Source organism: Quercus robur, chromosome 3, assembly GCF_932294415.1.
Source record: "Quercus robur chromosome 3, dhQueRobu3.1, whole genome shotgun sequence".
NCBI classification, from domain to species: Eukaryota; Viridiplantae; Streptophyta; class Magnoliopsida; order Fagales; family Fagaceae; genus Quercus; species Quercus robur.
The window spans coordinates 7,112,097-7,183,694 of NC_065536.1; the positions used below are offsets into that span (position 1 = coordinate 7,112,097).

Below are 71,598 nucleotides of genomic sequence, written 5' to 3' on the forward strand. Positions count from 1 at the left end.
TAATTTTTTTATTTAAGGATTTTTTTTATGAGAGTTTTTAATTTTTTTTAATTTAGATGCTGACGTGGCATTAAAAAATATTTTTTATTATTAATTTAGGCCACGTGGACATTAGTTTATTATTTTTTGACTTTGCCGTTTGCCACGTCAGCAATATCCGTTTCTGATGTAACGGCAGGGACTAAAATGGAACCGTTTTTCTGGAGAGGGACTAAAAGCGGTAAAAAAAAAACTTAGGGACCAAAACGGGAATCGGGTCAAAATGTAGGGACGAAAATGTGATTTTCGCCTAAATTTTACTATAAACGTTTGGCACCAAACGTGCTACATATTTTACTACAAACGTAATAATAATTTGCTACAAACGTTTGGTGCCAAATGTGTTTCGCATTTTAGACGGAAATTTCAGTGGTTTAAATTGAGTTTTTTGTGTGTGGGAGAAATTTTTTTTTAATGGAATATAGTACTTTCTTGATTCTTATAATTTTGTATACAACCATAAGTGTCTTACCCATTTGTTTCTCTCTTTCGTTTATTTTGTTTTCGAGAATTTGTTTTTTGGTCACAATGACATAGTCATAAGTTGAAACCAAAAGAGAAAAGAAAAAAAGAAAAGAAACACCTTCTAGTCCTATACAGAGTAGAAGTTATATAAATGAACTCTACAAAGCGAACTTAACTTTAAGAGGAGCAAAGACATGGTCTAACTTAGAAGCTTTCCTAGGGGTATTCTAAAGCCAAAATTGAATTTTTGTTCTTGTAAGTGTTAAGAGCTGTTTTAGCAAGATCATTCTTACGTCTGTGATTTTTAATGTAAATGTCAAATGCAATATATTTTGGGCCTAATTATTAGTTGTTGGTTTTCACTTAAATTGATACATTTTTGTTAGATATACCAAATGAATTGGGTTTAAGTTAAATTTAGTGTAAATTTTAAAAAAGTTACATCCTTCCCCTTTTTCTTGATAACTATAGGAAGGAGAGAGATAACGATAAGAGAGAATATTATGTAGGACTATGGCGAGATGGGAGTATTGCATGAATGAGTCCAACTCTTTACATAATGATCTCCTTCTACTTGGGGCATCTTTGGTGGACCGAGTCTCGCTGACAATGCCAACGTGAAACATGGACCAATGTAGGCGGGTCGTGGCCAAAATCTGAAAGGAGAAAAACTTGATGTTCCTTCGTAGGTGCAGATATAACTTGTTACAGCTTGTAGAAGAGCAGGTCGTTGCAACCAACAGACAGCTCACCCCAGTGGAACGTAATAGGTTTTATATGGGATGCGTACTATCCCTAGAATTATGTTATCAATGTTGGTAATGCTAGTTGGTCGATATGTAGGTCATGCATATTGATGGTATCCTGTGTAAGAATATGTATGTTGTATGTGTTATGCATGTAATAAGTTAACAATGCTGGTAATGTTAGTTGGTCGATATGCAGGTCATGCGTATTGATGACATCCTGTGTAGGAAAATTTAGGTATTATGTATTCAGCATCTAATAATTTACCTATCTCTTTGCTATAAGTAGTAATTCAAGATTACGCATCAGATTTGTATATATTTGTGCAAACGATAATAAGGTTTACATAAACCCCTAACCATAAACATTGTTCCCTACATAGTACGAATATAACAACAGTGACACACATACATCTAAAACATAATTAAGGATAATAGTTATACATCAAAGTGCAAGTGGACCATAACACGATTACTCTTCATCAGACATTTCCACATCCGATTGATAAATGTTTGCTGCAGGAAGTGATTGCATGAATCATGCATGCTCATACAACTTACACTACTAATTCTTGAATCTCCACCTGGGTCCGATATTGATTGAAACGTATCTTCATTGGATTATTGTCTTCTCTTATGTGGCAGAATGCTCTATGAAGTTCATCTATAGTGTCTCTTGGCATCTACGATGCGAGTCGCTAAGGCACTGGCAGCTTATAACCGATTATCTCATCATAAAACATCTCTTGTTCACGAAGTAAACAGTCCCACTCCACCCTCATGGTATTGTGGATCTGTGCACTATTTCGCAGGTTAGGATTGATTAGATAGCTGAATTCATCTTCTAGTACTCAGCAACGACCCATCACGGTGAACACATCGTGTGGCCTGTAGCGATAAGGGTCACCCATTGACGCTGACTACAATAACATCAAAAGATCGAGTTAATAATGTGCATCAACTGTTAGTGAATAATGTATAACTGCATAACATAGTACATGACTAAGACATTTCTAAATTGATGTAGTTTTACATGCTAGATCTATCACGTGGCCCGTAACATAAACAAAAGAATAATCGTACAATGATGCATAATGCATGGCACTGTGTGAATCAGAGATGAAGATCTGGTCAAGCACAGTGGAACTATGCAAATATAATTGACTTATACTACTGTATACGTGGAAATACACCGTAACAATGGGAGCATGGGTACTCCCGTTCATGTACCGTTTTTCCAGCCTGTACTGACATGACAAGCCCTGATACTTATATATAAAATATTTTATGATATTTGGACCATGAGATGAGCTTATAAATTCACCACAATATTAAATGGATTATTTCTATCCCACTAACTTCTTCGACTGACTAAGCTATGAGTCGTAACGCCTTGAGCTTAAAACCTTCAATGCGAAACAAGTTTGGATCTACTTCAACAAATGCATCATCACAAGTTCCAGCAGAGCAACAACTACAAACATACATAGACCACTATGGAGGGAAATGAGTTGGAAAGAACAGAGATTTCGTTAATATTCCAATATACACGTATGAGAGTCTAAGAAGCATTTGACACATCATGGTTAGTAGACTTGCACAACTGAGTACAGATACCACCACAGCAAAACAACCATGGTTAGAGCTATACGAGAAGAGGTGTGAGTTGGAGGTGTACTGTTGATAGCATAGGTTATGAGTTTCTAGGGCACGGTCAGCTGAGTTACCTAGAGACGAACCTACCAACATACTTGCTCATCTTGAATGGGAGAACAATCAAATGCAAAGGCGACTAGACCGTTTTCGTGCGTCCAAAAGGCTAGGAAACATCTATCAAGGAAGGCGCAAGAGCGAGCCATAAAGTCTATTAATGAAATTACTACTTTAGACAATGATAAAGATATTTCACACTTCTTAGATTCAAGCAATGATGATTTCTAAAAATTCCTACCTACGAAGATTAGACGTTGTTTTTAATGTCTAGACATTCTGTGCAAGACGTAGTGTTGTTGTCAATGTCTAACAATGATGATTATGTACGTTCAACTAAAGTATGGAAATGCATTAATGCATGATATGTGGGTCCACCACCTGTGGACGCATATTAACAAATAATAGATAGGGAGACCAGCATACAATTTCATCTATAGTAACCACTTTTATTGCTTTTGCATTGTTGATTTGTTAATAAAAGCCTTCTAGAGTTATCAACATGACCATAAATGCTACTTATCATATTCTTATAATTATGTGTTATCCTTCATTTCACTAACCATCTTATAACAATCTAAGAAAAATAACGTATATAGTTGATTACTTCTTGCTATGCTAAAGATTCTCATTTTCTTGTGATTAAAATTTGCTATAACAAACAACCAAAATCACACCAATGTACTCACAAAACACTCATTCAACCAAAAAAAAAAAAAAAAAAAAAAATTCAGTACAATATCAAATGAAAATACCATTGCCATAAAATTCTGGTATGAGTTTTTTTATTTGAGGTGATAGAAATTTTAGTTCAGTTTGGAAGCAGCTGTGGATCTGTGAAGCAGCAGTGGAATTCAGTTCAGACTGAAAGCAAGACAGTCTGAATGGGAGCAGATGTAATGGTATAACATAAGCATATCTCGATTCTAGAGATATCAATTTTGCTTTATAACTCGATAATTTTATAGTCAGGTATATAACTCGATTTTACAGTAATTGAGTTATTTACGGATTAAAAAAAATGAAAAATCTCATAAAAACTCGATTATAAGATCATCAAGTTTCATGCAGAACTCGATTATTTTAATGTAAAGTTTTAAAATAGGGGCATATCCCTATATAGTTTGAGAAAGGGGGCAAAATGCTGAAAAGTTTTACTAAAAGGGGCAAAACCCCATTTTGGCCCTAATCTATTATTTACCAATAATTACATCAATCTCAATACTCTATTATCATTCTATAATAATATTATTTTCTCTCTCGTTGACTATATTAGTACGTCGTGTATGGAAACTTAGGCATCGATGCAAATTTGGAAAATTTGACATACGTAGGATGGCCATGGAGTGACTCAGTTGTCATGGCGATCATAGATAAGTACATTGGATATGTCATTTGTCCTGATGGTTGGCTTGACTGGGATACTAGATCTAAACGTCAATCAATTGTTTTTATGTAGAGTATCAAAACATAGGCATGGGAGGAGAGTCTCGGCTTTAAGAAATAAGGTTTCCATATGATTTAGAAGCTTTATATTTTTGTGGAAGTTTTTCTATAATGAGAGTTGGATGGAACTGCATGGCTTACTTGCCTTTTTGAACAATTTGTAGTTTGGTGAATTGGTTGAATTGGCACCTCCTTATGTACAAAGGGTTTTGGTCTAAGGGGAAAATTATTCGAATTATGAGTTTAGCAGCATATTGTAAATATTTTGATAATAAAAATACATTTTTTCCCATAATTGTCGGTTGAAGACTTGAGACCAACCCTTTGACTGAGTTGTTGATTTGGTTTAAATCCAACAATCTCTTGTTAGTTTAGTTCCCATCTTACCATTAATTGTGATTGACAATAAATTAATTATACTTTGGAGAAAATGCATTATACTTTGGGCTAATTCCCATTTTGATCCCTAACTTTTAGACACACCTACCTTATTCCAAAAAAATCTAAAACTATTTCCATTTTAGTCTCTGCCATTATCTTAATAACAGAACTATCTTACGTAGTAAACAGAGTACTTTGTTGGCATCTTTATGCTAACGTGGACATTAAAAAATATTTAAAAATTTTCTTTGGCATATAAATAATGTCACGTTAGTATTTAAATTTAAAAATAGTGAGATCAGAAAATTACAAAAAATTAAAAATTAAAATTTCAATCTAATCAAATTAAATAGCTTATTTATTTATTTATTTTTGTTACTATACATTAGCCAAAATGGCCAAATAGCACGTTTTTGCTAAATATGTGGGGATTTACCACTGTTTTAGAAACATGTGGTAATCTATCACTATTTAGGAACTTGAGTTTGTCAAACTCGAGTTCCATGGGAAACTTGAGATCATAGAACTCGAGTTGCACTAAAATTTGCCACCATGACAGTGGTTAAGCTGGATTTTTTAAAATGTAAAATGTCACCTTGAACTCGAGGTCCGGAAGCTCGAGTTTTATGTCAACATTACTCGAGTTCTGGAAGCTCGAGTAATCTAATTAGTAAACTACATAGTACTCGAGTTCCTTAAACTCGAGTACCATGTAAGTACATACCTGAGTTGATGAAACTCGAGTACCATGTGATGTGTCCAATTTGTCACTCTCACTCTCATTCTGAGAACTGGTCCCTCTCATCTTCACTCTCACTCTCACAACCAGAAGTGGTCCCTCTCACCATCACTCTCACTCTCCCTCACTCGCCCTCTTCTTTTCTTTGTTCAGATGATGTCGTAGCCATCTCGGTCACCAGAAATCCAATTGAAACGACAAAGCACCCATATTTGTCCGAGTTAATTTAAGGATGATCTCGACTTTGACGATATCGAGTTCTTAAATTGGTGATCTACATCTTCAATTTTGAATCAAAAGGTACATAACCCCAATCTTTGTTTGATTGTGGTTTTGGTATTGTGGGAGAGGAAATAAAATGAGTTAGGGTTTTGGGATTTTGGGCATTTGACTCTATAGGCTCTAATCCTTCTATGCCAATTATGCATGAGCATGAAAATTTGACTAAGAACATTTATATTTATAAATTCTCTTACTTAATTAGTGACAAGCAATAGTTTTATGGGAATGTCCACTATTTTTTGCATCTTTTATTTTAAACTTTAATGGATTCAGAATTAGAAATATTAGTTTTATAGTGAAACTCTCTGTCTCTGTCTCTGTCTCTCTCTCCCCCCTAGTATTTTCTTTTGTAAAAAAAAATGCATAGAATATATAGTGATCGCTACATCCACTAACATGTTATTAAAAGTTCTAAACTTTTAATATGCTGAAGTGAGTTTAGTTGCCCTTGTGGGGACTAAATTTTGCTCCGAGGGTTGTTGATGGTGGTAGCTTCCCAAGCGCGCGCCATATGCTTCTCTTTGATAGTAAAACTTTTGCTGGCTTTTGAGAATGATTCTAATGTTGGCTTCTATTTGTTATTTTGTTTAAAATTTTTTCCCTTTTCATGTCTTACTTCACTTGTGTCTAGAGACTTGGTGCTCTGGCTTCTTTATAAGTTTTATCACTATAATCTTCGTTGCAAATTGTGTTTCTTCAACTGATATGTGAACTTGTTCAAGAATCATTTCAAGTGTCTCAATTATGAAATTTAGGTGATGTGGCATTTGGTTCCTTCCTCTGGATATTGCATCTCACTTGCTTTGATTTTAATGTCTTGTGGTGGGGGCATATGCATATATAATTAGGTCCATGTTTGTGTAATTCTTTTTTTTTTTTTTTTTCTTTTTCTTTTCTATGTTGTAGTTTATTCCTATGCTATAGGAGCAAAATGTTTAAAGAATTATTTTGTATCTTCCTTTCCTTCAATCATGCTTGTTTTTGGTAAGCATGTTTTCAATTTAGAATTTTTTTCCCTGATATGGCATATATTTATGATATGCTTCTTATAAACTTCTCATCTTTTATGTATTTGAAACATTAAAGGAAACAAAGAAACTTTAGAAATAGAAATTAATCGTATCTCATTGTTTTCGAATGATAACTAGTCTTTAGTAATCATAATTTGATGCGTTGGCTATATTACTACATGAACTTATAGTAGTACAAGCATATTGATGTTGCTGGTGACCGCTTTGTACCAATACAAATTAAGGCCCAGGTCATACCTTCACCATATATGACATACATATAGTAGTACAAGCATATTGATGTAGACATGATTATTTATTCCAAAAAAAAAAAACAAAATGAACACTTCATATTTTTATTATTTTGGATTTTTCTTTACTTCTACATATGGCAGAATTGCAAAGATTCAATGTGTACATAATGCTGTCAAGTGTTTGTATCATTTATATGCTACCCTGCATCTAACCATCTGTATCAATCTTCATCTAAGGTCACAAGTGTTGGTATTTGACCATTATTAACAAAATCAGTCCTGTTCATTCTTAAACAGCACAGTACTTGCTTTGGCAGTTCTTCCTGTTTTTGTGCCTATTACAAGTAATGTGAAGAGCGTTAATTTTAGAATAAGTTCAAAGCTTAAGTAAATATGTCAGGAAGTCAAGTGTTATCATGTCAATTGAACAAAAATAAATGCTTAATAATATGAATCTGTCCGGCCCTAACTCCTTAAAACACCTACTACAAAGTTAAAGAGTTTCAACATGAACTTTGTTATTGTCATATCATGAATCCAATTCTTTTAATGTTGTCTACTGAACTCGAGTTTTGAATTTATTACACACACCAACTTGGTGGCGTTAACTATCTCAATAAATACATATTCAATGATACTCGCATTTCTTAAACTCGAGTATTACTGCTTTTTGGTACTTGGGTTGCATGACATCAAGTACCTCTTAACACGAAGCACCATATGCCCTTGACCCCATCTCCAGTTCTCATTGCATTAGTAACTGCCATGCTCACTTTATTTCCACTAAAGTAGCAAAAGAAGACAAGGTCATTGGTTTACCATTCACAGGGTCACAATCTGCAAGTCTTGGGTTCTCACTGTGTGTGTCTCGATCTAAGACCAACGTCCTATCCACTTCCACCTGTTGGCAGTGGTGACGCCATGTTCATGTCAGGGTGTTCCTGGGAACACCCTGACCTGAAAAAAAAAATATATATATATAATAATTAAAATTTTTTATTTGTTTACCCTTTAAAAAAAATTAGGAACACCCTCAATCAAAATTAAGAACATCGTCAAATAAATAAATAAAATTTTATTTGTTCTACTTTCAAGCTAAAAAAAAAAAAGCCCAAAAAAAAAATTTGAACTAAAATTTGAAAAAAAAAAAAAAAATTGTAACAGGCAAGCCCACTAGGAAAAAAAGCCCAATATATTGAAAACTGAAACCCAAGGTTTCCAAAAAAAAAAAAAAAATGATCGATATAAGACTAATCGGTGCAAGCCCAGCAAACCCACAGATTCTCAACAAATATAATAATAATAAAAATTTTATAAACTTAATACGTATATGGTATACCCATCACCCAATCATATTTTAAACTAAAACAATTCTTAACCTAATAAGAACCTCATGTCCTCACTTCTCAGTAGCAGTAGCGACTCAGCAAGGCAGCAACAGAAACACTGAACACCCAGAGCAACTCTGCGACGGCAAGATCGCAGATTGACTTGGCCTAGATCGGACATTACGAGATTGGGAAATAAGAATCTCAGCCTTCAACGTGTCGCGGCGGCGTCGCCCTTGACCTCAGGCAACATTAAGGTATTTCAGTTCTCTCTCATTTTCCCTATCTTATCTCTGCTTTGACTCTCTCTCTCTCTCTCTCTCTCTCTCTCTCATACTCACAGTGGCGGAGCCACGGGCCCCCCCAATTTTTTTTTGAATATTTAGGAATGTAACTTACAAGCTTGACGATTTCTTGTCTCAAATCTGTGTTCTGGGAAGGTATTAGGAGTAGGAAACTTATTTCTTCTTTTCTCTAGTTGTTTTCTAAAGCCTTTTAGTGCTTCACGGATGTCTAAGGCCAAAAATACTTTATTATTTGCTCTAATCCTAGAGGACCACACGTGTATGGTTTTAAAACTATACATTACAAAAGAAAAAAAGGTGATCTCAGTTACTTCCAGCTAGGTATGTGGCTTATTGGCTTTCATTCTCTTGTCTGACTTGTGTTGTGAGTATTGTGACTTAGACTTATCTTTTGACAATATAAATTGCTTAGCTTTTGTCTTTTTGTGTAAATGTATGTAAATATAAAAATATGTAATTGTGTTGAAATTGTTGATCGGCTCTTGTCTCTTAGTGTGGGGGTGGATGGGGCCGTGGCATTGAATTGGGATAGTGGTCTCTTAAAAGTAAGTGAATATTAGTCAAAAAAAAAAAAAATTAGTGAATATACATTATAAAAGAAAAAAGAAAAAAGAAAAAAAAAAACTATGTTAAGCAGTTTTGCAGTGGGTTGAGCCGGGTGGATGATGCATATTATTAGTCTTTACATTGTGCAAAGCAAATTAAACTGTGGGATGTGTGCTATATTGTGTAATTTATGCTTCTTTATGGATCACCTGAAAAATATTTCTAGAACCGCCATTGTTTACCGAAACAGCTCGAAACACTCGAAATAGACCGGAATGACTCGAAATTTTTTCTGAAGTAAAATAGGGTGGGTTACTGTTCCGGTTTGTTTACTGGCACGGTATTTTTTGGCCGTTACGGCCGGAACAAAATGAAATTAATAACATTAAATCAAACCTAATTACCTAAAGGCTAAAAATAAATAAGATTATGTAATTTATGCTTCCTAAGGAACACCATGAACAAATTTCCTGGAGTTGCCACTACCTGTTGGAATACTTGTTCTGATTTTGTGCACTTGTGTTGGAATGGTTGGTTAGATGGTCTTTGCATGTTGTTCGTATAATTTTTTTAGAGGGATCCTGATAATGCACGTGGCTTTTGCATGGGGTGTATTTCATGTAATGAATTTTGCAATATTAACAGTGCATGTGTTCATATTTCCCAAAATGAAACACACACCCCCACACACACACACACACACATATATATAAATATATATATATATATATATATGTATAGCATGAGATTATGTGTGTGTGTGTGCATTTATAAATGTTAGCTGAATTCCCAATCAGTGCCAGATATAGTTCACTTGTCCCATAATTGTATAAAACTCATATGAGTTGATAGGCAGAGGGTAATAATGATATTTTATTGAGTTTTATAGTAATATGTGAGTTGATAGTAATATAAATTCATTACTCAACAAAAAAATTGGGTTAATAAAAAAAAGTCAAAACGGTTGAGTTTTATTTATTTCTATGTGTATAAATTATTTCTATGGTTGAGTATATATTATTTGTGTATAAATTATTTCTATGGTTGAGTTTTAGTTATTTTTATGTATATAAAAAAGTTGAAATGGTTGAGTTTTAATATAAATTTTTTTTAGCATACGCATGATTTATTTACCTAGTTATAGATTATGACAACTACAATATTTTGTGAATAGGTCGGCGATGGATTTTCATTATTTCTGTGTACTACAATGAGGAGACATATTATTATGAGTTGCATGGGTTGTCATAACAAGGTCCAGGCCAAAAGCAGAAATATAGGTGAAACGTGGGGTAAGAAACCTCACTGACCCTCACTTCAGCATAACATATCCATCGTATATCGAGCACCTCAGCAAGTTGTTGGCACCTAGGTTTTCTACAATTCATTACAGTTATTGAGCAACGTCGAAGTGAAAATGATGTGAGAATTTATTGAACAACTGCAACTAAAGGGATTCATTGCTTCTGATCTCTATGTCATTATAGAGGCCGCTATAGTAAAGGTTGGCGAGAGTTCACAGCATGCCGTTTTGGATGGAATTGGAGATGAGCATATCGAATCAATACCATTACAGTCTTATCAATGGTGTGTAGAGAACACAGGAGATGGGTACAATGATTTGTATTGGATATTTCTGCCCTTTGACTCCATTGAGGAGGAAGAAGGGTACCAGGTAGTACATGAAGGAGAGCATTTATCGTATAATGAGGTACATGGGGGCAAATCCTAATATGCAGATGTTCACAGACTTGGGGACGATGCAACCCATAATATAGTTTGGCATCATATGCAAAATGTTGAATCACTAGAGAGAAAAGGAATAATTCATTTCTATAATGCTGTTGAAACAGACCTTTATTATATGCAACCACTTCCTCTCCAAGAAGTAAAAAGTTAGTAGCTAATATAGTTGGACTTGTACCACCACTACATGCTGTGTAATAGTAGAATATGAGACCAGCATATTTGCATGTGATCTGCTAAAACTTGCATGGGAAGAAAAGAAATTAAAGAAATTTAAATTTTCTAGACAGGTATTATAATTGTAAAGTAAACAAGAATTGATGTATGCATTAGTTGAGTTATACCTTTGGTTCTGTTAGAAATACTGAATGAATGTATTGTATTTCTTAGAATAATAGAATATACATGAGTGCCTTTATATAGAAGGTAGATGTGTGTAGTACAAGTAAAAGCGCTATACAAGTAAACAAGGTGGGCCTAAAGCCCACAACCCAATACATGTTAACAGCCCTCCTCAAACTCAAGGTGGATGTGAGACTAACTTGAGGTTGTCAACCAAAGTACGATGGCGTTCCTTAGGATGTGACTTGGTGAAGATATCTGCAACTTGATCTTTAAAGGAGATTGAGAATAGCTTAAGAGCACCATGGACAAGATGATAACGGATAAAATGACAATTGATCTCGATGTGTTTAGTCCATTCATGGAAGACATCATTGTGAGCAATATGAATGACACTCTGGTTGTCACAATAAAGAAAAGTAGCAGAGAATGTGGACACACCTAAGTCCTTAAGAAGCTATCGTAGCCAAAGGAGCTCAGATGTGGTATTAGCAAGGGCACAATATTCTGCTTCAGTATTGGAGCGGGCCATATGGGTTTGTTTCTTGCTTCGCCAAGAAATTAGAGAAGAACCAAGAAGAAAGTAATAACCAGTGGTGGACCTGCGATCAGTGGGATCTCCTGCCCAATCAGCATCAGAGAATGCATAGAGAATAAGAGGAGACTGAGCTGAGTAGAAAAGGTCATGGAAGAGAGTACCCTTGAGGTATCCAAGAATGCGCAGAACAGCAGCATAGTGAGTTGATCATGGAGCAGACAGATACTGGCTCACCTGGTGAACAACATAAAAGGGCACGAACAGATGAGATACAAGCAACCGGAGCAAAGGTCTCTTCATAATCAGTCCCATACTCCCGTGTAAAACCTTTTGCAACAAGACGAGCTTTATATCGCTCAATGGACCCATCAGAACGAGTCTTGATCTTGTAAACCTACTTACAACCAACCACAAATTTTCCAGGAGGGAGAGTCACCAAATCCCAAGTATGATTTTTAGATAATGCATCAAGTTCCTCTTTTATTGCAATCTGCCATAAAGGGTTAGTGGAGGCCTCACGATAGGTGTGAGGCTCATGCAGTGTAGCAAGGGTAGAATAACAATGATAGTTAAGTAAATGTGCAGAAATAGATCTTACTTGAGTTAAGTGACGTGGTGGAATATCTTGTCCAAGATCTTCAGGCGGAGTAAGAGCAGGGGACCCGAGTTCAGGGTTTGGTGGTTCATCTTCGACTTGTTCATCTTCCATTTGTTCATTAGAGGGTGATCCAAGAGAGGCATCAAAAATATTCGGTGGTTGGATAGAAAAGTCTATAGGAGGATCAGGAGTAATTATAAAAGGAATATGTGACTCATCTGGAAAAAGTTTCAAGACAGAGGAGGTAGATAGGGAGGCACGAGAGTGAGAGAGGTCAACAAAGGAGTGATGTTCCCGAAAGACAACATTGCAGGAGATGCGAAGATGATGAGAGACAGGATCATAACGTTGATACCCCTTTTGAGTTTCGCCATAGCCAAGAAAACAACAAAGTCTAGACCGAGGCTCAAGTTTGTTATGCTCATGTGGCTGAAGAAGAACGAAACAAGTAGAGCCAAAAGAGTGAAGGTGGTGATAGTCTGGAGGTGACCCTAAAGGTACTCATATAGAGTTTGATTTTGGATAATAGGACTTGGAATGAGATTAATAGCATAAAAAGCATGAAGAGCATCTTTGCCCCCAAAAGGAGTAGGAACTTTGGCAGAGAGAAAGAGAGCACGAACAGTGTTAAGAATATGACAAAATTTTTGTTCGGCTCTACCATTTTGCTGAGAGGTACCTAGACAAGTTAGTTGATGAATAGTGCCATAGGAATGCAAAACAACTTGGAAAGCATATTGAGTGTACTCAAGAGCATTATCAGATCGAAAAATTTTGATACGTCTGGAAAATTGAGTTCAACAATTTTTGCAAAATTGGAATATACTTGCAATAATTCAGAATGATGTTTCATATGAAAAATCCAGCTGTAGCAGGAATAATCATTAACAAAGACAACAAAATATCGAGATCCACTAATACTAGAGACAGAGGAAGGCTCCTAGACATCATAATGAATTAGGTCAAAGATATCAGTGTACATTGATTCACTAGTATTGAAAGGCAAAGCTGGTTGTTTTCCTAACTGACATGAAACACAATCAAAATTTTCTGTGGACACTGAATCTAACAAACCTCTAGAAGCCAAGTGTTGTACCCGAGAGGAAGATGCGTGACCAAGTTGGGCATGCCAAAGTGCAAGAGAAGGAATAGAAGAAACTACAGCAACTGCAGCAACAATAGAAATAGGAGTAATAGGTGGAAGACGAAGGTTGTCTATGGGAAACATATGCCCAACTCTGGGACCGGTCCCAAGCTTCTGTCCTGTCCTCGGATCCTACACAATACACCCAGAATAATCAAAGGTAATGCGATAACCCAACTCAGCTAATTGGCCCACAGAAAATAAATTGTAAGAAAGGTTAGGACCATTAAAGACCCAAGGAACTGAGAGGTTGGAGGTCGAGATAGAACCTATATTATGATCGAACATTGTGAAACTATTAGCTGTGCGAATATTAAGAAGGTGTGGTGCGGGATCAAGTTGACAAAATAAGGATGAGTGAGGTGTCATGTGGTTGCAATAAGCAGAATCCATAAGCCAAGAGGGAGGAGACATACCAGATAAAGCTAAGAGAGAAGAGAAATAAGATGCATTACCAACCATACTAATGGTATTAGCGATGATGTTTTTAAGGTCATTTATGGAAATGGTAAAAGTGAGTCCTGAAGACTTAGACTATGTAGAGACGGGGGCCATTGGTTGGACACTCTCAGTGTTAGCAACGGTAGTAGCAAAAATTAAAATAGCTGATTTGATGTGATGATAGCAAGTCTCAATATTCTGGCCAAGACGTTTGCAAAAATTGCAAAAATGTTTGTTGAATTGTCGGGGATGATTATTGCAACAAGAAGAAGACCTGTCCTTATTCTTCATTTAGAAGAAAAATATGCAAAAATGAAATCTATGCGAAAAACTAGATAAGGGGCACCTAGACTGCAAAAAGTCAACTCTGGCAAAAAGTCAACGGTCAACCAGGTAGTCAAAAGTCAACGGTGATGACATCAGTGGGATGACATAATCGCTGACGTGTTGCTGACGCAAGCAAGATGACATGGCACTAATTGGATGACGTGGCTTGATGATGTCACTAGGGTTGACGTCACTAGGGCTGACGTGGCGTAGCCGATGACATTAGCGGATGGAGTTCTGGTGTGTGACAACGCATGAGGAAGATAGGTTGCGCGTGGAGGCATGTGATTTTACCACCGAGATTTGTAGCGGCGCGTGAGGGGTTTGATGAAGACGATTTTTCACAGAAGAGCAGATCGGAGAGAGTACTTTCTGATGGTACAATCTGTGGTCTGATCGGAGAAGCGGTAGCGGTTGTGGCGGCAAGGCAGTGGTCTTTGATGTACTATAGTCGCGGTGGAGGCAGTGGTGCTGCTCACAACGACTGCAGTGGATGACACTCAAGAAGACAAGACTACTTAAGAGTGGCACACCAGAGGATTAAAGTAGTGGCTCTGATACCATGTTAGAAATACTGAATGAATGTATTATATTTCTCAGAATAATAGAATATACATGAGTGCCTTTATATAGGAGGTAGATGTGTGTAGTACAAATAAGAATGCTATACAAGTAAACGAGGTGGGCCTAAAGCCCACAACCCAATACATGTTAATAGGTTCAACAACCTAGATAGATATCCCAGTGAAATTGTCTAAAATCCCCATATGATAATAAGACCATTTGCATATATTTTATGATTTTATGAGTAAAGATGTTAAAGTTGATACTGTGACAAATTTTGTGTTCACACATAATAAATTATGTAGTAAATTGTATAATGTAAATTTGGATGGTAGGGATATTTCCTATGAAAGCTAATACACACATGGTTGTAATGGTTTTGCTCTTCCTGGAATTGAATGAGTATAGAAATAATAGCGCATTTTTCAAGTTCACTGAAATTTTGTTAAGGTTTTATTCTTTAGCTCTAAAAATGTTTGAGAAATTACTAGACAGAAAAAGGAGTAACTCTGTACATTTGGATAAAGATGTAATTTGATAGCATTTTAATTTAGTAAGTGAAATATGGTGAATGGATTTATTCCCATAATTGACTGTAAATAGTAATTGATACACATAATTTTGGGGATTTATTCCCAAAGCTATGGTGAATGGATTGGGGATTTATGAGTTAGAATGCGTACTAAGTAATGGAATTGCTATCCTTTGAACTAGGGACATGTCAAGACTAGTAGGGGACTCCACTGCAGGTGTTTAGACTTTGAGATATTTGCCTTAAGGTAAGGGATAGATATGTGAGCCTTTAGTGGTTCATGTTTTCAGTTTTAAAGAACTTCTCATGCATCAAATACTTGAAGAGATATGAGATCACATAAAGTTTGTCAAGTAATTATTTTTATGTTGTGAACAAACTGTGGATGTGCAACGATATTTATGAAATATATTTGAAAAGCAATATTTATGAAATATATTTAAAAAGCAATGATATTTATGTTCTTCAAGGTAATGTTTTCCAAAGTTTAATTATGATATATGTTTTATGTTTCTTAAGAATAAGACTTTTCAACTATGAATGGTTTATGATGCAAAAATAAAATGATGCAAGACTATATGACTATGATTATGAATTGTTTATTAATTCATGAAATTAATTTAGCATGAACTATTGAATTGTACTTAAATCATATCCACGTAGCAAGATATTTCATTTACATACATCTCCTGCATATTGCTAAATTCTTATGTCACAACTCTTTTACTGAGCACGTGGAACGCTCACCCCTTAATTTTTTCAGTGAGCTGGTATTTCCCTTTTTGCAGCTTGGGATCTCAGTAGTGGAGGAGTCATGATAGAGATATTTTGAGTTTTGAAGATGCTTTGAGCCACTGTTGCTACTTGTAAGCATGTATCATTTAACTATGACATCGTATGTTTTTGGAAGTGAACTTTGGGAAGTATTCAGTATTAATTTGTGAATGTGCTTATGTTATCATGGTTAACACATGTTGTTGATGAAGTGTCTCCATTGTCAAACTTGAATGGAATGATTCTGTTTATGATGAAGATCTAATAATTGGAATGACAGCCTCTCACAAATACTATTATTAGCATGATAGTAAATATTCTACATAGCAAGCCTTTATTTCCTCTCGACCTGAGATCCAATGCCAATGATTTGCTTCAATGAAGCAAATTGAATTCTTGCTTCTTATTATTATTGTTGAGAGGTGTACATATTAAGCCTACACTCATGAGCCATTGGATGCAAGATTTTTGTTTCCACATGCATTCCTCTTGGATAAGACATTTCCTATTTTAGATTGGCAACAATGCAGTCTAGCCTTTCTTTAATATTAACTTACAAGACCCACAATGTGTATAGATTATTAAAAAAACCCTTGTCCACTAAGCCATTTTTATGGCCATTACCCTCCATATTAAATATGCTACTAGCCTAGCAAGTCCTTTCCCTTGATATATTCAATGCGAGTTCAAAGTGATAGTTTGATGGTCACATATTTCTTGGTATTTTATGTATGTAATTATATTCATACCTCTTCCTCTCCAATTATCTATCTCAAAAAAAGAAAAAGAAAAAACATATTTCATCACCTTTTAATTAATTAGTGATGGATAAAAATTCACCAAAGAAATTATTTCTAAGTTATAATGCAAATTTGTTCGTGTATTCAATACATATGATTAGTCACAATTCTATTTGATAGAATGTAAATTGCAAATCAATGGAATTAAATTAATAACATAAACTTCTACATATAAAATATAATAATATCATAAGTTCGGCCTCAGAAAGCAGGGCATTCCCCTCATCACTCATTTCTTCAATCAAGCAAGAAGTCAAGAATTCCTCACCCTTCTGATTATTTTCTCCACCGTCACAACTCTATGCCTCCTAGTTTAGCGTATATTACCTTAGTTTTCTATGATACCATAAATAGTGTTACTTTGACCTAAAAAAAAAAATCCCCCTTATAGTTTTATTTTTTGGTCAATTGTAAAAGACTCTAAAGCTTCGATTTTTTGTTTTAAAAAGTTTCAACCTATAGAATTCACTTCTAATAATTACTTTTTATCATCAGATTAAGACACTAATTATTAGTTTCAATCTGAAGCTTCAAATGGAAGCCTATCACAAGCTTAAATGTTAAATAAATAAATAAAAAAACACCCTACCTTATTGATTTGCCTCCCATATTTTTCTTTAAAATAATGTGATAGAAGACAAATGGTTTTTTTCCCCCCAACATTCATAAATACCATACTCACTTACATAGATAACAATAAGATTCAGTAAAAACTTTCTAATTAAAGTGACAATTTCTAAATACCATACTCAAGTTCCATTTCCCTATGACGGCATATCAACTGCAACAGTTACTAAATAATGTAACTCTGCATAAATTGTTAATTGGATTTAACTAAAGTGTCCATAACATACTGTTATACTAAATACTGTCTATTTGCACAGCGCTGCATAACCTCATTATTAATTCAAACATGCATAAATAGTAGTACATTGAAAAGTCATTGAATTATAGTAGTAGTTGTAGTAGCAGTACATTCCTGCCATTATATACTCACACCAACACATTCCAAGTCAAAATGTCATAGTGTATTTACAGCTCTGTTAAAGTACAATGCATAGTGTGAGATGACAAATGTTCTAAAAGTTCACGTGGTATTACTTGATAAAGTTTGCAATCTAATAATTTTTTTTTTTTTGATAGACATAACATCTTCGATAAAGCACACAATGCACAGTGTGACATGAGAAATTATGTAAAGGTTCACGTGGCGTTACATGACAAAGCCCGTACTGGATTAGCGTTTGTTGTTACTGATACATATGACATGTAAGGTAAACTAAATGATGCACGCACACGATGCACAGTGTGACATGAGACGTGAATCATAGGTTTACGTGGTAGTACATGACAAACTCCATACTTCAATAATAGTCATGGCATCTCTGTTAAAGTACGATGCAATGTGCCATGAGAAATGAAGTAAAGTTTCACATGGTATTACATGACAAAGTTCAAACTCCAATAAAATATGTCGTTACTGATAGACATGACACCCCTATAACATGTCATCACCACCCTCAATTGACATGAAAATACAAATACAAACACTTTGGTGCTAATGACCGCAAGATGTGCTCATAAATTTACCAAATACATAAATAGGTTGTTGGCGGAAATACTATTTTCGTCTCTACATTTTTCACCTCATTCCCACTTTGGTCCCTACTTTTTATTTTACCACTTTAGTTCCTAAAATGAAAAACGCATTCTATTTTAGAACCTACCATCATCTCACTAACGGAAATTGTCTACGTGGCAGACGAAGTATATTGTTGGCACACTAAATGCTGACGTGACCATTAAAATAATAATAAAATTTTTTATTTGGCATTAAAAAAATGGCACATCAGAATCTAAATTAAAAAAAAAAATTTATCAATTTTTAGCTAAATAAAAAAATAAAAACAGAATTAAAAACCAAAAATTACATAAATTAAGATCTAAGTTATCTTGAACAAAAAAAAAAAGAAAAAAAGAATACAAACCCATATTTAAATACAAGAAGAACATTTTCCTTTATTTGAAATTTTATTCTTTTTTTTTTCTTAGAAAACAAAATACACAAATCCAAAAAATTAAAATTAAACCTACACAGTCCCATCCACTTTCAGTCTCTCTTTTCCTCTCTCACATAGCCTAATCCCAACCATCCTCTTTTCCTCTCTCACTCTCATTGAGCCGATCCCAGCCATGTTCGAAAGTCATTCACCTTCTCTACCTCGTCCTCTCAAACCCACACCCCAAGCAAACACGAGCAAGAAGAAAGTAGTAGCAGCTAAGAGAGGAGGTGGTTTTGTTGTCAGGTTTGAGATTGATTTCGTTTGGGTTCGATAGTTTTGAATTTGAGGTTGGAGGTGGTTTGGTTTCGGCTCTAAGGTTTGGATCTGAGGTTTGTGTTTCATTTCTTAGAAAGTATAAGAAAATTTGGGTTTTGAGTTTTGTGTTTAGGGGCTGAAAATCTAGGTTTGCATTTAGTGTTTGGGGGGCCAAAAATTTGGGTTTGATTATTGTGTTTGATGCTTTGGTGGTGTGGGGGTTTGATTTTTTGGATTTGTTCATGTTTACATTTATGTTGATGTGGATCTGATGTTAATTTTTTGGGTTTTAAATTTTCTAGGTTTTAACAAGAAGATGATGTAGAAATTTTGTGAACACTTGACGAGCGGTTGTATTCATAACTAGGTGTTTGTTGAACAAACTCTATGGCTGGTAGCTGAAATTCAAACCAGGTTCGCCTATGAGATGAACCTTTGAACGATTTTGTTGCATTTAACAAACAATAGCTATGGTTTGAGTTTTCTGAGTGGCTTCTATTATATTTGTTGTGAGGCTTCGACTACTTGATGGCTTGGAGAAGAAATGGAATTAAACCTTCCATGATTTATTCTTCTTGATGGCTAGGTTTCAATTTCTTGTTCAAATTTTTTGGTTTTAAACTTTGTGTTCATGTTTAATCTGATGTGGATCTGAAGTTTAATTTTGTGTTCTTATTTTCTAGGTTTGTGAATTTTGGTTTTTAATTTGCGTTCTTAAATCTGGTTGGTGTTCTTGTTGTTTTTGTTCATGATATACTTAGATCTTAATTCATTTAATTTTTTATTTTAATTTTGTTTTTAATTTTTTTATTTAGTTAAAATTGATAAATTAATTTTTTAAATTTAGATGCTGACGTGGCATTTTTTTTAAGCCAAATAAAAATTATTATTATTACTATTTTAATGGCCACGTCAGCATTTAGTGTGCCAACTATACACTCCGTTTGCCAAGTAAAAAATTTCCATTAGTGAGATAACGGTAGGGACTAAAATTGAATGCATTTTTCATTTTAGGGATTAAAAGCGGTAAAATAAAAAAGTAGGGATCAAAGTGGGAATGGGGTGAAAATGTAAGGACGAAAATAGTATTTTTGTCTAATTTGTTTCAAACCCACTAGTAACGAAGGTTGAATTGGAAATGAGTTCCCATGCTTCAAAATCACATTGTGCAGTGCGAGAAAAGTTTGGATTTACTTCCACGTGTGCATCATTAGAAACGTCATCAGAGCCATTACCACAGACATACATCGATCAATATGGGCTAACATGGGTTAGGTACGACCAGAGACCCACAAGCAACGACAACATGTTGGCATGCTAGCCTAGTCACATCATGGCCCCACTTCATTTTCACATAAATAAATGTGCAAGCTTTTGTAATAGGCAATCCGATGCGTGATATCACACCAACTATACATAATGTTGTACTAGCCTTCATAAATTGTCATATCAAGCCAATTCAACACATCCAATATCTAAGCACGAAGATGACATAGACTCATGTACTATCAAACTTTTACCAGTTAGAGACAAACCATCGGTTACTGTGAATTCGATGGGCTTACATGTGATCATACATTACCCTTCAACCCTTCAACTACCACTCCTATAAATGTATATGCGGGCCAACACGTAAGAAACCTCACTAATCCTCTTTCCCCCACAACACACATTGCAATGCACTCCCCAGTAAAACACACTGCTACTCACATCACAATGCTAATGCACAATTGGCTGCTACCTCAGTTTCTTGACAACTATGCATGGAAGAGGAATTCCGATGTAAGAGAATATTATGCCAGATTAAGGCGTGAGTAGGAGTTTCACGTGAACGAGTCAAATGCTTTGCACAATGATCTCGAATTACTCGGAGCACCTTTGGTGGACCGTGTGTCGCTAAGGAAGCCAAGGCACAATGTCAACAAATGGAGACGTGCAGTCCACCGAATACACAAGGAGAACAACTTGATGTTGCTCCATTGGTTTAGATATCACATACTGCAACTGGTAAAGGATCTTGCAACAACCACCACCAGGCAACTCACACCTTGTGAGCGTAACAGTGTCTTAAGCTATGAACCATACCAATCGGAATGAATGACGTGTTCATACCTACCGGAATGAAGATGCACCATCTGTGGTTAGGGTACTTCTTATCTAATGTGAACTCGTTCGTGACTTGTGTTATGTCTAAGTTTATGTTTTTCGTTTCCTTTTCCAACTAAACATTTTATGTTATGTGTAACTTTTTGTCCGTATCATTTGCGTTAAGTGTGTAATTTAAAGTATGTGTGAGCTAATGGCCATACCGTTAATGCTTAATATGTCGTACCTTTTGGAATTTATGGAATTGTCTCTATGAATTTATCTTCTTTGTATGTTATGTGGTACGTACCATTCAACATCTTACCAATGATATTAATAATTGCTAAATATTTGTTACGAAGTAATACTTTAAGATATAAATATTATGATCCCGGTTTGTACCAAACATCTTAGTCATGTTTACATTATCCCCATAAATTGATTCAATACTAACATTCAAAGGTCTAATACAACAAAAGTTCATCATACATTTTAAACTACAACGTAGCAATTGCGGCCACACTTAATCCTGTAATTACTCTTCATCTGACATATTCACGTCCGACTTGTAAATGTCATCTGCAAGAAGTGATTGCATATAGCATGCTTAGTCGTATAACTGTAGCTCGACTAATTCACGAATTTTGGCTTGGATCCGATATTGATTTAGACGTATCTTCATTAGATTATTTTCCTTTCTGATATGGTTCAATGCCCTACGAAGTTCATCTAGAGTATCTATTGACATTTGAGTTGCACGTCGAGGAGGCACTAGCAACTAATAACTGACTAATTCCTTGTAAAATATTGCTTGTTGTTCAACAAACCAAGCCCACTCCTACCTCATTGTGTTGTGAACTCATCTACTATTTCGCAAATTAGGATCAATTGGGTAGCTGAAATCATCTTCAAGTACCCATTGACGACCCATTGCTCTGAATATGTCATTGGGTCTGTAAATTAAGAAATCTCCTTCCATTTACCTACAACAACATATCAACTGCAACAGTTACTAAATAATGTAACTCTACATAAATTGTTAATACGATAATGCTACAACGTTGATAATGTACTGTTACACTAAATACTTTCTATCTGTACAACTCTGCATAGCCTCTTTATTAATACAAACATGCATAAATAGTAGTATATTGAAAAGTCACTGAATTAAACCATCGAACTTGTTCACTATTAAAAACTTCACAAATTTAAATAGCTGTAGTAGTATACATTCCTGCCATTATATACTCACATCAACACGTTTCAAGACAAAATGTCATAGTGTATTTACAGCTCTATTATAATATGATGCATAGTGTGAGATGACAAATGAATTAAAAGTTCACATGGCATTACATGACAAAGTCCGCAATCCAATAAAAATTATTGTTATTGATAGACATGACATCTTTGGTAAAGTACACAATGCTCAGTGTGACATGAGAAATTATGTAAAGGTTCATGTGACATTACATGACAAAGTCTGGATTGGATTAGTGTTCATTGTTAATGATACACATGACATGTAAGGTAAAACTACACGATGCACGTACATGATGTAGTGTGACATGACAGATGAATTAAAGGTTCACGTGGCAGTATATGACAAACTCTGTACTCCAATAATAGACATGACATCTCTATTAAAGTACAAGGCAATGTGTGACATGCGAAATGAAGTAAAGATTGGCATTATATGACAAAGTTTGGACTCTAATAAAATATGTCGTTATTGATAGACATGACATCCCTATAACATGTCATTACCACCCTCAAATTGAATTTCAATTGTGGGCCAATTTTGCGCTGTGTCCCAAATTTCTTTCCTTAATTTTGGTGCTGTAAAATAAATGATTTGTTTTGGGAGAGCAAAAAATGATTGTGATTTTCTTGCATCTAGGTGCCTTTTCCGCTTCATCTCTCCATCAAAACCTAATAGGCTCTTTTTCATATTCATCAGTTATAAATTCATCTATTATTATTTTGTGCTTGTAAATTACTAAATTTCCGAACCATTTTTCTCCCTTAAACTTATTTCTCCTCTATGGCATTCACACACAGTATGAGCACTTACCGTGTGCAAATGGTCTCTCTCTTCTTGTGGAAATTTAGCTTTGTGTTGATCCAAAACTGCGGAAAATAATCACTACATTTACCTAAAAAATGAAACCCATTTCTATTTGTTTTTCTTCTTTTTGACATTTGTTTTCCTGTGGCAGAGTCGATTGACCGTACCAACTTAGACATCAAATAGAGTTGATCATTGGAACTAATTAACAACTGCTACAATTTGGAAATTAATAGCGTTGATCACTGGTGGCTTCATTACATCTTATCAAGCCCTTAGATTAAATAGTATTGACCTTGGGATTGACCTCTAAGAAATTGCTTGCAACTTGTCTGTCAAAATACTTGACTATAAGATTTTTGTGACATAAGGGCTTTGAAAATGTATTTCTGGGATCCTTTGGCTATTGTGTTTTTGTTATACTTGAGTTGTGAGATTTGGATTAATGCTTTTGGAGACCAGGAAAACCTTAAAATTTTAAATATGTTAGAACTCCATTTAATTTAAATTGTTAACTCTCTCCTTAGTCAAGTTTTTGTGTTTTAAGAATTTGCGGGAGCAATTGGTCTATTGAGAATTACATGAGTTGTTATTGCTGGCTCTGACACAAAAGTTACGAGTGCAGAAAACCCATTTTATTATGTGGATAGATGACTTGATTCGAAGATTTTCATTTGGTTAATTCTAATACAAAATATCCTTTTTGGCTTATTGTATCCTTTAGCGAAGTTGAGGGTGTCAGGTTCCTTGAGAAAGAAAATGAACCACCAGTTCAAACAAGAACGAGATTAAGAAGAAGAAAATGATGTCGGAGGGTGACTTGGAACTATGCAAGAAGGGGATTCTAATGGGAGAGAAGTGCATTACATTTAATCTTGCTTTTGACAGGAATTAGTAAATTTTATCTAAGTCCATGCAGAAAAGTAAGTAATTTAGATGATGTATTTTGCTATTAAGCAAGACTTAAGTACAATACTTAAGTGTCGTTTCTTAGATTTCCCTTTTAAAATTTCGTCATATGACTACTTAATTAAAAAATAGTTCCATCCCATGAGATAGAAGTATGGGACGGAACTATTTTTTAATTAAGTGGGCACATAACAGAATTTTAAGAGAGAGATCTAAGAAACAATATCTAAAGTACTGCACATAATTTTTGTCCTTTGCTATCTTTAAGTCATCTAGGAAATACTTTCTTCTTAGCCAAAAAACCGAAGTGATGCACCACCTACTCGCCCTTTTTGGACAATGCATAATTAGTTTTTTGTTAGGCTCTTAGCTGCACTACTGGCTACAGTTTTTCTTTGCTATTCTTCTACGAAAGTAAGAATTATGGTTGATCAGTTGGGCATTCACTGGTATTTCTGTAGTATGTATAGATGCCATTGTAATAAGTATTGGTCCAATATTTACACTGGATTTAACAAATATTTGAGGGACTACTTGTTTTCTTTAAACTTGATTTTACATTGTTTTCTTTCTTGTTTTACACAGAATTAGAGGGACTATGTTTCGTAAATTCCAAACCCACAATAAGCCAAACCTCAAATCTTCTCCTTTGCAACAAACCCCAATTCAGCTTTCGCACAAGAAATATCTTTTAGAAAAGATATTAGTATTATCTTTTATACTATGCTGCAAAATCCCTTTATCCCTCAAAATAAGCAGCAAACCATCCTCCTAGCATCTATTTCAATAGTTTTAAGTTCAACCCAAGGGATGCCTGATACCTGCTAGTTTCAGCAATCTCAAGATCTAGGTGGTCTGTTCCATCATCTTTCTCTTTTCTTCTTCTTAGGCTCTTCTCAAGTGCCATTATCCTCAGCTCCATCCCTGTCTTCTGGGACTAGTGCTGCTGTGTGCATGTCTCTTCCAATACTCCCCACCCTCACAATCCTTGCAATTCCTACTCCTACTTTGGTTCCCTGAGTGGCTTCTCCATCTGCAATGATCCCTGTATTGCCTCTCTCGCTCCCTATCACAACCATATTTCTTTTTATCTCCCAGGCGGAAACAATCTTGGTCCTTGTTCCTCTCTCTTTCTCTTCCACATCCACATTCCAATCATAACCTATCATATTCTCTATCATAGTCTCATTCCCTTTGAAACAGGAATAACAAAATGAATAAGATCAAAAGCTAATATAAGTTTTTAAGGATTGATTATATGGTAAATTCATCACTTACAAATATAAGGAAGCGCAATGCAATTTTAATATATGCTAATAGAAGAAAAGTGATGAACTGTGAATACACACCTAAACAAATTGTGATCCCTCATACTTTTCTCTGGACAATGACAGAGCAAAGAAACCTGGAAAATTCAAAACACCTAGCTACAGGGATGTTTAACCACTATAGTGGCTTCAACTGCTATGCAATTGGAAAAATGTGTGCCTGCCTTATATGTTCTTGCACGACCGCTGCCATGACATTCTACAAGCTTCTACATCACACATTGACAAACTCCGTCCAAATATGCTCACTAAAAAATTCATATGCCCATAACCAACCCTATTGTTTAAGACAATGGCTTACCCAACTCCCTTTCTCAAAACCAAAAAATAGGTCACCATGTCCCCTATGTTGCCTTTAAAGCAACAAATGCTGTGGAGTAGTTACCTAATTGTGAAAGAAATTAAAAGCAGTGTAGAACTTTGCTCTACTCTCCAAAAATAATAGATGTGAAACAGTCATACATAAAATATAAAATAGATTTTATTGCAATTCTAAATGAGATGAAACAAAGAAGACCATATCACATTTCACTTCAATAGTAATGTACGATCCATCATACTTCTCATGGCACTGTCAGTACAGAGAAACCTGGAAGTATCAAAAAATGTTATTATAGGAAGTACTGAAAACCACCTCAAGTACAATGTGAAATCAACCATGCAATTGGCTGATAATATGAAGAGCACGAACCCAACCTTGCCCACTTGGACCAATCCTAAACAGACATAAGCTAGATATTTGCTTATAAATGAATGAAAAAGACAACTTGTCTAAAAATAAAGGCTAGAAAAAGATGAGGAAAAGGCTTTAGCGAAAAAAAGAAGAAGCATTCTGTTAAGAAGACATGGGTCACAACATAGATCCACTAGATAAAAGACATTTAAACAAGTAACTGTAATAAAAATTAATTTTCATTCAATATCGCACAAAAGAGAAGAAAATCAGAAACCAGAACTGTAGAAATAATTTTATCTGTATCTGTCACAGTTGTGTCTTCTAAATCTCTCTCTTTCCCTGGCAGAGCTTCAGCCATGGTAATAATCCCGTTGGAAGTTACACCTAAATATGAATAGTAAGACTGGAAAGAAACAACACAAGCAAGATTTCTTTTCCATTATATCCAAGAGTTTAGAGAGGGGGGAATGAGAGAAATAAATAGGGGCGGCGCCATGTTAACCTGAAAAAAAAAATTTATATATAATAATTAAAATTTTTTTATTTGTCTACCCTTCAAAAAATTTTTGGAAACATCCTCAGTTTTTTTAATACCAATAAAATTAAATTTTGTTCTATTATTTGTTCTATATTCAGTGAATGAATGATTATTTGATTGTGTATATTGAAAGAAATCTAACTTGTAGCATTGATAATGAGACTATTATACAACGGTTTCAAAATATGAAAACTCGTAAAAGGCAATTGTAAATTTTATGTATTTACGTGTTTTTTATTTTTTTAATTTTTTATTTTTATTGTTGTTGTTGTTGTTGTTAATATATGAATTTATCTAAGTAATTTATGCTTTTTAAAGAACACCCTGAGAAAAATTCCTGAAACTACTATGGGAAATAATAGTATATATCCCTTAGAGACAAAAAAAATTGATAGGACCTATCATCAAGAAAAGGAAAAAAATAACAATACTTCTTTCTCTTCTTAGGATGAATCTATTTTATATGAGAGATAGAAGGGCAAAAGATTGAAACACTTGTAAATTTTATGTATTTGCATGTTTTTATTTATTTATTGTTGTTATTGTTAATATATGAATTTATCTAAGTAATTTATGCTTTTTAAACAACCCTGAAGAAAATTCCTTGAACCGCTATGGGAAATAATAGTATGTATCCTTAGAGACAAAAAAAATTGATAGGACCTATCATCAGGAAAAGGAAAAAATAACAATACTTCTTTCTCTTCTTAGGATGAATTTATTTTATATGAGAGATAGAAGGGCAAAAGATTGAAACACTTGTGATTTATATGTGGTGACAAACCAGTTGATTTCTAACCCCCTCATTTTACTCCCATACAAGATATTACACTTATATATATCCTTCCATTACTTTTCTTCCCCTCCAGAACCTTTTATGAAAACAGAAGTTAAACAGGAATAAAAGACATGCAAACCTTTTTCATGAGCCTCATCTTCTAAACCATCAAGTTGGTCAATCCCCTCCTCCTCTTCTTCCTAATCATCTTCCAAAATGCTTCGTCTAGGTTAGTCCCATCTGAAGCCATACAAAAAGACATCAAGCACACATTTTCAAAGACAGTCATGGAATAAGGAAAAGCAATACAGAAAATTGCAGCAGGAAACCTACGAAAGAGATCAAATTCACAAATACATGTCAAGCAAATACCAGTTTTAATTAAAAACAAGCACCTTTTCTTGATTCATGTCAAGTACACACACACACACACACAACTCTATATACATGATACATATAACACTACATTCTCCATCAACTCAATCACATTTAGCTTCTCAGTCCATTAGTTCCACATCAAACTGTTTTCCAAAAGCAATAGCCATAACCAGTACTACACATATAGATTTAACAAATACACAACTAGAAATTGAAAGCCACCGCCGTTGGTGTTGGTGGCGGTGGCGACGAACGGTTTCAGGTGGAGCTCTTGAGGGTGAGACTTGAGAGAGTTCAAGATTAGGGATTACCCGACCGTTTTGGGGGAAAATATGAAGCGGGTCAGGTCGACCAGATCGACCCGAAATTTTAAAGGACCAAGTTTGACCCAGTCTAGTCTGACGCTCACACTAAAATCCAGGTTTAGGCCCTTTCTTCATTTTTCCTTAGCCCAAAACACCGCATACCATATCGCTTTGAAAATCAAGTCCAAAACCCATTCTCAACTAAGCCTAAACACTTAAGTCTGAACCCAATTCTCAAAAAAAAAAAAAAAAAAAAAAAAGGTCTGAACCCACCCAACCTAAGTCTAATTAATTTATTATTTTAACGATATGAAATTGGATATAATTATAAGATGTTATTCAATTTAAACATAGCTATACATAGGAAACTAGAATTCCTCTTTTGACTCTTTATTTCAAGTTTGAAAGTAAAAGATTTAAAACCGCACAAATAAAAGTGCAAAATTGAAGGCAATTATGGCTTCATTTATTTTTAGACGAAGGTAAGTAGTTTTCATTAATTCAAATCATGGTGAAGTACAATAAAAATATGGTTATTTAATCCAAATAACTTGACATTAACAAATCAATGAATAAAGCCGTATGATTTTTTGTGTTTCTAAAAAGCAATCTTTTTTTTTTTTTTTTTAAATGAATTAGGTATTTATATCACACCAAAATGAAATTTTGTATCGTTCAACCATTATCCGTTCTAAGGAAGCTGTGAAAGGCTCATTAGGTGTACCCCTTATTCGGTAATAGGGGAAGTATTTAGGTTTTACCTTCTTTATAGGGAGATCCAAGAAAGTTTATTTGCACGAATTAAAAAAAAAAAATAGAATAAACTTTAATGTGGCCATATAAGGCTCTTCTCTTAGGCCATAAAGAAAAATGTAAATTAAGGTGGTGGTTTAGGTGATGCGAGGTTGATAGAAAAGGAAAACATTGGCCAAGATGGGACCAATTGTGCCAACCCAAGTACAAGGGGGAATGGGATTTGAGGAAATGAGAAAAGTTCAATGATGTCATACTAGCTAAACAATTTTGGCTTCTTATTCATAACAAATAATCCTGTTCTATAAGACTTTTTAGGCAAAGTTCTTCCCAAAAAGAATAGTCTTTAAAGCCAAGGAGAATTCAAAGTTGGTTAAACAAATGGCTTACAATGGCAAGTTGATCACTTTTGCTCAGAACAACCATCATGGATATGTTTATTGATGGTGAGACTAGATAAATGGAAGAGCCATGTGATAGACTTGAATTTTCCACATCACAAGACTAGAATTATTAAAAGTATAACACTAAGTGAGAGGGCCCCACCAAATCTAATGATATGGTCTAATAGCAAGGATGGAAGATACATGGGAACAAGAACAACACCTATAAGATGCTTACCCAAGAAAGAACAAGTTGCCAAAACCAGGAAGTTTGAACACAAAGTAGGTTTCATAGTGTTTTATCACAAGGAAATTAAATCAATATCATATGCAAAATTATGCCATACAATAAATGCAAGAACTCCATATCAACCAACTATTACAATCCAAAATTTGTCTTAAACATTCACTAAATTATAAATTTTTCAAAAAGGCGAGTAAGCTAGGTAGTATCCAACTTTCATAATACAAAAACTTCCATAAACATATAGAGCTACTAAATGTCTAGATCATACGGAAACCACGCATATCTTGGAGTCAAAACTCTCCTCCAAGAAATTTTTTGGGACTAAATACATGTATTTATGCATGGGAAAGATTTGCTCTACATCCTTTCCATTTCACCCGCTTGTTCAACCTTGAACCCACGCTTATGTTCTGATGCTTCATGTAAACTATGGAATGAAATTTAGATTGGCTATCCCAATCAGGCTAACCATCATGATGGATAACATGTCTAATGTAGCTATCTATGATCGCAGTCATAGTAGAGTCACTCCATGGCAATGCTAAGTAAGTCAAATTTGCCAAATTCTTAAGCCAAAACTTGTCAGTAAGCACTGCTCTAATATAACAATAACCTCATGCTTCTTACTACTTCCATTTGTCATCACATTGTTACTAGAGGTCCTTGGTGAGGATTATAGGGGAAGTTCCTAGTTCTTTGGTTACGAGCTGAAAGTTCATTTCATTTCATCTTTGTTTATGCCAGGATTAGCAAATTTTAGCCGAGTCCAAGTATGTAATTTATTTGAAGTATGTTCAATGGTAATGTTTTCACAAAAAATATCATGTCGTAGCTTCCCTACTCTTTTTTCTTCTGCTGTTCTTAAAATTATGTGGTAGATCTTCTAACCGATTCCTCAAAAATAAGAAATATGGTAGATCAGTTGGCAATCACTGGTATTCTCTATTCTGGATAAATTCCATTGAAAGTATTGGTCCAATATTTATACAGATTTTCTTTTGAAATTAAATTTATACCGGATTTAACAAGAATTAGAGGGACTATTTTTTTTTTTTTTTTTTTTTTCCCTATGAGGCTATGATCTTGATTTTACATTGTTTTCTTTCCTGTTTTGCACATCATTTGAGGGGCTATGTTTCATACATTCCAAACCCACCATAAGCCAGACCTCAGCCTTCACCTTTGCAATGAACCCAAGTTCTGTTTCTCACCAAAGACTTGTTTAAATAGAGATAGTATAAACTTCTATACAATGCTGCAAAATCCCTTTATCCCTTAAATAACAGGATTTTATAATTTAATATGTGTTTCTCATAATCAAGTTGAAGCCCACAATCTTTATCAAAAAAAGAAAAAAAAATGTTGAAGCCCACAATGAGTATGCAGTTCTCATCAGCATTAATAGAATATTTTGACTACAGTTAAAACAGAAGCCAAACATAAAAGAATGCTGGCAAAAATGGTTTGATTCTCAAAGTGATGGAAAAAACATAAAACAATGGGGCATAAATATGAAAGATCTGTAATTGGCATCCATTTGCCACTTACTAGAACATACATTCAATACTGGCAATCCCAGCTGCTACAAGTAACGGCCCACAAACTTTATATATCCATCCATATTAACAGAAAATGATCACTTTGGCACACTACGCTACTAGCATCTATTTCAATGGTTTCAACCCAAGGGATGCACGCAGCCTATTAGCTTCAGAAATCTCAGGGTCTGGGTGATCGGTCCCATCCTCTTTCTTCCGATCCCTGCTCCTACTTCGGCTTCTTGAGTGACTCCTCCTCCAGCCACGGTCCCTGTCTCGCCTCTCCCGCTCCCTACCATGCAATTAGATAATATGAAGAGCACAAACCCAACCTTGCTCACTTAGATAATTTAAGGTTCTGTGGGTTCGTCCCCCTTATGCTCTTCGCCGCTGGGTCCGTACGGTTTGCCATTCCTATTGGCCTCGCGAAAGCTCTCAAACCATTTAGGGGAGGAGGGGGAAACGGTGCGGTTTGGGCAATGTGTTCGAAAATGGAAGTGGTGTTGGGCTTTGTAGGAGAAGAGCAAAAGCCCAACTGGGCTTTATGAATGATTATATGCTCAAATACACTTGTAGGAATGAAGCCCAAGCCCAACTGTCAATAAACAAATGCTCACTTTTTTTTTAATATAATATAGAAATTCTAGTATAGTCTAATTTAAGTGTATATGTATATGAAACTCTCTTTTAGAAACTTGAACCCGACCTTTACCCCTCATTCCACAAGAACTTTTTACCTATATAGTGACCATCACCCTAAGGGTTCGTGGTTTTCTAGGAAGTAATTGTTCTTGTGGAAGCAATTATAATGTTCTTTTTTTAAATACTCACTTCTAATCTTTTTTTTTTAAAATTTTTTTTAAAGGAAGCAATTTCTCATCATTGTTTATACATTTCATTTATTTAGCACTTGAAACTCTCATTGTATATAAATATGGATGTAAATTAGTTTAATTATATAGATGTAAATAATTTTTTAAGAGAAATTCTATAATTGTTTATCCTCATGTTTTCTCTTGAGTTTCTTAATTGGTCTAAATATATAAATTATTGGGAAAAGTTATAACACGCATTATGAATTTGTGATATTCTCTAATTTAGGTGCAGGACAATAGCTTTCAAAATTTCAACTGAAGTTACTAAAATTTTAAGCTAATAACTATATTATGATATTCTCTAATTTAAGTGCATGGCAATAGCCTTCAACGTAGATAATATAGCACTATAATTTTGTGATTACATGAACATGTGGGCATGTGTTATCTTGTGCATGAAGTATAGAGTTTCTCATATATGTGCCATTTAACATGTATGTATTTATGCATATTCTTACGTCCAAAAAGGAAACAACTAATCTAATGCATTTTATTTTGTTTTGTTGTGTGTATCTTGTAGGGTTTGGGTTTAAGTCTCTAAAGACTTACGGTTCTGGACTCTTTAGTATGAGAATAAAGATTTCCAGTAGGGATTTTGCCGCAGTCATAACAACCTTATATGTTAAAAAATTTATTTTTGTTGAACATTTCTCTCCTTGCACTCCTAATTTTGCTCAAATATGGTTGTATACATGACATAATTAAGTACTAATATGATATTCATGGATCTATGGCAGTTAAAATCAAAAACAGGTAGCCATGATGAGCTTGATTTTGAGTTTTTGGGTAGCAAGAGGCCACCTTATTTGTTACACACAAATGTGTTCGCAAGTGATAAAGGTGGTAGGGAGCAAAGAATTCATCTTTGGTTTAATCCGACTAGGGACTTCCATAATTACCATATTCTTTGGAAAACATATCAAGTAGTGTAAGGATAATCTTTTCTCTCTCTAATTCCTTTTTTTTATTATTATGAAACATTACAATTTAAATCATATAGTTTAGGAGTGTAACAAATTAAACTCTATAGTATTAAAAGAAAGAAATTAACCATGATATTTTAGAAAGTAACCAATTAAAACCATGAGATTTCAAAAAAGTAACAAATTGAATTTCAATCCATTGAAGTGGAATGGCATTTTATTTGGGGTTTAATATAGGATGACGGTTTAATTTGTTATTTTTAAAAAAATTTTGAGTTTAATATTTTATGTTTGAAACTATAGGGTTTAATTATATTCCTTATTTCTGAAACAATGTTTATAATTTGTTACTCTTAAATTATACATTTAAGGAAAAAAAAAAAAAAACAGGGAAGGTATTTAATTATATTATTTTGTACTTTTCTAACAAATGGATATATATATATATATATATATAGGTTTTTCGTGGATGGTACCCCCATAAGAGTATATAAGAACAACACAAACATTGGAGTGAATTTCCCAGTGAATCCTATGCAAATAGAGGCAACCATATGGGATGCACCATAGGCCTCACATGGAAAACCTGTACATTGGACTCTCAAGGACCTTTCCAAGCTCACTATCAAGGATTTGGAATAGATGCATTCACGGCCCAGATCACCAATGCTCCAGAATGTGCTTCTTCAAACTTTTGATGGAACAAGGACAAGTATTGGAAACTGGACCCTCATTAGCAAAGAGCCTATGAAAATGTGAGAAAGAAGTACATGATTTATGACTATTGTTCTCTAGATACCCTAAAATTCCCCGAGTGCCCAAGCAACAATTAACGAATAGAGTTAGATACCTTGAAAACCCTAAATTTCTATTATAAATGTAACTAGCTAGGGGAAGTTATACATTCTCATCCAAAACTATTAACGTTATTAATTTGTAATATCCTCTTTAAACTTTAAATTTGAGCAAACAAATTACATGATTAGTTGCACTTTCTCTACGTTAAATTTTCCCTTATTTTATTGGTCATGTTTAACATTCTACATACTTATTATTTAATCTAAAATATATAAAAGAAATATAAGCACATAATCATATGAATGAAATGATATATAATGAAATAAGAATGTGAGCTTTAAGGATAAGTGGGGGACGTTGCAAACTATAATCACATCATTTGGAGGTTAATTATTTAAATTTAAAGTTTAGAGGGCGATTGCAACACATCTCATGGTGTTAGAACCCATTTCCTTCTTTGTATACTTGCCTCTGTACCATGTAAAAATTATAAATAGATACAATGGCAATCAATTCCTCACTCTCCCTCACTTCTGTAGCCCGGTTTCTTCTTCTTCTTCCCAAAGCATGTCTTTTGCCTTCCCTACCTTCAACAGCTCTCACCTTGGACCTATCGCATCCCTAACTCTGTCAATACCCACTACAAGGGGAAAAAAAAAACACTATTTTGCAACAAAGCTCAACAAAGAGACATTATAGTAGCAATAAATATAAATATGTGCATATATTACTTTTTTTTGCAATAGGACTTAAAAATACTAATATATTGTATCAATCTTTTATTTGTTACAATAACTTGCAATAACCTTGTTGCAATAGACTAATCCCCTCCCGCATTTTATTTTCGCCAATTTTTCACCATCCGCTCTTACAAAAATAACCCTTTCCTTTCTATCTCGTACACTTTGCCTGTTTCTCTTTCCTATTCTCTTAATCCACTGTTTTATTTCACCAAATAAAAAATTTGAGGGTGTGGAGCCTAATGACGTTGTAATAAATTATAGCAATAATATTTTTGTTGCAATAAAGTATTTTTAATAATAATAAAATTATTTTATTGCAATAAAATGCTATTGCAATGAAAATTTTGTTACAATAGCCTATTAACACAGAGTTTATTGCAATAATGTGTAACAAAATATTTTTGTAATAATAAGGTTTTATTGCAACAATTTCGAGTTTATTGCAACAAAACAATTTGTTGCAATAGAGTTTTTTCTTGTAATGACCATTTGTGCCCTCTGATCTTTCCCAAAAGAAGGAGATCATAATCTTGAATTTTGATCATATGGTTTGCCCTTGAATAAACAAACCTCTATGTTCCTTCAATAATTTTATCTCATTCCTTCTGATATAGAATTTAGGATCACTCCTAACCAACTCATTCATATAGTTTGACTGAAACAGCTCACAGTTTACCAACGATTTTCCAATCATACCCAAATCTGCCCCAGCCATGGAGAAATTAGCCCCTAGAGATGCAATAGTTTCAACAGATGAACAATCATACCCAAATCATCTTTGTAAGATTGAACATCTGATTTGACCTCTATGGACAAATCAGAAAGTTCAATATCTCCCAGACTCCTATTTAACTTTTTGGCCATATTTGCGGTATTCATTAGGGCAATGACAAAGAGTTGTTCTCTACTGTTTACTGGCTTTGCCACCGTGCCAGTAAACAACGCACCGCACTCAGGGATAAATTTCAGAAATTGAGGCTTGGCATAGATTTCTTCCACATAACAACTAGCATGCCAGTACACGAGGTCGATAGTCACCACCGGAAGCTCAGTTGTCATTTTTGGCATATGTGAAAACCAAAGAAAATAGAATGTACCGGCCAAGAGATAGAGACTGATTAGCCCGATTAACATTTTTCGAATCTTGAACAAATCGATAAGAACATGAGTATAGGTTCTGGCCATTTTGAGAGAAGAGTAGCTAGAGTCTAGTATAGGGTTTGTAGTAAGGGTAACTATGGTGGGAGAGAAGAGTAGAGGTAATAGCTAAAGTGTGGTATAGAGTTTGTAATAAGGGTAGTCGATGGTGGGAGAGAAGAGAAGAAGAAGTAGATAAAGTCTGGTATAGGGGTTTATAATAAAGGTAGTGGGTGGTGGTAGAGAAGAGTAAAAGTACTAAAGTAGTTGCTAAAGTTTGGTTTAAGGTTTGTAATAAAGGTAGTGGGAATAAGAAGTGACAGTTGCTTTTATATGCCCCAACCACAGAGAAATTAGCTCCTAGAGATGCAATAGTTTCAACAAGTAGGTGTACAATCACACCCAAATCATCTTTGCAAGATTGAACATCTGATTTGACCTCTATGGACAAATCAAAAAGTTCAATATCTCCAAGACTCCTATTTACCTTTTTGGTCATATTTGAGGTATTCTTTAGGGCAATGACAAAGAGTTGATTTCTACTGTTTACTGGTTTTGCTACCGTGCCAATAAACAACGCATCGCACTCGGAGATAAACTTTAGAAATTGAGGCTTGGCACAGATTTCTTCCATATAACAACCAGCATGCCAGTACTCGGTGTTAGTAGTCACCACCGGAAGCTCAATTGCCATTTTTGGCATATGTGAAAACCACAGAAAATAGAATGCATTGGCCAAGAGACAGAGACCGATTAGCTCGATTAACATTTTTCGAATCTTGAACAAATCAATAAGAACATGAGTATGGGTTTTGGCCATTTTGAGAGAAGAGTAGCTAGAGTCTAGAATAAGGTTTGTAGTAAGGGTAACGACGGTGGGAGAGAAGAGTAGAGGTAGTAGCTAAAGTGTGGTATAGAGTTTGTAATAAGGGTAGTCGGTGGTAGGAGAGAAGAGTAGAAGTAGTAGCTAAAGTCTGGTATAGGGTTTGTAATATGGGTAGCGGGTGGTGGCAAAGAAGAGTAGAAATAGTTGCTAAAGCCTGGTTTAGACTTTGCAATAAGGGTAGTGGGAATAAGAAGTGACAGTTGCTTTATTGAAGGGTAAAAAATAAAAGGAAATGAAATAGTTTCTTATTTTGCTTTAAAATATTTAGTTGTCTTAGTGTGCGTTTGGGTAGGGATGAAAAATGAAAATTATTTCACTATTCAGCTTATTTTTGTTACTATTCATGGCCCTACTATACTATTTCAACCAACTTTTATCTTTATTTGTAGTACCTTCAGTAATAATTTTTCAGTTTCAGCAAAATAAGTGGTATCTAACTGAAGTTGCGTCCCACTGAAGTTGCGTCCCATGAGGACTATATAATTTTTCCACACAAAGATGACTCATGAATACCATATACTTTATCTATTAGATATAGCGTGTTCTCATCTATACATGCATTTATAAAATAAGGAGCCATTAGAAATTGGATATATTAATTAATAGCATCCCAAAAAAAAAAAAAAAAGAATACCAAGATAATAGAAAGAAGTAACATTATTTAATCAAAGACCTAAAATCATAAATCATTTGAGACAATAGTCATGTAATTAAATTACTAAAAAAATTTAGTGTTTCATTCACTTCAAATTATACATTCATTTCAATAAAATACACATTTATCTTCACAAAATACACTTTTAAGGTGTTTCATAATATAGTACAAAAAGCATTTGTGTATTCATCAAATCCACAAGCAAGGTATTTAAAACATAAAAATAGTGTTGTTGAACTTACTAAAAATGGTAGAGCGCAAGGTAGATAAATTTTTCTCGATTCAATATAATGGTTCATGGATAACGATGGTTTGCCAGATTTCAACAACAAATTGAAGTTTATGTGATAAGGAGATTACTGCAAGTTTGTCGTAAGTTTCAAACTTGATATACACAGTGAATGTAGTCTGTGTTTTCGTTGGAGTGCGTTTAATCGCCTTTGAAATGGTTTTAACATCCCTAGTGCCATCCTTAGCCACCATTATATTTGATATCACCTTGTTTCTCTTGAACTCATCTAGAAATTAATGAATCAATCAAGTTTTGGTTGAGTCATCAACTTCATGTCTAACTTCATCAACTACACACTCTTGGTGCGATGGTCACTCCATAAGTATAAATGCTTGTGGGGTGTAAGAGGCAATAGTCGGGGTTCAAGTCTCCAGGAGGGAGCTTTCACACATATACACTTAGATTAAGTTAAAATAGAATTTTTATCTTGTGTATATATATATATATATATATATATATAAAGAATTAATGAGAAGAGCAATAAATAGATCCTTACTCCTTTAATAATTTTAGTTTATCTTGTTTGGTGTAGAAATTAGGATTGCTCCTTATCAACCCATTCATACAATTTGATTGAAATAACTCAGAGTTCACCATTGATTTTTCAAACATAGCCAAATTTAACCCAGTCACAGACAAATTAGCCCCCAGTAATGCAATATCTTCATCAAGGAGATGTACAAACATACCAACATCATCCTTGCAAGACTTGAATATTTGATTTGACCTCCATGGACAGATCAGAAAGGTTAACATCTCAGAGACGTTTATCTATGTTTTTGGTTGTTTGTTGTTTATGGCAACAACAAAAAGTTGTTTCTTACTATCTACCGACTTGGTTAAATAGTGCACTACGCTCATAAATGAAGTCCATAAACTATGGGTTGTAGCAGATCTCATCTTCGTACCATGGAGCAAGCTAGTACTAGGTCTCAATAGTCACGGTCGGAGCTTCAGTTGCCTTTTTTGACACACCTAACAAGGAAGTAAAAGGAATCTGCTAAGAGACCAAAACAGATTAGGACGATAAACATATTACGAATAATGCAAAATCCGGCAAAAATTTTAGTAGAGGTTTTCACCATTTTGGGAGAACAATAGAGGAGGTAGTAGCTAATGTCTAAAGGTTATGGATTTGTAAAAAGGTAGTGAGTGGTGGGAGTGGGAATAATAGAAGTAATAGCTTGCTTTATAGAATAGAAAAAGGAAACAAAATGATTTTTTTTATTACAAGATCATTCTAAATGTACAAGTATAGGAATATAGGCCATAATTGAATTGGAAAGCGGTTTTTATATAATTAGTAAACTTTAAAGACTGGTTGGAACATAGTATAGGTAACTATACTAGTGACAAAGTGGAAGATAAACAACCTAGAACCATTCCAGGGTTAAAAGGGTTGGCAAAAACACCCAGAGACGACTTTGAGATTTCTTATTCGATAACAATAAATTTTATTAGTTTTTTTTTTTAGAAACAAAATTTTACTTTTTTTTTATTTTTTTTGAGAAAAAGAAACAAAATTTTACTAATTGAACTAGTTGAAACCCACAGAATTAAAGTAATGTTAGTAATAAACCAATGTAAAAATCAATAAAAATATATCAATTTACTTATTGTAAAAAAGTAGTGTATTTATAGTATTACTCACCTAATTAACAACCACTATCAGGTTGACGCTAAAATCATGCCTCCTCACAAACAAGTTTCTTATCTCAAAATATGAAATTATATTTGAAAATGCATATATATATATATATATATATATTTTTTTTTTTGATCTTACAAAATGTCATTTACTACCCCTTCATACCAAATTCATTTACATATGTAAATTTGCTTACACCTATGTTTAAATTCATACTTTTTTCGATTCTAAAAAAAAAAAAAAAAAATCATATTTTTATTTTGGTATGAACTATGAACATTAATCCATAATTTGTCACATAACAAAAATGTAAAAGTTGAACCTTAAATGATCAATTAACCTATGGACACATGGTAGATTATACTAGGGGCCTTCAGGTTTATGCCATATCCCAAAATAATGAATCCACAACCTGGATGCTTTGTGGGGTTAGTAGACTTCTTTTGTTAAATATATAAACACAAGTAAACAACTACAACAACAACAATAATAATAATAATTGTTCTTTTAATTTTTGTAATTAAATAATTTACAAAAAATGGACTGTAGAAGTGACCACTGGCCAGTATGAATTTGGACCTAGTGATCAAAGACAAAATGTAACTATGTGATTGTGGAGTCCCAAATATATGCTTAAAATAAATTGTCAAATTGTCTTCTATAAACTTATAAATACAACTCTTTTCACAAAATATATATTGAAAATCATTGAGACGATAAGTTTTCAACGAATATAAACAAAAAGGGGTGCCACTGATGAGCAAATGTGAAAATTGTTAACTTTTTATTATTAAGTAACTTATGGCAAAACTGGCAATCAACTCGAGGATTTTGGTGACCAACTTTTTCCGGTGACTAAACAAAAGAGAGAGGTCTAACTCATAATCAAATCAAATTTTAAACCCCCTAAACAAATCAATTTTGAGGGAATTGCAAGCGAGTAAAATGGAAAAGCAACCGTGAGGCCTGTAAAATGAATCCCACAAAATAAGGAACCCCTCCACCCACTTCTCACGCTTTCTTACTCCACTTCTCATGAAAGCTGTTTCTTATTGGAGTGCAATCTGCAAAGCCCATTTCCTCCCTTATTTTCGAGGTCACTAACAATGGCAGCTTCTTTTCACACAAAGAAAATTAAAGAAGCAAGCCCTATCATTTGTAGAACTCTCACTACAACAACAAGAAGGAAACCTACTATGTCATCAAACCTTTCAATATCATACTTCAAACCGAAGATAAGGATCAAAGTTCCCAAGTTGATAGCCAAAATCATGCAAAAAAGGTGTCGTCAGTGCATAGATGATCACAGCAAGAACAAGAAGAAATGGGCTAAACAAGTTGGCTCAGTCTTCTCGGGTGTCATGGGTAAAAGGAAATCAGTAGATGCATGCTCTTCCAATGACAGAAATGAAGAAGTTTACAGAAAAACAGCTATGAACAAGGTGGGATCAGAGACACTGAAGTCTGAAAAAGATACCACTGAAGGAATGCAGAAGCGGAATGGTAAGGTAAAAAGCTCAATTCAACCAAGAGTGGCCAATAAACTACCCACGAAAAAGTTTTTGTCTTTCACTAGTTTTTTTAATAGGAAGAATAGAAAGAATTTCATCAAAGGCAATATCAACAAGGAAAATGATAGCTGTAGCATCTGTGATGGGTGTAGTACACCTAATTGTAGAACAGTTGGTGGTGTTACCACAAGTTTCAGACTGATTGGAAAGCAGGGAAGTTCAGGCCACTTGATTAGAGTTCCATCAAAAATACTTACCACTCGGAAAAAGTTGAGGGTGGCAAGGTCCTTGAGAAAGAAAATGAACAAGCAATTCGAACGAGGTTCAGAAGAAGAAAATGATGGCAAAGATAAAGAAGAGAAGGGAGAGTTGGAACTATGCAAGAAGAGGATTCTAATGGGAGAGAAGTGCAGACCTCTTGGTTTTTCTGGTACCCTTCAGTATGATAAAGATGGCATTTTGTTACCAGAGGTCCTCGGTGAGGATTATAGGGGAAGTTCCTAGTTCTTTGGTTAGGAACTGAAAGTTCATTTCATTTAATCTTTGTTTATGCCAGGATTAGCAAAGTTTAGCCGAGTCCAAGTAGGTAATATATTTGAAGAATGTTCAATGGTTATGTTTTCACAAAAAAAAATATCAAGTCGTAGCTTTCCTACTGTTTTTTCTTCTGCTGTTCTTAGAATTATGTGATAGATCTTCTAACCGATTCCTCAAATATAAGAATTATGGTAGATCAGTTGGCAATCACTGGTATTCTCTATTCTGGATAAATTCCATTTAAAGTATTGGTCCAATATTTATACAGATTTTCTTTTGAAATTAAATTTATACTGGATTTAACAAGAATTAGAGGGACTTTTTTTTTTTTCCTATGACGCCATGATCATGATTTTACATTGTTTTCTTTCCTGTTTTACACATCATTTGAGGGGCTATGTTTCATACATTCCAAACCCACCATAAGCCAGACCTCAGCCTTCACCTTTGCAATGAACCCAAGTTCTGTTTCTCACCAAAGACTTGTTTAAATAGAGAGAGTATAAACTTCTATACAATGCTGCAAAATCCCTTTATCCCTCTAAATAACAGGATTTTAGAATTTAATGTGTTTCTCATGATCAAGTTGAAGCCCACAATCTTTCTCAAAAAAAGAAAAAAAAAATGTTGAAGCCCACAATGAGTATGCAGTTCTCATCAGCATTAATAGAATATTTTGACTACAGTAAAAGCAGAAGCCAAACATAAAAGAATGCTGGCAAAACTGGTTTGATTCTCAAAGTGATGGAAAAAACATAAACAATGGGGCATAAATATGAAAGATCTGTACTTGGCATCCATTTGCCACTTACTAGAACATACATTCAATACTGGCAATCCCAGCTGCTACAAGTAACGGCCCACAAACTTTATATATCCATCCATATTAACAGAAAATGATCACTTGGCACACTACGCTACTAGCATCTATTTCAATGGTTTCAACCCAAGGGATGCACGCAGCCTATTAGCTTCAGCAATCTCAGGGTCTGGGTGGTCTGTTCCATCCTCTTTCTTCTCCTTTCTCTCTTTCTTCTTCTTAGGCTCTTCCCGAGTGCCATTTTCCTCAGCTCCATCCCGTCTTCTGGGACTGGTGCTGCTGCGTGCATGTCTCTTCCGGTGCTCCCCACCCTCACGATCCTTCCGATCCCTACTCCTACTTCGGCTTCTTGAGTGACTCCTCCTCCTGCCACGGTCCCTGTCTCGCCTCTCCCGCTCCCTACCTTCCCACTCCCTATCTCGCTCCCGATCACGACCATAATCCTTTTCATCTCGCAAGCGGTAACGGTCTCGGTCCCTATCCCTGTCCCTGTCCCTGTCCCTATCCCTGTCTCTGTCCCTCTCTCTATCCCTATCCCTATCTCGTCCACGTCCACGTTCCCTATCATAATCTCTGTCATAGTCTCTATCATAGTCTCGTTCCCTGCGAAACAGGAATAACAAAATGACCAAGTTCAAAAACTTATAACATCTTTTAAGGATTGAAGACATGGTAAACTTCATCAGTTACAAATATAGGAAGTGCAATGAAATCGTCTCACACACTAATAGAAGAAAATTGATGACCCATGAAAACACACCTACACTGTGAATCCATCATAATTCTCTCTGGACAATAACAGAACAAAGAAAACTGGCAGATTCAAAATACCTTGCTACAGGAAGCCGTTTAACCACTATAGTAGCTTCAATTATCATGCAATTGGAAAAAAGGTGAAAGGGTCAATAAGGAAACTATTTAAAGGTGGGTGTGTGCCTGCCTCTGTTATCATATGTTCTTGCATGACAGCTTCCTTGACACACTATGATATAAGCTTCTACATCACACATTGACAGACTCTGTCCAAATATGCTCAATTACGTATAAGCTAAGAATTCATATAAAATAAATAAATAGGTAAAAAGGAGGCCTATATCCAACCCTATTGATTAAGAAAATGGCTTACCCATCCCCACCCCCCTTCCTCAAAACAAAAAATAGGACACCATTTCACCTTAGTTGGATTTATAGCAACAAATACTGTGGAGTAGTTACCTAATTGTGAAAGAAATTAAAAGCAGCGCAGAACTTTGCACTACTCTCCAAAAATAAGAGCCGTAAAGCAATTGTACAAAAAATAGATTTTATTCCAATTCTAAATGAGAAAGTACAAAGAAGACCATATCACATTTGCTCTTAAATAGTAATGTACGATCCATCATACTTCTCGCTGCACACTGTCAGTGCAGAGAAACCTGGCAGGATCATGAAATATTATTATAGGAAGCACTGTTACGCCACTAAACGGCTTTAGATGCCATAGTGGAAACATAAGGCCTGAATGACACAGGCATTGACATAGATGCATACATTTGGGCAACAGCTTCCAGTAATTTGAGGGCTTATCATTACTAAGGCAGCTGTGGAATTGGATAACATACAAAATGGTTGATTGGAAAAAGACCAAAGCATGTCAAATTGTGATATGCAGATCACTTTCACATGTTATGTAGGAACTCTTGTATGTGTAAGATGTAGCTTAATTTAACTAAGAACCACATCAAGTGGTATGTGTGAAACCAACCATGCAATTAGATAATATGAAGAGCACAAACCCAACCTTGCTCACTTAGACCAATCACAAACAGACATAAGCTAGAAATATGCTTATAAATGGGAAATAGGACAACTTGACTGAAAAAAATAAAAATAAAATAAAAAAGGCGCTAGAACAAGATGAAAAATAAGGCTTCTCCGTTAGGGGAAAAAATAAACATTCTGTTAAAAGACATGGGTGTCTATCTCAACAACATATCCATAGATAAAAGACGATTAAACAAGGACCTATAATAATAAAATAAAAAATAAAAAATTAACATTCATTCAATATCGCACAAAATAAATCAGAAACCAGAAGTGTAAAAATAACTCTACCTGTATCTGTCACGGTCACGTCTTCTGTCCCTATCTCTTTCCCTGGCAGGGCTTCGCCCACGGTAATAATCCTGCTAGAAGTTACACCAAAATATGAATCATAAGACTGGAAAGAAACATTACAAGCAAGATTTCTTTTCCATAATGTCAAGAAGTTTAGAGAAGGAATGAGAGAAACTAATAGTATGTATCCTTAGAGAGAGGTACTGATAGGACCTATCATCAGGAAGAGTAAAAACTAACAATACTCTCTTCTTAGGATGAAAAGTGGTGTAAAGGGAGACATTTTTGGCTTCTGTTGTTTGTTAGTCAAAAGAGGAGGGAGATATAGCGAACTGACTCTTTTTTATGTGTGAGATAGAAGGGAAATATATCGAAACACTTGTTCTTTATATGCAGTGACAAAATCATACATCACTAACCCCCTCATTTTTTTTCCTTCTCTCTCTCTCTCTCTCTCTCTCTCCATAATTTTTCTCCCATACAAGATATTACACTTATGTATCCTTCCATTTACTTTTCTTCCCTCCAAAACCTTTTATCAAAAACAGAAGTTAAACAGGAATGAAGAAATGCAAACCTTTTCATGAGCCTCATCTTCTAAACCATCAAGTTGATCATTCTCCTCCTTCTCCTCCTCCTCCTCAAAATCATCTTCCAAAACGCTTCGTCTAGGTTCCAATGAACCAAGTGTTTCAAGAGTCCATCTGTAGGCATACGGAAAATCATAAAGCACACATTTTCAAAGAGTCTAATGAACACAAAATGAAGACATAAAATTACAGCAGGAATCCTATGAAAGGGATCAAATTCACAAATACATGTCAAGTAATCCTACTTTTAATTAAACACAATTACCTTTTCTTGATACGTGGCAATGCAATGTCACAGGAATAATCTTTTGTTAGAAGTTCATCAATAACCTCATCCACATGTGTCAAAGAGAACTCTGACACAATTAGAAGGCAAAACACAGGTAGGTTAGTGTATTCATGAAATTTATAAATGCATATGAAAATAATAGCAAATAGAAGTCAAAAGCATCAATGAGAAAGAAATCATGGCAGATTCCAGAAATATGTTGAGGATCTTACTTCCTTCAGGTAATTTTTGTCTTAACTTCCTATAATCATTATACAGAGGCTCTAGGTACCGGTAGACATCGACATCAGTTCCTGTAAGACGCAAATAAAAAGCACCAAGTATCCGCACGTATCTGCAAAATGCAGCATTGAAAGATGTTAAAATCCAAGGGAAATAGCACTTCACAGGGACTTCTACAAAAATCAAAGTGAAACCAACATGCTAACACACACTGAAAATTAAAGTAACAATCGTATTAAAAATGTATGTGTATCTTATTCATTTTTTTTTTTTCCATATTTCCATTTCAGCATCGAAATGCTATTATAAACTCCATGAAAAAACATTAACCCCAATAACACAAAATTCTCTAATTGAGCTGGCCTTCTATCAAAGAATTTCTAAATCTAAGCAACACAAAGCAAGAATAATATTTCTTCGTCATTTATTTTATATATGTTCAGAAGCATGGAATTGGATGATATTGCAGGGCCCACTCTACAAAAATATATAAATCAGGGCTGCCAATTTCTTAAGATTCCAAATTTCAATACCAAACCCTCAAAACATGGCATGAAGGACAAAATTCACTTAAATCAGCTTGTCTTTTTCTCATTGTGATTAAGATGCAAAGATCGGATACTAATTAGATCCTAGTATTTCCCTTTTACTATTAATTCTGCAAAATTGACAAGTAACATTTTCAAAACATAATCAACTCAAACCATCACCAAATTCCCTTATCATTTCTTTTTAGTCTGAAATACAGCTTCCCTTTCATATTTTATGTTGTTGTTGTTGTTGTTTTTTTATTATTATTTTTTTAATTTTTAAATCAACAGCAACCGCAAGAACCCCAGAATTCACTCTTTTTTTCCTTGCCCTCTACTTCCTTAGCAGCTATCCCTAAAACAGAAATTACTAAAAAAATCAAAGAGAAAACTTCGCCATCTATATATCCATATCTTTTTGCAACTCCAATATATTTACTTTTCCATCTTCTTCCTCCACTTTCTCATCAACCAAACAGAAGTTTCACAAAGCAAGAAAAAAAATTCAAACAAGATACAACTACATCCACCCCTACTTATGTGTGCACGAGAACGTATTTGTATATATTACACTTCATTCTCCATCAACTCTAATCACACTCACCTTATAACTCTAGTTTTTAGCTCAGTCCAAAATCAACACTCATACACCATCTATACATACAAATAACACCTCATTTTCCATCAAATCAATCAAAATATCCTTATAACTACAATTTTAGCTCACAATCCATTAATTTTTTACTAAAAGCAACAACTATAAGCACTACACGCACACATACACACATATAACACTTGATTTTCCATCAAAATCAATCACAATCCCCTTAAAAACCCTAATTTTATCTCTCAATCCATCAATTCCAAAAGCAATAACCATAACCAACGAGATAGAGAGAGAGAGAGAGAGAGAGAGAGAGAGAGAGGGGTACTTGTAATCGTCGTTTTTGATGAACTCGATGACGATCTCCTTCTCGGGCTGAATCTGGAGCATCTTCATGACGAGGCACATAAACGGCGTCGGCTTGCGGTTGCCGCCGTGAGTACCGCCGAGGTGATCGAGCTCCATAGCCTTGTCGACCAGCGTCTCCGCCGTTAGACCGAAGCATTGCTCCTTCCAGTACGTGTTCTGGTAAATCTTCGACCTCAGGATCTTCTCCACCAGGTTCTGTGGGTTCGTCCCCCTTATGCTCTTCGCCGCTGGGTCCGTACGGTTCGCCATTCCTATTGGCCTCGCAAAAGCTTTCAAACCCTAACACACACAGAGAGAGAGAGAGAGAGAGAGTTTTATCTGTTTAGGGGAGGAGGGGAAAAACGGTGCGTTTTGGGCAACGTGTTCGAAAATGGGAGTGGTGTTGGGCTTTGTAGGAGAAGAGCAAAAGCCCAATTGGGCTTTATGAATGGTTATATGCTCAAATGCACTTGTAGGAATGAAGCCCAAGCCCAACTGTAAATGAACAAATACTCACCTTTTTTTTTTTTTTTTTTAATATAAGATAGAAATTCTAATATAGTTTAATTTAAGTGTATATGTGTGTGAAACTCACTCTTAAAGACTTGAACCCGGCTCTTACCCCTCACCCCATAAGAATTTTGTATCTATGTTCTATACAATAATTATCACACTAAGGGTGCACAGTATTTTAGGAGGTAGTTGTTCTTGTAAACGCAATTTATAATGTTCTTTTAAATGCTCACTTCTAATCATTGTTTTGTTTTGTTTTTTTAGGAAGCAATTTCTCATCATTGTTACTAGAACGGTTAGAGTTTATACATTGCATTTATTTAATACTTGAAACTCTCATCTTATATAAATATGGATGTAAATTAGTTTAATTATATAGATGTAAATAATTTTTTAAGAGAATTGCTATAATTTTTTATCCTCATGTTATTAGAAAGGTTAGAGTTTATACATTGCATTTTAGCACTTGAAACTCTCATTGTATATAAATATGGATGTAAATTAGTTTAATTATATAGATGTAAATAATTTTTTAAGAGAGATTCTATAATTGTTTATCCTCATGTTTTCTCTCGAGTTTCTTAAGTGGTCTAAATATATAAATTATTGGGAAAAGTTATAATACGTATTATGAATTTGTGGTATTCTCTAATTTAGGTGCAAGACAATAGCTTTCAAAATTTCAACTGAAGTTGTGTATAAACTAAAATTTTAAGCTAATAAATATATTTATGATATTCTCTAGTTTAAGTGCATGGCAATAGCCTTCAAAATCAAATCCCTATTGAAGTCATGTATAAGTTGCCTTTTATAAGATATAGAAGTAGGGTACAAAATTCTATGCAATCATCGAATTTAGAAAATTAAAACAAGTCCAACCTAATTTTTGATCAATTGAGCCTTTATCAAAACGTGGACATTTCTATTAATAAATAAATGATTGAATGACAGTCAAAATCTATACAATGTGTATGCCTTCTTTGAGCTTGCATTTTCACACATTAAATAACTCAACTCTTGAATTATTACATTGTCATGTAATTTGCCAACTAAAAAACTTAACAAGCAACTTCCTTAGACAAGAGGTTACCATGGCTTTGAAGTCAAAAACTATTTCTTCAACATTTGAAATGGATCAAATTCATGATATAAATTAAATATTACAAATTTTAAAGTGTATTCAATGTTATATGATTTAAAATTTTGAATGATGTGATAATTTATACACTATTAACGTTAATAGTGTATAAAATGGTTGGATGACATATTCAACCTCTATAGCTTATTCAAAAAACGGTTGAATGACACATGTAATCATCTTTGCACTTACGTTTCTCATTTGAATATGGTTATATCTATTTTTGAGTACAAGCAATCATCATCATGACTTCCCGGATCCTCTTTACCAAGTGTAGCAACAACAAACGAAATACATTCTTCTATTAAATTGTGTTCTGCAAAATTTCATCTACGGGTCAGAAGTACACAAATATATACCTTTTATCTTTATACTATGATAAAATCAACTGTACCCATTCACCAACCAACTATGTGGGTGAGACTATTTTGATGTGTGAAGAATGTATCTAAAATGTTATTGGAGGGTTTACATAAAGTCTTCGTTAAATTTATCCTCACAATTTAGTATTTTAAAATACACAACCTCCCGTAATATAGTCTTAATAATTGGAATAATCATATTTTTTAATGTTAACACAAGTTTAGATATTTTTATTATTATAAATTAACTACAATATAGTGCAAACTGCTAGTATATTAATGTGATTTGTAAAAGCCCTGTAAACTCTAATTTTTACTACATACCCTCAACGTGTGTATATATATATATATATATATATATATATATATATTCGTTAATTTAGACTAGGATTAAACAAACAGATATTGTATTTAACAACCTACATACTATTTGATCTAACAATATATTACTAATATTTATCAAAATTTTCTTTTTGTTTGCCTTTTACAATATAATTTATTTACATTCTCAAAAAAAAAAAAAATTATTTATATATATATATATATATAGAGAGAGAGAGAAAGAGATGAGTTTAAATTATACCTAATGTAACTTGACAAGAGTTACACCATTTTTAGACAGTAGATCCTCATTAGATTTAATGGTGATAAATCATTACTTCTTATGTCATTAATATAGAGTCATTAATGCTAGGTTTTTTGGGATGTATTAATGACAGTGTGGTCAAACTTTTTTTTTTTTTTTCCTTTCTTTCTTCTTCTTATTTTTATTATTATTATTATTATTTTTTTTTTTTTTTTTTTGGGATAAACGTACATGTGAACCTGTTCTACAAATTTTCATTCATCTATTCAACCACATCCCAGTGACCATAAGTGTCGGTGAGTTAGGATTGAGGAAGGTGCAGAGATGGTGATTTTTGGAGTGATTGACAAGTTTTTGGAAATACCCAGAGTTAGTTTAAGGGCATACTGATTCTTGTTGTGAATTGCAATTTGTTCAATCAGACGCCATCATTGTCAACTAAATTGTTGGACATACATATATACTTATACATACACAAGCCGTTGAATCATTTTACCATTCTTGCGCATGTAAGGTAGTACAGGTCCAGTCTAGAAATTCTCTATCCTTAAGACTCTCATGGGAAAGAGACTTGTTTCAAAGATATTTTCACGAGACTTAAAAAGAAAACTCTGTAATATTTTTATTTTTCAATGATCTCCATGGAATTGCCAAGTTTGGCACTTTTTTCAGTGGGGTGGTACCGTGGTAGTGGGAAGGTGATTGAGGGATGTTGGGCAATAAATGTGAGAAAATTCGGTAAAAGTAGTTGACTTGGCATTCAATGACTTTGTATTAATGAGATAGCAAGTAGTAATTTATAACAGTAAGATCTAATGAGAATCTATGATTTTAAAAATGTGTAACTCTTATAAAGTTATACCAGGTATAACTTAAACTCATCTCATCATTAATGTCTTCTCCTATTTATAAACATTTAAGCTAACTATAAAGAAATGGATATTTTAAATAATTTTTTAAACCACCACAATGCAAAAAATTTTCAATGGCAAAAAAATTAACAAAAATATTTTAAAACTTATATTTAATAGTTTTCTCGCGTATCATACGGATTAGTAACTAGTTTGTAGGATAAAAAAAGGAGTCCAAATCTTCTGTCCTACTTTTCCTACTCCACCCTATATTCCATCAATAAAAACTTGCCACATGTTCACCTAATTAATTAATTAATTACTACCATTAATTAATAATGGTAGTATTAATAAGTCAATAATGGTAGTATTTAATTAGTTAGGTGAATATGTGGCAAGTTTTTATTGGTGGAGCATAGAGTGAAGCAGAAAAAGTAGGAAAGAAGATTTAGACTACAAAAAGACTTTTAAAATAAGGGAAATGCTAACGAGTGCCCTTAGGACATTGGTTAACAATCCATTTTAGAAAAGTTTTGACATCACTTTTATGGGAAATGAAAAAAACTGTCCTTAAAATGAAAGGTATCCTATTAGAAATTTAGAACCCAATTACGTGGTGCATGACGATTGAGCCAAAGCTAGCAGTAATTAATTACAATATGGTAACTTTATTACTAGCAGGATAAGCTAGCAGTGATTGTACAATATAGTAACTATATTACTAGCAGGATAAAGATTTTACACACTGCCTTAAGCTTTCTATGTATGGGTAGCTAGCAGGATAAAGATTTTACACACCACCTTAAGCTTTCTATATATATATATAAGAAACCATAAACTCTTTAATTTAACCCATATCTCTCTTTCTTCATATTTTCTGCTTCTTTCTTTCTCGTCCTTATTCTTGATCTTTGTTATTCTCTTTTTCTTGCTATTCGCTATGGCTGCTGGAGGGATTGGTCCCAACAATGGTGATCCTACAAAGAATTACCCTGGAGAAATCACTTTCTATGTGTTGGTAACTTGCATTGTCGCTGCCATGGGGGGTTTGATTTTTGGTTACGATATTGGTATCTCAGGTAAGCATGCATGCATTCAAGAACCACAATATATATAATAGTACTATATGTTTCTTTAATTTTCCATAATTAATTCTTGGCTAAAATGCAAAACTGACCCTTTAACTTTCTTCAGATTTCATTTTAGTCCTTCAACTTTACTTTCATTCATTTCAGTTCTCTAAGTTTCAAATTTATTTAATTAAGGTATTTCCGTTAACTTTTGTTAAAATATATTGATAAAAAATTTGAAAAATATTTTTCAATCATTAATTGAATTTTTTTAAATTTAAAAAATTTGAAGAAAAATTTATAAATTGAAAAATTAACCACAACATATAGCAAAAGTTGATGGAAAAACCTTAATTGAATAAACTTGAAAGTTAGAAGACTGAAATGAACAAAAAAAAAGTTAGATGACTTAAATGAAATTTGAAGAAACTTAGAGGGTTAGAGATTGTTTGGATAGCATGAAAACTGAGTGATATCACTCAATTTTCATGATCCATCATCCAAAACAAGTGGGTCCCACAGATAGATGATTGTTTGACTTGGTTTTGGATGATTTCCATCACTCAATTCTCTGATTTTTGAGTGATGAGTTATGGAAACTGATTTTTGGGTCCCATGATTAGAGTCAGCCGTAACTTTTGACCCTTTTTTTTTCTTCATTGGGTTCGGTGAGTTTGGTTTCTTCATTTTCTTTTTTTTCTTTTTCCTTTCACACTAGGTGGTTTCTTCTTCTTCTTTTTTCACTGGGTTTGGGTTTTTTTTTTTTTTTTTACTTCGGTGAGTTTGGGTATTGGGGGTTAAAGGAAAAAAAAAAAAAATGTAAAAACTGCACCAAGTTACAGGTATGGAGCCCACAAACAGTTGAAAAAATTGAGTGATGACAAGTTGAGTGATGATGCCAAATGGATGGGGTGTGGGAGTTGGGGTATTTTAAGTGATGAGTGATAAGTGATGAGTGATGAGTGATGAGTGACAAGTGATGAGTGACGAGTGACGAGTGACGAAAACTGAGTGATGAAAAAAAACTAACCAAACAAGCCCTTAGTTTTGCATTTTACCCTTAATTCTTCTTTCACGTACGTTCCACGCAAGTATGTTGATGTGTTTAATTTGATTCTAATTTTGTATACAGGTGGTGTGACATCCATGGATACCTTCTTGCAAAAGTTTTTCCCTTCGGTTTATCATAAGGAGGCCTTAGATAAATCAACCAATCAGTACTGTAAATTTGACAGTGTGACACTGACCATGTTTACATCTTCTCTATACTTGGCTGCACTTTTGGCATCGTTTGGTGCATCATGGGTGACCAAGAAGTTGGGTAGGAAAATATCCATGCTCACTGGTGGTTTGGTTTTCTTGGTCGGAGCTATCATCAATGCTGCTGCTCAAAATATTGCCATGCTTATCATTGGTCGAATTTTATTGGGTATTGGTGTTGGCTTTGCTAATCAGGTCAATATAAAATCCCTTAATTATTTGCTTTTCTTGTTTGTTTTTTTCTTTCTCTCTTTTGCTTTTACTGCTTTTAGTTTTAGTCTTTTACATGCAAATTTTAATTTTTATCCTTCCTAAATCATATTACGTAACTGGGACTAGCATTGGGTAATGATCTTTTTAGATATAATAATAAAATAATTAAGCTTTTGTTTGTACCAATTTATTTCTTGTTATTGGTATCTAATATCAGTTTTTTCAATATATTTATATTTTTAATTATTTGGTTTTTATTATCAAAAAGTAATATAAATAATTTTTTTTAAGTAATATAATGAAGCCACTAGCTTTGAAAAATAATACTCAAGATTAGCCTGAACTAGGTAAGTCTGGCTACCAAAATTTTTTTCTTTGTCACTAAGGAGGCGTCTCTAGGGCACCAGTAGACTTTCCTTGGGCTATAGAAGCTGTCGTTCCTGTTAGGAGGATTCTGTGTAACTCAAGCAATTTATTGCTTGGAGAGGGTTAGACGTTAGGTTTCTTTTGCTAGGGTTTGGGAAACACAAGAGGTGAGAGTAATAGAAAAAATGGACAATCTTACAAAACATTGGCAAAGAATGTCTTTGAATGCTAGGGAGGGTGAAGAGCTGGGTTTGGACGGTGAGTTATCAACCAAAAACTTTACCATGGCAGCAAAGTTTCTTACAAGGAGGGCACTAAATGTTGAGGCAGTGACAAGAACTTTCAGCCCCCTGTGGAGGTCTGTGAAGGGGTTTAAGGTTAGGAGAAGTAGTGACCATGTTTTACTATTTACGTTTGAAAAGAAGGAAGAGGTGGAGAGGATAATGAGCAATGCCCCTTGGAGCTTCAACAAACACCTCGTTGTATTGCTGTGGTATGACAAGGAAGTCCCTCTCAAGGATTTAGAGTTTGATAAAATCTCAATATGGGTTCAGATTCACGATGTCCCGTTAAGGTTTATGAATAAAACAAAAGCTGAAAAACTCAGTGCAGTAGTTGGAATGGTTTGTCAAGAGATCGATGAGGGAGAGATGGATGGGGGAAGCTTTTTGAGGATGAAGGTCACCATTGATATAAATAAACCACTGTGTAGGGGGAGGCTAATATCTCTGTCTCACGATGAGCAAAGTTGGGTGTCTTTCAAGTATGAAAGACTGCCCAATATTTGCTACTGGTGTGGTTGCTTGAACCATGTGGATAGAGACTATGACCTCTGGATTGAGAGTGAAGGAAATCTTATGAAGGAGAGTCAAGCATATGGGGCGTGGATACGTGCAGCTTCGTTTGTGAAAGGAAGAAACTCTGTGGTTAAGGTACCGGGTTTCTACACTGCAAAAAATGCCCAACAAAAACAAGGTGCTGAGTAGCGTGGGGTGAACTCGCTGGTAGAGTTGAATGGTGACCAACCTCCCACGATGGCGCACGCACAAATCGAGGCAATAGCGAGATTCCAGGAGGCATTTAATGGGATATCAGCTGAGTCTGAAACAGAGGATACGGTTGCTAAGTTGGTGAAATCGGGTGGCCGAGATTCAGGGGAGAAATTCGAGGAACGACTTAAGGAGATTGACATGGAACTGGGCAGATTTGACAAGGTGAGGGGCATGATTTTAGGGGACAACCTAGAAGGGGAAAATGTGAGAATTAAGGAACAAATGATAGCTAGGAAAGCTGATGAGTCTACCCCAAAGTCAGCAGATAGGCATGCAGAAAACTCAGCTGGTGCAAAGGGCTTTACATAGTCACGGGTACATGAGGCAAACTTGGTAAGTGTTCCTATTACCCACTCTGCACTGTGTGATATTTCAAATGTTATGGGCATTATAAATAATAGTGCTAGGGTGGAAAAGGTAAAAAGAACAAGGAAAAAATGTCATGCACGTCCCATAGAGAATGTGGTGCCTAGGGGGGGTGAAGAATACAAAAAGGTTAGCTTCAGAGGTGGATTGTAGTGAGTTACCATGCAAGAAGAGGCTAGTTTCCCATTCTGGTCATGAACTAAGTGATTTAATGGTGGAGGCTGTGGTGCAGCCCCACCAACAACAATGAATCTCTTATGCTGGAACTGTCAGGGGATTGGGAACCCTCAGACAGAGCAGGAGCTTGGTGATTTAATTCGAACTCATTCTCCCTTAGTCATGTTCCTAGCCGAAACATGGCTGAAAAAAGCTAGGCTAACTTATTTACGTGATAAGCTAAAGTTTGATGGCATGATAGAATTTTCTAGAGAAGGGAAGGGTGGGGGGGGGGGGGGGTGGCGGTTTTTTGGAAGAAAAAAGTGGATTTCTCGGTGGACACATATTCCCCGAATCATATTGACGCCGTTGTTAATAAAGGGAAGGAGGAAGAGTGGCGGTTTACCGGGTTTTATGGGGAGTTTGACACAAATAACCATCATATCTCTTGGGCTACCTTGAGAAGATTAAATTCCAAACATTCATTACCTTGGTTGTGTGCGGGAGACTTCAACGAAATCACTAGAGCTCATGAGAAATTGGGGGGAAGGCTTAGACCAAGTAGGCAAATGGAGGTTTTTAGGGATGTGTTGTATGAGTGTGAGTTTCAAGACCTAGGTTTTAGTGGTAACAAGTTCACTTGGTGTAATGGGCAAGGAAAGGGGCATACAGTGTGGGAGAGACTTGATAGAGTGATTAGTATGGTGGATTGGCTAGCAATGTTCCCGGCTACAAAAGTGGTCCATTTGGAGAGTGGTACATCAAATCATAAACCGATCATGATTTATTTAGCAGGTATTCCAAAAAGAGTGGACAAGCCATGGAGGTTTGAACAAATGTGGATGAGAGATGAGGGTTGTAGGGAAGCGATTGAGGATGCATGGTCCTATGACTGCCAAGACATCCTAATGAAGAGAGTGGAGGGAAAAATGGATAGATGTTGTAGAAACTTGAAGTGGTGGAGCAAAGTTGCTTTTGGTAATGTGATTCAAAGCCTTAGGGAGAAAAAAGATCAACTGAGAGTTGTTGAGGAAGCTGCAATAAGGGGTGGAAGCATGGCTCGGGTCCAAAGGTTGAAGAGAGAGATTTCAAAGCTCCTAGTAAGTGAAGAGCAAATGTGGAAACAGTGATCCCAAGCTCTATGGCTGCAAGAGAGTGATAATAACACTAGATATTTTCATAGTAGGGCCTTTCATCGGTTTAGAAGAAATCGAATTGATACACTTGAAGATCCAGGTAGGGATGTATGTTCGGATGAGGATGGGATTGCAAATATTTTGGTTAGTTATTACCAAGGCCTCTTCAATTCCTTAAACCCGAGCATGATAGGGGAAGTAGTAGCTGGTATTCCTTGTTCTATTTCGGATGAGATGAACCAATTACTAAATGTTGAGTTTACTAAGGAAGAGGTGTTCACGGCTCTAAAGCGAATGGAACCGTTGAAGGCTCCGGGTCCTGATGGACTTCCATCTCTCTTTTTCCAACATTATTGGCAATTAGTGGGCGATGATGTGACTGAAGCAGTGCTGAGTTGCCTCACCTCGGGTGTTATTCCTCCATCCATAAATCGGACCTTCATCACCCCTATCCCTAAGGTAAAAAGCCCCTCAAAAGTTTTTGAATTTCACCCTATATCTCTATGTAATATCATTTATAAGCTTGTATCCAAGGTGATTGCAAACAAGCTCAAGGGGGTGTTACCTCTGATTATTTCGGAATCACAAAGTGCCTTTCAATCGGACAAGGCAATCTCCGGTAATATACTTGTAGCTTTTGAAACCTTGCACCACATGAAGAACCAAAAGTCAAAAAAGGGGGTTTCATGGCATTGAAGCTTGACATGAGCAAGGCTTATGATAGGGTGGAGTGGAGTTTCTTAGAAGCAACAATGGTGAAGATGGGTTTTAATGAGAAATGGGTGGCTTTGGTCATGAGTTGTATAAATTCGGCTTCCTACTCAATTCTAGTGATTGGTGTGCCAAAGGGAGATATTCGACCAACAAGGGGTATTAGACAAGGAGATCCCCTCTCCCCATATCTATTCTTAATTTGCTTTGAAGCTTTAATTTGTCAATTGCAACAGGAAGCCAAGTCCAAAGCTATTAGGAGCTTCTCTCTTTGCAAAAATGGCCCAAAAATCACCCACTTATTCTTTGCCGACGACACTCTCCTTTTTTTCCGTGCTACAATGAGCGATTTGGATGTCATTCAACACATTTTAAGTTTGTACTCGCAAGCCTCGGGGCAAAAGTTGAATAGATAAAAAACCATTGTGTTCTTTAGCAAGTCCACCCCGGAGGGGAGGAAAGTAGAAATTCTTGATCTCTTGGGAATAAGTGAAGTGCGAGAATATGAGTAGTACCTTGGGCTTCCAGAGATGGTTGGGAGGAAGAAAAAGGTGAGTCTCAATTTCGTTAAGGAGAGAGTGTGGAGTAAGTTGCAAGGTTGGAAGGAAAAGCTCCTTTCGTAAGCGGGTAGGGAGGTGCTCTTAAAAGTGGTAGTTCAAGCTATACCCACTTTTGCGATGAGTTGTTTCAAACTCCCATCCGGATTATTAAATGATATTGAGATGATGATAAGGAAATTTTGGTGGAGGCAAAGGGGAGATCAACGAAAGATCCATTGGAAGAATTGGGAAACTTTGTGCAAACCAAAGGCTTTGGGGGGTATGGGCTTTAAAGATTTGGAAAATTTTAATGAGGCTATGCTTGCAAAGCAAGTGTGGAGACTACTAGTGGATCGTTCTTCTCTCTTTTATCGGGTTTTTAGTGCAAAATACTTCCCAAGCGGGTCAATTTTTGATGCAAAGGTAGCTTTGGGATCATATGCTTGGCAAAGCATTGCTAAGGCTAGAAAACTTTCCAAACCGGTTTGCTTTGGAGCGTGGGGAACGGAAGGAAGATTAACATCTACGGAGATAGGTGGCTGCCTGGAGGAGACTCGGCTTGTGTTGTTTCTCCAAAGAATGAGGATGCCACAAATTGGGAAGTCACAAAATTGTTGGCAACACAGGGTGAGGGTTGGAATGATTAGCTTGTGGAAGCCCTCTTCTTGCCATTTGAAGCACAAAGAATCAAGAGCATTCCAGTGGCTGTCATGGACCAGGAGGATAGTGTTACATGGCCGGGGTGCAAGTCAAGAGCTTATTTAGTAAAAACAGGCTATTAAATGCTAAGTGAGACTGAAATGAAGGCCTTACCACCTAGCTCCAAAGTTGACGAGGTAAAATGGTTTTGGAAGAGCATTTGGCAACTGAAAGTCCTAAACAAGGTTAAGGTGTTCCTTTGGCGAGCTTGCTCAAATGTGCTCCCAACTAAGGTAAACCTTCAGAAACGGAAAGTGCTGGACAACCCTTTGTGTGATCAATGTAAGTGTAGAGGTGAAGACGTGCTCCACGCAATTTGGAACTGTGACAATATCCGTGAAGGGTGGGTGCATTCTTTTGCAGAGGTTAGGAGCAAATTCACGTGCATTGAAGCAATGGGTGATCTGGTTAGCATCATAAAGGCAGAAGGAAAAAGCTTGGAGGAGTTTGCCATGATTGCGTGGTTAATCTAGATTCGAAGAAACAAACTACAAATCAATGAATCGGCCTTGCCAAGTTCGAAGCTTGCCTAATCTGCCTTGACCCTGTTAGATGAGTTTCAGCAGGGGAAGCAGTGGCATGAACCACAGAAAAGGGCCGGACCATTGCGATGGCAGCACCTACTTGAGGGCTCTATGAAAGTGAACTTTGATGGGGCAGTGTTTGGGGAGGAGCAGGAGGGAGGCATTGGGGTGGTCATACGCAGCAATGAGGGGCAGGTGTTAGCTGCTCTGTCCGAGAAGGTACCCATGCCAACATCAGTGGAGACTTTGGAAATGCTGGCTGCCCGAAGAGCTGCAATCTTTGCTTGGGAACTCGGCTTTCGCAAGGTGTGCTTTGAAGGAGATGCAGAACTCGTGGTGAAAAGTCTGCAGACAGGGAAGGACTCAAATGTGCGGGCTAGGCTCTTAGTAAAAGACTTCACGTCTATAAGGGGTTATTTTCAATCCTACTTTATCATCCATGTAAGGTGGCAGGGTAATTATGTTGCCCTTGCTTTAGCTAGGGATGCTAAGTTCTCTTTTCTGTTAAGAGTTTGGGGGGAGGTTGTTCCTCCAAACATTTTCAATTATGTTGTAAAAGACTTGTTTTAGTTATTTATTTTCAGCCCGTGTTGGGTTGTTCCTCAAAAAAGAAAAAAAAGCTTCGAAAAATAATCACAATCCTAATTCATGGGTTGCCTTAGGGTTACATCATGCATTTATCCTAAATTTATAGGGGAAGTACATAATTCTTAAAATCCTCAATTTATGACTAAAAAAATTCTTTTTATATGAAAATTTACTAATTCTATATATTAATTGATAGAATTATTCACAAGCTTATTTTATTTCTTTCAAAGTTGAACTAGTATATAAGCTGTACAAATATGTCACTAAATAACTTTGATTTATTCAATTGCATGCAGGCTGTACCACTTTACCTCTCAGAGATGGCTCCATACAAACTTCGAGGTTCTCTCAACGTTATCTTCCAACTATGTATTACAGTAGGCATTTTGATGGCCAATGTTGTTAACTACCTCACACCCAAGATCAAAGGTGGCTATGGATGGCGTGTTAGTCTAGGTGGTGCAGCTATTCCTGCCCTCTTCATTGTGGTCTCATCATTTTTCCTCCCCAACACCCCAAACTCAATGCTCGAGAAGAATGAACCCGAAAAAGCCCGAGCAATACTCAAGCGAATTCGTGGTGTTTCTGATAAGGAAATTGAGGCCGAGTTCGAGGATCTTGTGGCAGCAAGTGAAGCCTCCAAAGCTGTTGAACACCCTTGGAGAAACATCCGGAATAGAAAGTATAGGCCTCAATTGATTATGTCCATGGCTATTCCATTTTTCCAACAATTTACAGGCATCAATGTTATCATGTTCTATGCTCCTCAGCTTTTCAAAACAATTGGGTTTGGGGATAATGCTTCTCTCTTATCCGCACTTATCACTGGTGGAATAAATTGTTTTGCTACATTGGTCTCCATGTATGGTACTGATAAATGGGGTAGAAGATTTCTTTTCCTAGAGGGTGGAATTCAAATGCTCATATTTCAGGTAACACGCATATACAAAGTCTAACTACATTTCTTTTCATGTGTATTCATTTATATTCCTATATCAAAAGTTGCATCCATAAATTTTTTATATAATGTAAATTACATTGCATATATGTTGTAGGTTTTGGTGACAGTCTTCATTGGATGGAAATTTGGAGTATCAGGTCAAGTGATTGACTTGCCGAAGTGGTACGCTGGCCTTGTTGTGTTCTTCATCTGTGCCTATGTAGCTGCTTTTGCGTGGTCTTGGGGGCCATTAGGATGGTTAGTGCCAAGTGAGATTTTTCCACTAGAGATTCGATCGGCTGCACAGAGTATCACTGTCTGTGTGAACATGCTTTTCACATTCATTGTGGCCCAACTATTCCTTACCATGCTCTGTCACTTGAAGTTTGGCTTGTTCATCCTCTTTGCTTTTTTCGTGGTACTCATGACCCTCTTTGTCTATTTCTTCTTGCCGGAGACCAAGAACATTCCCATTGAGGAAATGACAAGTGTGTGGAAGGAGCATTGGTTTTGGAGGAGATTCATGCCTGAAGATCAACAACCCCAAGTTTAAACCTTGTGCTAGCATATATTTTTTATCGGTCTATTAATTACTTTGGTTTTTAATTTCGCTTTAGTATCATACTGGAACCCCTTCACTATTTTGTAAGTTGCTGGGGAAGTTCATACTATTGATACTCTTTTTCTTTCTTTTTGGTTTTTATAAAAATATTTGTTTTAATTTTACTTGGGATTTATTTTTGCTTTTCATTTTCTAGACTTAGGTATTGTGCATGTGGTCTTGTTAATGACTTATTCTAGTCTTCAATATGAGGTCCATAATTCTTCTTCCATATGACATGAAGGAAAAATTATGTCTCCTACTGCATTACAAACTAGCATACACATACACGTACTCGATCTTCATAACATTTTCGTTCTATGTCATGTATTTTAGAAGATCATAGTTTGATCTCCAAAGACCAAAATCTTTCATAATGGTAAAACATCCACATCCTCTCTCCATAATATTTTCATCCTTTCATGAATTTTAGAAGACCATAATTTTTCTCCTAATTAAGACCAAAATCTTCCCCATTGAATCTGCCTTTTCGGTCTGGCCAGTAGGCTGATTTTACTATATAGTTCCACACTATTTATTATTATTTTAAACGGAGATTTAAGATTCTAATTCCCCTACCTCAATTATTGAATTACCAAAAGAAAAAGCTTCATGTTATTCTCTACCAACTATATTGAGAGTATGATTGAGAATTTTTATTCCAAAAAATATTTTGCTTCATGAAATGGTGTGACTAAATAAATTAACAAAATATAATATTGGTTATTAATTTTCTATAATTATTTCCTTTACTCCAATACATAGGACACTTGGATATATTTAGTGGCCATGAAAAAAAGAATAAACTTGAAATAACGGTATATTCAGGAGCAAATAGGCAAATCAAATTGATAATGTACGTGGATCTATACCACTTGAACCAATAAATTTCGAATTTATTTTTCAAAAGACTTTTGGTTAATTCCTAGTGTGCGTATTGAAAATGAACTTAATTTGTTCAGTGTTTTAGTGATTTGGTATTTTCTAGGGCTGAATCCAGACATTTTTGTTTGGGACCAAACTATATAATATCAATATATATGCATTTATAAAATTAAGCAGGTCTACATGCTTGTATTTGTATATCTTTAGGAATGACAACGGGCCGAGTTTAGGGCGGGTTTTTGGATACTTGGACCTGACCTGCGGGTCTCCTCTGTTACCTGGACCTGGCCCGTTTAATACATAGGTCTTTGTTTTTAGCCCCCAAACTCGGCCTGTCGGGTCCCATCGGGCCCCGCAAGCTTCGACAGCCATTTTAGGGCATCCATTGCAAAACAATCTTAAAAAAAAAAAAAAAAAAAAAAAAAAAAGAGTTTCCCTTTCAAGCACAGATTCACTAACATAGATTCACAGAATCACAAACACAAACTCAGATTTGAGAGAGGACATAAACCCAAAAAAAAAAAAATTTGGAGAACTCGGTCCACCAAGGCTCTATCTCCGATCTTGGACTCCTACTCGGCCTCTCTCTATCTCAAACCACCAAGATCTCCAATGATTGGCTGTGGTTTCGTGGGGGTTGTGGAGATTTTCGTGGTGAGAGTGAGAGTGGAAATTGGAGTTGAGCTTGAGTTGAGACTTGAGATGATCGCCAATGATCTCCGATGATCGCTTGAGTTGAGACTTGAGAGTGAGAGTGGAAACTGGAGTTGAGCTTGAGTTGCTTGAGTGCTACGGCATCGATGAGATTGTGAGTAAGTGTGAAGAGTGGTAAGCTGAACAAAGAGAGAAGAGAGGCGATTGAACTGCTGAAGAGATTGTGAGTGTAAGGTGACGTAGGGTTAACTATATATATATATATATATATATATATAAGGGTATTTTAGTAACTATACATATATATTAACCGGGCCGGGTCGGGTTTTTGTAAAAACCCGGACCCCCTTCAGGTTTTTTTTTTAAAAAAAAAACCCAAACCTGACTCTATTTTTAATCGGACCGGGTTTTACTCGGTCCATTAGGGTCAAGCTGGGCCGGGTATCCGTGGGTTGGGCAAAAATTGCCATCCCTATATATCTTTGCTTAATTATTAAAGTGTAAGCAAAACATTTCATTGATATAAAGGTCTAAATCAATAATATAACTCAGATTCTTAATTCAATTTCTCTTTTGTACTCCCTAACCAATATCATCTTCTCATATATATATATATATATATATAATAATAAAAGTGAATGTAAATTAGACATTTTTATTATTTCTAAAATATCTCGTAGCTTTGTTTTAGGGATAATATTTTTAATCAGTCTAGGTAAAACCCAGCCCATTAGGGTCGGGCCAAATCGAGTATCCGTGGGTCAGGCAGAAATTACCATCCGTACTTGAAAGTTCCAATCTCTTTATCTTTTAAAACCAAAACATAGACACACAAATTCTTATATTTATATAACTGTCTAATTGATTTTTCACAACTTAGGGCCTATTTGGATTGAGAGGAGAGTGAAGGAGAATAAAGTAAAGTTGGCTGAAAATAGACTAATTTTGAGCTAGTTTTACTTTACTCTACTCCTTATCAATCCAAATGGACCATTAGAGGCTATAGTTTTCCCTCCCTTTCATGTATAGTTTCATCCGCCTGTGTTATTAGTCTATTATCAAAGTACTTTTATAAAGTTTAAATTTACCTGATTTTTACAACAAAAAAGAGGAAGAAGAAATTACATTTCAAAACTAATGATGGAATTTGCACAAATATTAATTCCATAAACATCAAATCAATCTCATATCCACAACAACTTAATCTATTTAATTATAAATCACGCTATGTTGGCAACGCAGGGATTGGATGCCAATCTTTAAGTCTTTTATTTTACCCTCTGGCCTTTTTTTAATTTTTTTTTGATACCAATCTCATATTTTTATTGGATCATAATATTATTTCTAATATAAGAAATTATAATAAAAGTGAATGAGGCAATATATAGCGCAGTGTAAATACAACCTGTCAAATTAAAACAAAAAGAAAAAACACACATCAATATATAGTAAAATAATCAGGTTCATTATTGTTACAAATTAAGTAAAAAAAAATTGCTATTTTTTTTGTGTGAGATAGAAAGGAAAGGGTATTTTTTGGCTAACCCTAGACCTATCGCGTCCCTAACTCCGTCAATACCCACTACATGACAAAAAAAAACTATTTTGCAACAAAGAGATATTATAATAGCAATAAACATAAATATGTGTGAATATTACTTTTTGTTGCAATAGAGACTTAAAAATACTAATATATTGCATCAATATTTTATTTGTTACAATAACTTGCAATAGACTAATCCCCTCCCACATTTTATTTTCACCAATTTTTCATTACCCACTATTACAAAAATAACCATTTCCCTTCTATCTCACACACTTTGCCTCTCTCTCTTTCCTATTCTCTCAATCCACCGTTTTATTTTACAAATTAAAAAATTTGAGAGTGTGGAGCCTAATGACATTGCAATAAATTATAACAACAATATTTTTGTTGCAATAAAGTATTTTTAATAATAATAAAAATATTTTATTGCAATAAAATGCTATTGCAACGAAACTTTTGTCATGATAGCCTATTACCACAAAGTTTATTGCAATAATGTGTAACGAAATATTTTCGTTACAATAAGTTTTTATTGCAAAAATTTTGACTTTATTGCAACAAAACAATTTGTTGCAATAGAGTTTTTTTTCTTGTAGTGACCATTTGTGCCCTCTGATCTTTCCCAAAAGAAGGAGATCATAATCTTGAATCCTGATCATATGGTTTGCCCTTGTCTTCATTGCTGTAGTGTGCTTTCTCTGCTATTGGGTGACACACAAAATGAGGAGCAATTGGGCTAGACAAGTCGTCAACCCACTCCCACCACCAGAGGATGACATAACTGAGGAGGCGTTTGGGCTTTGAGCTCAGTAGTGAGTCTTTTTAGTCTTCCTAGCCTACTTTTATTATGTTGTCGTCTCTCTTGTATTTCTTTCCACATCTTTATATATATATATTCTGTTTTGTGGTATTTTTTCTTTGATAATGCAAGATTAGAGGTAATGATTATCTGGGTCTCTTCCATTTTGTTGGTTTTGTGTGCTTTTAGTTAGGGTTTTATATGTTAATTTGAGAGAACCATTGCGTTACAAAAAGGGTGAGAATCTTTTGTTGTTGGGTATTGAATATAAACACGGTCTAGTAAGAGTATATTTTATGTACAATTCACAAGTGTGTAAGAAAATTTTTAGTGGAAACAAAACAAACATAAAATACCTTTAGTCATAATTATTTAAGTGTTTAGAAAAAAAAGAAGACTCACTATATGATAGTGTATTTATAAAATGTGTCTTTTAGTCTATGACCTTTACCTCACATAATTCTTTTTGATGGAGACAGATTATATATCTATATTATACATAAGATGATTCCTCTCTTTCAACTGGATTTTTACGTAGTTCAAAAATTCCCTAATTAATGAAGGGTAATTTCATTTAGAAATAGGATCATAAATGTCAAATAAAAAATTTCACTTTGAATTTAAAAAGAGAATTCCTAAAATTTAAGATTTTTTTTCCTTCAAGTTCAAAAAAAAAAAAAAAAAAATTTTACAGTTACTGCTTATCTCTAAAGTTTATCCTTTTTATTTGTTTGAAAAAAAAAATATTTCTAAATTATAATATATGCAAATTATTAACTTTTGCCCAAAAAAATAGAAGATTTGTTCCATAACCCTATTTCTATCAAGAAATTTAAAACTTTTAACTTCAAGATGTTTGTTAACCAAATGGGTTATATTGATTGAGAGTTACGTATAAATTGTTATTCGCCATAACATTATTCACAAATAAAATTCTTAAAACATGAGTTTTCATTTATCAATTAAATGTGGGCCGCATAAATTTTTCTTAAAATCTTACAAAGTGACTCATCTTATTTTAGAGAATTGTAGTACAATGAATAATTTCACTGTGCCTTGACCTTTTGAGCCTAAAGGAGCACAATAGCGACATTTTCCATCAAGTATTATCTTGCAACCTTTTTTGCTTAAAGGTGACATCTTACGTAAAGTATTAATCTTGCAAGCTCATCTCTTTAGATTGCCACAAATGCCTCTCTCTCTCTCTCTCTCTCTCATGTAGACTAGTTCCATTTTTTTTTTTCCCCTTTTTTAACTATTAGCATTACCACCACCTTATCATAGATGACCAATTTTTTTTTTTTTTTTTGGTCCTAAGTGCCATTTACTATTTAGGCAACAAAGATGTGGCATGAAGAGGACGGTCATTTGTAGCATTGTCATCTAACATCCAACATAGGTATATCGTTGTGATCGTGTCATCTAGAGAAGCCGTATACTCAAAAGAGCATGTGATGTCAATAGTCAAAGCATTTTGTTTTGTCCTGGTCATCTTGAGTATCTGAAAACAGTGTGAATAGGCATTGTTTTGGTCCATGTTGTCTAGAAGAAGAAATCAACGACATGTCATTTTCTTTACATTCTCTAGATGGCATAGAAAATGGCATTTGGTTTAGGAAAAAATAAAGGCTCATAGCGTAATCACTTTTAACACATTTCTAATAAAAAATTCTCCCATATTAATTGATTAGAGGGTGAAATTGGGAATTCCAGACCCACTAAATGCAAGTTTTTTTTTTTTTTTTTTTTTTTTGAGAAGGAAAACTTTTATTGAAAGGAACTAAAGAGCGGCCAAATCGGTCTGAACAAAAGGTAAAGTGCGAGATGAAACATCCTCCATCCACACAGTACAACTTGGTGTTGTCACTTGTCAATGCTAGCCTAGCTAAACTGTGAGCAACTTTGTTACCATCTCTCCTTATGTGAGAGTATGACAATTCTGAAAAAGAACCAGAAAATAACGACACGTCGTTTATCAAATGGCCATAGGGAGCTAAACCATTATCCTTACATTTTAGGGCCTTCACAACCAACACCAAGTCACCCTCAACAGTAGCTCTATGGAGTCCCAATTCACTACCAAATTCCACTTACCAATTAAAAAACAAAGGTCTTCAACTATGGGAGAAACGGCATATCATGTGAATAAACTAATGATGGAAAAAATTTCAATTTTTTTTTTTTTTTTAACAATTGCTAATGTGGTGTGTTTTGATTGATACATTATAAAATAATGTCACTGATGAACCTATATGAAAATAATATTATTTCAATCACAAATTAAATTTTCTTGTACCTCTAGTATTGTTCTGTGTGAAAAAATATATAGATAAGCCTTGAAAAAGGCTTATCAGCTAATTGCTTGCGACTAGTCCTCTACAACAGAAGAAATAACATTTTCATTGTCAATATTAGAACATGCCATCTAATGATCTCTATTCCATTAAAAACCTTTTGACCATATTTATCAGTGAGGAAAGGAAGAATAAATACATTACAACTGTTCCGAGGAACAGGATATTACTACAAGATACAATTCATTTTATGAGTTGACTACAACAAATTACGTATACAAGAATGTATTTCTAACCATTAACATTTTTTGTCCAAGCTTATCTTTGACAAGGAACAAATGGTGGAATAAAAACCTAAAAATCTATACTGATAAAATACAGATGGGATTAACATCACTATGTAAAATACATGGGATCTCATCTTTCTGTCTGATCGGGTGTGTGGTTGCTTGCGATAGATGATGATGCTGTCCTGCCATTTGGTATCCCATTATCCATTGGTGGACTTGAACCCCACTTCCTCTCTGATTCTGTTGGCTCTATAACCTTTACAGATCCATCAGTCAACCCAACAGCAAATTGGTTGGGATCCAGTGGATTTGCCGCAACAACAAGAGGGTGCACAGATTGGCTTCTACATTAGAGTACAACACAGATTCTAAGACTCATATAATGATACCAAAAGCATGAAAATTAGTATGAATAACCACTCAATGCATTTCAAGCTTATTGTGAGTTACAAAAAATATATATACTGACCAATATATGAAGCAACAGTGCTAGCTCAGAAGAGCAAGGATGTATAAGGGCAAACAAAAGGCAGGAAGTTTATTTGCACAAGAGTGTAATATGCTATGAAAAAATTTTTATCGCGCTTCAATACCAATGATCAAATTTCAGAAAATTAGACAGAAATGACTGTGTTTGGTGTACAAACCACGATGCCCTAACTTACCCATTTAAAGCTGCCTGGGACAAGTATGCTGATGGGGCAATACGACATCTTAGTCTCAGACTATCAGCATCAAACACCCCAATATTGCCATCGGAAAAGGTAGCATAAACTAGTTGACTATTGCAAGAGTATGCTGCATAAGAAATGGGTGCAGACAGTGCATCTTGTGGGACCCACTGCAACAGAAGAATGCATAAGCACATGCACCAAGCGTGTTCCAAGAAATCATTTACAAGCATTTGACAAACTTCCTACCTGCCGTATACGGTCCATCTTTGAGGCATCATATATAGCTAACTGTGTCTCATGGACTACCAGCAAGCGCGTTTGGTCAGAGTGGAACTGTACTCGAGTGTCGCCGACAGTTGCCTTTCCAGCAGGTATTTGGATTGTAAATGACTTCCTCTTCTCCCATGTGTCAATGCTCCACACACAAAGCTGCACAAAATAGTTGACATATATTAAAACTAGAACCTAGCCATCATCCTAAAATGTTTATCAATTTTTAGATTAAATAATTTAACAAATGTGCTCCAGCAAGCTTGTACAATGTCCTCCCAACTGGGCAACATATTTAAGATAAAGCAACAAACTGACAAGTTATTTGACAATTATTATTGTACTGTAATAGTATTAAACATAGCAAAAGAACCACGTATGCCACTTACTTGAGCATCAGCCCCTGAAGAAACTAGGATATTAAGATTCGTTGAAAAAGCTAAACCAGTTATCCGCTTCTGGTGTCCCTTCAGTTTTGATTTTACCTAAAAACAACATATAATTCACACCAGTTTATATTAAGAGAGCAGAAGAAATCACTTTTTTTTGTTGAAGGGGGGGGGGGGGGGGGGGATTGGTATGATTAACCTATGTAGTAAGTAATTACCTCATCAACTCTAACGTTATATATGTGTATAGTTGAATCCTCCATTCCAATAGCTATGATGTTATTATCTTGAGGATGAAATGCTAGGAAGGTAGAAGCAGGGGGTGCTGCCATGAATGTTGTCATTACCTACAAATTAGAGCAATTGATGGCAATCCATTAATAATCCCAATTTTGATTAAGTTTGCAAGACACGTATGGAATGACTTACCTTGAATGTCATCATATTAAATAATGAAACCTTTCCACCACAGGCTGACATCACATATGAGTCATTTTTTGATAGTGCTATACATGGTACTGATTCTTCAAGGTTGACACCTGAGACATCATTAGCCATAAGAAGACCACTGTTTGGTTGCCAGTGCTGAGGAACAACATTGGCAGTGGCCTTTAAACACACACAGACTTCAGAAATCTCCTCCAAGAAAGAAAAATCTCAAGCAGACACACACAAAATATAAAGGAAGAAAAACTAAGTGAACATGCTTTAAACTAGCAATTACCTTTCCGCTTGGATTTTGTTCGTTCCGTGTCCATTTCCACAGCTTCTGAACACCATTTGACCCAAGTGCCAAAACCCCAATGCCAGAATTTGTATATAGAAGTCGAACAACCTAAGTATAAACATAGGACAGAATGCATCATCAAGTATATAAACTTTATAATAAAAAGTCAAATATAGTAAACTTGCAGAGAGTTGAGAGGTCACATTATAACCAACCTGTGTATTAATTCTTTTGAACTTTTAGTAAAATTTATAATACTTATTGAAAATAAGGTATTAACACAAACCTTGCTCGAAGAATCTGTGCCTTCTGGCAAGGTAACTAATCGGCACTGGACAGCATCCACAATTTCAGACAACTGCCAAGGTTTGGTTCTATCAGTTACATCCTCCATGGTTCTTGGCTTTTCCATGCTTCTTCCATTTGGATCAACTCCATTCTTCAAAGATATAAAAGTAAAAAAAAAAAAAAAATCAACACTTCGCCAGAATGTATTTGCCAAAATGCAGTAGCTCATTTACAAAGAAAGTTTGGGGGGAAGGGTGTGGAAAGAAAAATAATAGAAAATGGTTTTCCCAAGAAGAAAAAGTAATATCATAAGCAGGGGAAAAAAATTAAAACAGCTAGTGCCACATCCTTGAACCAGTCACTAGGCATGTTTCATGTGGAGCATGTTCACCACACACGAAAAGTATAAGTTTAAAAAGGCAGGCCCATAAAAGGGAACCATGTCAAGAAATTAATACATGAGGAGAAGGAAGTTGACTGCTTTATTTATTTCCTTGACATGTTTTAGTTAAAACCCAGAACTAGGGAAATCAGAGGATTTAAATAGCGCATGTGCCTCTTCATATATGTTAAATGCAAGCTAACCAACATGCATAATTACTGCTACAACCAACATATAAACTTCAACAAAAATTTCACATTCCAAGTAAGAATGATCAAGCTGCATACAATAATTGGAGAAGGCCTGACAGGAGAGCTCCTTTCCACTTTGCAATTGACTGGATTGACATTTGTTATGGCAGGAGAGCCAGATACCTAATGAATAGACACAAAAAGGAGATCCCAATAGATATTTATTTAATATTTTTAAAAGCATGCAAGCAAAACTAAAAGATATGATTTAAACCTTGGCTGCAGCCGATTCAATGGGCGATCTCAATGCTTCAAAAGATGGGGGTTCAATGGGTCTTAAAGATCTGAGACCAGCAGCATTTGCAAGTATCTTGAATCCATTGTCTGCTGTTGTAACAGCGAGAAGATTCCCTTCCTTGTTAAATCTCAAGCGAGGAAGGCTCTGAAACAATTGATAAAATGATGTAAGAGCCCAATTTAAAAGCAGAGATATCTCAGAGAAGATCTACAAAATAATCCATGTAATACTGACCGGGAGCCCACCATCGGCCTCCGTGCTAGCGAGAATATTGTTATTGTCCATATCCCAAAACTTTATTTGGCTATCCTCACCAGCAGCCAAGAAGTGATTCTGAGTTGTGTCAAACTGCACAACACCTGCTGATTTCTTTCTAAACCCAATATAACTCCTCTTTATTGCTCCTTCACTTTCATTCCATTCAACTAGAAAAGAATCCCCATCTTTACTTGTCCCACAAGAGAACAACCTGAAAAAAAGATAAAACCAGAAGAGGTAAGAGATACATCTAAATGGAATAGAGAGAACATAAATTGCATATTTACCCCACTTTAATTTTTTTATTATCATAGATTCAACTAATCTTACCTACTTCCATCAGCACTGTAAAGCATTGTAGTACACCAGTGTCCAGGAGCATCATAATCAACTCTAGAACCCATATTGTCGTATAGCCAGGCCTTTATTTTTCCATCACAAGCTGTTGAAAATATGAACTGCAAATTCACAAGTGCAATTGTTAATGCCAATGAAGCAAGTTCTTCACTAGGAAAAAGAATTTGAAATATACGATAAATGCTTCACACTCAGGATTCATGTATGGAAGGCATGGGAGTTCGCACTAATAGAATAGGCATTAATGGAAAGGTAAAGCAGCAGTAATGATGACAAAGGCAGAGTAATAATGGTGGTCCAGTGAATTTCAACATATGGTGAAGCTTGTGACTGAAAGTTGGTAGCACAATGGTTACTAAGATGGTGAGGCTGTAACTGAGGTGCAACTATACTGTAATAGCAATGGGAAGCCAATGCTAATGATGTAAAAGCACTTCTTTTTTTTATTTGGGTTTTGTTGTTTTTTTTTTTTTTTGGGGGGGGGGGGGGGGGGGGGTGTTATAACTATAAGAATTAAATGCAACGCCTACCCCACCTTCATGCATGCATTTAACCATTGTGCTCTGGCTACAGCAGGTAGTCAAGTTGACTACAGTTATAAGGTGGTAGTTGTGTGGAGCTACTTGTGTGATGGTGGTGCAAATGCAATTGAAGTGTTTGGTAGCAGTGGAGGCAGTTATGTCTTGAAGGTTGTTGGCCGCAAGAAAGAGCCATGATCATGGTGGAATTGTCATTAATATCAAAGGGATTATTGAACAG

At 35.1% G+C, this 71,598-nt stretch overlaps 4 protein-coding genes and 2 long non-coding RNA genes across 11 annotated transcripts in view; 3 read left to right on the plus strand and 3 right to left on the minus strand.

Moving 5' to 3' along the window:
* The first annotated feature begins 8,381 nt into the window (after positions 1-8,381).
* Positions 8,382-11,282, plus strand: LOC126716879 (uncharacterized). Its single transcript, XR_007652314.1, has 2 exons — positions 8,382-8,657; positions 10,426-11,282. It is a non-coding gene; the product is annotated as an uncharacterized LOC126716879 (long non-coding RNA).
* A 15,181-nt stretch (positions 11,283-26,463) lies between these two features.
* Positions 26,464-28,577, minus strand: LOC126716882 (uncharacterized). 2 transcript variants are annotated; one of them, XR_007652318.1, is made up of 3 exons: positions 28,312-28,577; positions 27,897-28,194; positions 26,464-26,825 (listed from the first exon to the last, which is right to left on the minus strand). It is a non-coding gene; the product is annotated as an uncharacterized LOC126716882 (long non-coding RNA). The 2 variants fall into 2 exon arrangements; XR_007652317.1 differs by having other exon boundaries at positions 26,464-26,943.
* Positions 28,578-40,184: 11,607 nt separating this feature from the next.
* Positions 40,185-41,551, plus strand: LOC126716884 (uncharacterized). The gene has a single exon (XM_050417921.1). It carries the CDS (start codon positions 40,425-40,427, stop codon positions 41,331-41,333), a length of 909 nt encoding a protein of 302 aa, XP_050273878.1. The 5' UTR covers positions 40,185-40,424; the 3' UTR covers positions 41,334-41,551.
* Positions 41,552-41,993: 442 nt separating this feature from the next.
* LOC126716883 (pre-mRNA-splicing factor 38) lies at positions 41,994-47,219 on the minus strand. 3 transcript variants are annotated; one of them, XM_050417920.1, is made up of 6 exons: positions 46,871-47,219; positions 45,375-45,496; positions 45,139-45,229; positions 44,861-44,987; positions 44,281-44,354; positions 41,994-42,789 (listed from the first exon to the last, which is right to left on the minus strand). In XM_050417920.1, the coding sequence occupies exons 1-6, from the start codon at positions 47,134-47,136 to the stop codon at positions 42,294-42,296; spliced, it is 1,176 nt and encodes a 391-aa protein (XP_050273877.1). In that variant the 5' UTR covers positions 47,137-47,219; the 3' UTR covers positions 41,994-42,293. The 3 variants fall into 3 exon arrangements, with proteins under 3 accessions (XP_050273877.1, XP_050273875.1, XP_050273876.1); XM_050417918.1 differs by having other exon boundaries at positions 46,847-47,216; XM_050417919.1 differs by having other exon boundaries at positions 44,281-44,351; positions 46,847-47,214.
* A 4,037-nt stretch (positions 47,220-51,256) lies between these two features.
* On the plus strand, positions 51,257-60,584 carry LOC126716886 (sugar carrier protein C-like). Of its 2 annotated transcripts, XM_050417922.1 has the most exons (4): positions 51,257-51,395; positions 52,519-52,841; positions 59,293-59,928; positions 60,052-60,584. In XM_050417922.1, the coding sequence occupies exons 1-4, from the start codon at positions 51,257-51,259 to the stop codon at positions 60,487-60,489; spliced, it is 1,536 nt and encodes a 511-aa protein (XP_050273879.1). In that variant the 3' UTR covers positions 60,490-60,584. The 2 variants fall into 2 exon arrangements, with proteins under 2 accessions (XP_050273879.1, XP_050273880.1); XM_050417923.1 differs by lacking the exons at positions 51,257-51,395; positions 52,519-52,841 and adding an exon at positions 58,531-58,849.
* A 6,308-nt stretch (positions 60,585-66,892) lies between these two features.
* The window catches only part of LOC126716887 (topless-related protein 3), a 10,898-nt gene continuing 6,192 nt past the window's right edge, over positions 66,893-71,598 (minus strand). For both annotated transcript variants that reach the window (XM_050417925.1, XM_050417924.1), the window contains exons 14-25: positions 70,813-70,940; positions 70,459-70,693; positions 70,201-70,368; positions 70,023-70,109; positions 69,352-69,504; positions 69,063-69,173; positions 68,768-68,947; positions 68,557-68,685; positions 68,339-68,434; positions 67,926-68,108; positions 67,671-67,846; positions 66,893-67,349 (exon numbers count right to left, since the gene is read on the minus strand). In XM_050417925.1, coding sequence (XP_050273882.1) covers positions 67,133-67,349; positions 67,671-67,846; positions 67,926-68,108; positions 68,339-68,434; positions 68,557-68,685; positions 68,768-68,947; positions 69,063-69,173; positions 69,352-69,504; positions 70,023-70,109; positions 70,201-70,368; positions 70,459-70,693; positions 70,813-70,940 — 1,863 coding nt within the window. In that variant the 3' untranslated portion in view covers positions 66,893-67,132. The remainder of the gene's footprint in view (positions 67,350-67,670; positions 67,847-67,925; positions 68,109-68,338; positions 68,435-68,556; positions 68,686-68,767; positions 68,948-69,062; positions 69,174-69,351; positions 69,505-70,022; positions 70,110-70,200; positions 70,369-70,458; positions 70,694-70,812; positions 70,941-71,598) is intronic.

Excerpts from the sequence above, each read along its gene's own strand:
- LOC126716884 (XM_050417921.1), top strand. The coding sequence starts at position 40,425 with ATGGCAGCTTCTTTTCACACAAAGAAAATTAAAGAAGCAAGCCCTATC.
- LOC126716883 (XM_050417918.1), bottom strand. The coding sequence starts at position 47,136 with ATGGCGAACCGTACGGACCCAGCGGCGAAGAGCATAAGGGGGACGAAC. Across the intron at positions 44,988-45,138 it reads TTGCCACGTATCAAGAAAAG|ATGGACTCTTGAAACACTTG; the intron begins GTAATTGTGTTT and ends GTATGCCTACAG. Across the intron at positions 44,355-44,860 it reads AAGATGAGGCTCATGAAAAG|CAGGATTATTACCGTGGGCG; the intron begins GTTTGCATTTCT and ends TGTAACTTCTAG.
- LOC126716886 (XM_050417922.1), top strand. The coding sequence starts at position 51,257 with ATGGCTGCTGGAGGGATTGGTCCCAACAATGGTGATCCTACAAAGAAT. Across the intron at positions 51,396-52,518 it reads TTACGATATTGGTATCTCAG|GTGGTGTGACATCCATGGAT; the intron begins GTAAGCATGCAT and ends TTTTGTATACAG. Across the intron at positions 52,842-59,292 it reads GTGTTGGCTTTGCTAATCAG|GCTGTACCACTTTACCTCTC; the intron begins GTCAATATAAAA and ends AATTGCATGCAG.